The sequence below is a fragment of a genome, unplaced genomic scaffold, assembly GCF_019419815.1.
Source record: "Pyrus x bretschneideri cultivar Hongxiangsu unplaced genomic scaffold, Pyrus_bretschneideri_v1 Contig54, whole genome shotgun sequence".
In the NCBI taxonomy this organism is placed as follows: Eukaryota; Viridiplantae; Streptophyta; class Magnoliopsida; order Rosales; family Rosaceae; genus Pyrus; species Pyrus x bretschneideri.
The window spans coordinates 1,779,332-1,851,420 of NW_025999792.1; the positions used below are offsets into that span (position 1 = coordinate 1,779,332).

The 72,089-nt window shown below is 37.0% G+C and overlaps 1 protein-coding gene across 1 annotated transcript; it reads left to right on the forward strand.

The window, feature by feature from the left end:
* The first annotated feature begins 24,977 nt into the window (after positions 1–24,977).
* On the forward strand, positions 24,978–28,216 carry LOC103932013 (probable receptor-like serine/threonine-protein kinase At5g57670). Its single transcript, XM_009341542.3, has 10 exons — positions 24,978–25,185; positions 25,305–25,423; positions 25,547–25,665; positions 25,767–25,885; positions 25,961–26,365; positions 26,507–26,761; positions 26,871–27,028; positions 27,115–27,330; positions 27,493–27,642; positions 27,722–28,216. The coding sequence occupies exons 1-10, from the start codon at positions 25,041–25,043 to the stop codon at positions 27,863–27,865; spliced, it is 1,830 nt and encodes a 609-aa protein (XP_009339817.2). The 5' UTR covers positions 24,978–25,040; the 3' UTR covers positions 27,866–28,216.
* The last annotated feature ends 43,873 nt before the right edge of the window (positions 28,217–72,089 follow it).

The following is a 72,089-nucleotide window of genomic DNA, read 5'->3' on the forward strand; positions in this document are numbered from 1 at the left end:
ATGGCCGAATTTTTGGGACAATTTCGTGAAAATGGTAAGTTACCAAGCACTACTGTGGTCAATCCAAAGGGTGGCTTTGAAACCGCCAATGCAATCACCTTAAGAAGTGGCAAGGAAGTTGGAACCACCTCACAACCACCTCACAGCAAAGACGAGGAGGAAAAGCTGTTGCAAGAGGAAGAGAGGAAGGGCAAGGCCACGACAAGGGTGGAGCAACCCTTGCCGCAACCACTTCAAGCTCCTAGGCCGTCCAACAAATGTAAGGTAGGTCCAAACTCAATTGTTTCTAATGTGATTCCACCAAATGTGCCCTTTCCTAGCAGGTTTATGCAAGCCAAGATAGAGGAGGATGAAAAAGACATCCTGGAGACGTTTAGGAAGGTGCATGTCAATATCCCGCTCCTTGATGCAATAAAGCAAATTCCGAAGTATGCGAAGTTTTTGAAAAAGATTTGTACAACAAGGAAACGGATTCGGGAAAAAGAGGTGGTACATGTAAGTGAGAATGTCTCTGCCATATTGCAAAGAAAGCTGCCACCTAAATGCAAAGATCCAGGTAGTTTCACTATCCCTTGTGTAATTGGTACTACAAAGTTTGAACATGCTATGCTAGATTTAGGTGCATCAATTAATGTCATGCCATACTCTGTTTATGCATCTATGAATCTAGGAGAGCTTAAAAATGATGGGGTTATTATACAATTAGCCGATCGATCTAATGCATACCCGAGAGGAGTTTTGGAAGATGTCTTGGTGCAGGTACCCAATCAATTTCAAGGTGGTGGGATCAGTTACAGGGACTTTAGGAATCCAAACGCTAGAATCAGGAAGGATCACTATCCCCTCCCATTCATTGAGTCGTACTACGAGAACTTTGTTGAGCATGTTGTGGAGGAGATCCCATTGCATGTTGTGGGTCCTAAGTGAGAAAAGAAGGTCTCGTCCGGCTGCAAGACGTAAAAGAAAGCGCTACTTGGGAGGCAACCCAATACATTGAATAAAACAAAGCATGTTCATTGATCTCCGAGAAATTACAAGTGAGTACACAAAAAAAAAAAAAAAAAAAAAAAAAAAAAAAAAGAGAAAGATGGAGCCTTTACAAAGGTTGTTTACGTGAAGCCCTACTACTTGGCAAAACTCCAGGAGTGGGAGGCAACGAAGATAGATCATTCAAGTCCTCAATACTTGGTGGAACGCTAGATGACGCAGGAAAAAGGTGCTTCTGGAAGAAAGCCGCAAGCCTTTGACGGTCACTTTGAATTCGACCTTCAGATTCTTGCAGCTGATCAAGCTTCCTCTTCATGCTTGTCGAATAATTATTTGCAAGCACGTGCAAACCTCTATTCTCGTGCTTAAGCTGTTTGATCTCTTGCTTAAGATTTTCCACCTCCGCCATCAATGATTCAACTTGACGGGATCGAGCTAGTAGGCGTTGGCCCATGTTGGACATAGAGCCCGCACACTGAACACTGAGAGCTAAGGACTCTTGAACGGCCAACTCATCGGACCGTCCTAAAAGCAGCCTACTATCTTTAGGAGTGAGGAGGTTCCTAGCTACTATCGTAGCTGTTGTTGCATCCATCATCACGGAGTCTTCACCTGTAAGAGGGCCATTAGAAGATAAGAAAGACGGGCACCATACATTACCCTGACGCGGCGCACCCGTATCACTGCCGAGACTCAATTCTAAGCAAATGTTAGATAGGTTAGCCATTTTCAAAGATGTTAAAAGAGAAGGGTTGGATGGAGTAAAATCTCAAAGGGCCAGAGACGATTTTCACGAATGGGCAATCTTCAAAGTGTGCATGTTAGAGGTGATCGATACCTCTATAAAAGGAGAGGCGACACAACCACCAATTCAAAAATTGAAGAGACACCACTCTTCAAATCTTAAAAGCCGGATTTTCCTGCGCAAAGTTCGTCAACACTCTTCAGACACAATCTCGGCTTTTCAGATAACGCGTGCAACTTTGTCAAAAGATCTCTGACAAAGTTGAAAACGCGTGGAGGTCATTATCCCAACTACACACTTTTGCCGACAAGCGTGGGTGACAAAGCCGCAATCTCGGCTTTTCAGATAACGCGTGCAACTTTGTCAAAGATCTCACACTTTTGCCAACAAGCGTGGGTGACAAAGCCGCATCCGCACTACTACTTGCCATTACAATTCCTATATACGTCAACATTCATGGCAAGGCATACATCCAAAAACGCATGACTTTTCTTCTCGGCCGAGAATGTAGCTGCAACCAAACCTCTCAAACATGCTCAGTTTTCTTCTTCCCTTGAGAACACCTATTCAACCATTGATGTACCCCCAAAGAAGATACCAGATGCCTGGAGTACAGATGAGGCAGGAGGAAAAGGTAGATCGAAGCATGTGGAGACAAGCGCAACAAATATATGTGGTGATTCATTCGCTGCTTCTTCAAAAGCAAAAGTATCTCATATCATCAAGGGCGAAAGCAAAGGTATCTCATATCATGCTTTGTCCTTGTCTTTTCCTTTGTCCTTGTTCTTACTCGCATGGCAAAGTGAAAGAGAGCAATCAGCCGGCACTTGGAGTCAGTCTTCCGATCTGGAACCGACTACCTGGAATCTATTCCCTGGTTGCTTACCTAGCGTTGCTCTCGAGTAGTCATCTTCAACAGGTGATACACTTCCAAAGAAGGGACCACATCTGCTTGGAGAACAGCTAAGACGAGTGACAATGAAACATCAATCTTGTGGATCGTCAGCAAGCGCAACAACTGCATATGCTGAGTTATCCTCTAACCCTCTTCAATACGAATTGGAAAGATTGAACAAAGAAACAGGTCATCACCTCCACCTCGTGCTTGCCTGCCATGTGTCTCAATCCTGAAACCGCTCATGGTCCTATTTTCACTCAAAATCAAGCCTCGATGGCCCTTGAAGAAATCACAAGTCCGATTCAAAATCAAGTGTTCACCACCCTTGAATCAAATTCAACTCCAGATAAAAGGAGTAAGTTCAGACTTTCGGGGGAGACTAAAAGAATCCTCCAGCCCAGTTCAAGATTAAACCTGTGGAAAATCAACGATTGGAGGAAACCAGAAAATCTTCCAGTCAAAGTCAAGATCAAGCCTCAATGCAATCACCAAGGAGAAGAAGGAATTTACACTCCATCACCAGATTTGCATCCCTAAACCTCTTCTCTTTGTTATTTACATTCTGCCATGTTTAATGAGTTTAGTTGCTATTTATGTGTTTGCTTGTGTTTAGTGTGGTTTTAAGCTTGAAACATTGAGGACAATGTTTGATTTAAGTGTGGGGGAGGGGGGGTAACTAAGTATATTAAGTGGTAACTAAGTATATTTGATGCAAATTCGTGGGATTTTATCACCCATAACTGCAAATGTTGTTCCTTACTGTTTTAAAGTGTTTTTAAGCTGTTTTGGAGTGTTTTTAGTGTGTTCTATTTTATAAATCCGAAAATCACATAAAAATTTGAAAAAAAACATGTTTTGAAAAGCCTAAAAAGAGTGTTTTGAGTCGTTTTTGTGTGTTTGTGTCTTAGGGTACCTTCCAAACGCAATGATGAGGATTTAGTTTTTAATTGCATGACTGTTAAAAAGAGTTATAAACATGAAGAAAAGTTTGATTTACTCTTGGTATATGCTTGGTTATGGTTATAATGTATGACTTCACATGCAATCATAAAAGAAAAATTAGTTTTTGTAACATGCTTGAAGGAAGGAACTCAAACAAACGCTACAACCTTGTGAGACTTGAGCCTAAACGTTATTTGGAGAGTTAAAATCTGTGCATTATTGTTTTCTAAAAGTCGCTGCATAATCTCATTATTCTTTGCTTGGTTACTACTTAGAAGGCGTTTCATCATATAGTTCCAAATGCTAGAACTCATGCCCATTTCATTCAAAGCATGTTATTGATTTGCATAACACATATTCAAGAAGAAGTTGTGTAGTGACCACCACCAAAGCCAAATTGCCGTGTATCCTACTTCATTATATGTTTAAGTTAACCCCATTGAGCCTTGTTAAGCTTACATTCTTTGTTAACCCACACTATCCTCACCTAGCCTAGATTAGGACTTTCCATGCCCTTATTCTTGAAGCATAGCAAAGCATGATTTGAATTGAACTCCCTTTGATTAATGTTTGGCAGAACCCAAGTGTGGGGGAAGTAGGTTTCATGTGAGTTAGTGTGCCATAGGCACGGGTGGAAAAGAGAAAAGGAAAAAGAAAAAAAAAGAAAAAAAAGAATTTCATGGAAAAAAAAAGAAAAAGAAAAAGAAAAGAAAAAGTTGTGAAAAGAAAGAAAAAAAAAAGTATGAAATAAATGAAAATAAGTTCACATGTTTGTGGTAGTTGAGGAAAGGGTCCAAAAATGTTGAATATGGCCCTGAGTGTTGCTTAGTTCTTCCCTTTGTGTTAAAAGTTGATTTTTGTGTTTTAAAGTGAGTTCTAAGTTTCGATTTCATTACTTTGCTTGCTATTGCTTTAAGAACCTTTGTTTCCCTCTATCTTTCCATTGTTAACCAATACCCTAAGCCCCATTACAACCCTTGACTTCTATCTTGAGTGTTGTGTATTTCAATTTGTGGAGTTTGAATTTGGTATGAGCATATGGTGTCACTGGTTCTCGCGTCTAAGTAGTAGCATTCCATTCATGAGATCATATCTAAACATGCTTATTAACTCCAGAAATTGCTTTCTTTGCGATACATATATGTGAGTGTTCGTTTTCATGTTTACATCAATCTTCTCACATATGACTAGATTAGGGTGTGTAGTTAGAAAATCTGAGTGAAAATTGAGTGCATATCTTGTAAGGAATTGAGCAAATTCTCTAAGGCATGTTACTACATTCAAAACATGGTTTTAAATGCTTAATTGTGAACTAGTATGTGGTGACTATGATTGAGAATGTACTTAAGTGTGAAGATGACTAAAATCTGTGGAGATAATGAATTTTTAACATGTCATGTGCATTGAAAATCCCTGAGGCAACGTTGGAAGGTGTAGGTTGTGTTTTGTTCGTTTTGTCTAGTTTCGTGTTCTTTTGTTGTTTTGTTTTGCTCGAGGATTAGCAAAAGCTAAGTGTGGGGGAATTTGATAGGAGCATATTTAGGCAACTTAGTTGGCTTGTTCTTGTGCATTTACGTTGTTAGTTCTTAGTTCTTTAAGTCTTATAAGTTATTTTCGTATGTTTTTAGGTTCTAAGGGCTAAAGGAGAAAAGAAGTGCATTTTGGAGCCTTTTGGAGCACTTTTGGGCTAAGGATGGATAGCTTATGCTTGGAGCCAAAGTGTTGGACGAAATTGAAGGCCTTGCATGCACTTTAGGACATAAAACAAAGGGCCTAGCCCATTCTAACACCATCACTTCCCTTTGTGCCGTGCATCCCCCTTGCATTTCCAGCTTTCCCACTTCATCATTCAACCACATACTCTCCCATTCATTCACTCTTTAATCATTCCATTCATGCACCCTTTAATCATTCACTCCCTAGCTGTTTTTCCATTCATTCCCTTCATTATTTCAGCCACCATCACATTAGTCCAACCTTAGCCGCACACTTCCATATTCCCTTGCTGTCACTCCCATTAAAACCATCATCATTCAGCCACATTCTCCCATTCTCCCTTTGTGCCGTGCATTCCCCTTGCATTTCCAGCTTTCCCACTTCATCATTGCAGCACATTCTCTTCCATATTCCCTCTTTAATCCATTGCAGCCACCAATCACCCTAGCTGTCACTCACATGCTTTCCCATTCTATAATTCACCCACATGCTCTCCCATCATCATTCCCTTTTTAATCCATTCAGCCACATGCTTTCCCATTCTATATTTCAGCCACATATTCTCCCATTCTCCCTATAAAACCCATGCATAACCCTCCATTCCATTCACTCCCCTTCAAATCCATTCATACACACTTCACACCATCACACAACCATTGCCGTGCATAACATTCCATTTTCAAGCATTTCCCCCCCCTTAATTGTGACAACCCGTTCCAAATTTTACGTTTTTATTTTATTTTAAAAGCGTGAATTTACGAAATTGACCTAGAGGCAAGGACTTTGACTTCCGTTGACCATCGACTTGAGAGATGTGGGACTTATTCTTTTAGCATATCCTCGTAGTACTCATTGGTACGAACGTATAGGCGAAAGCCGTTTGCGAGTCCGGATTATAACGGTATAGTTACGGACGTTCGAAATTGGTTATTCAAGGTTAGTGTTTATTTAAATTAAATCCCCACTTTGTGGGGGAAGCCCAAATCAGAAATGGAAGAAGAAAAGAAAAGAAAAAAAAAAAAAAAAAAAAAAAAAAAAAGGCGGGGAAGCTTCCTGTGCACCCATACCCGCACCACCGCGAGTGCATCTTCCAAGGCCGATTCCGGCCAACTCCGGTGGAGTTTTTCGATGCCACCACCACCATCTTGAAGCTCTCATTCCCCTCTACAAAACCCACCCAAGAACCACCTTGATTAACCATGGTATGAGGCGGTTTGAGGCCACGAAAGTTGACGAAAATCAATGGTGCTCCGGCCACCTTTTTCGATTTTCCGGCAAATCGGCAAAGCAATGGCCGATGCCACCACTTGGGCTTTGTAGCCCATCATCCCAGGAGCAAAACCCAACCAACCTTGACCCCGTTGGACCACCGTGGACGACGAATCGACGTCGGGAAGTTTTAGGCACCCGCCGGCTTTGTGGGCAAAATTGACCATCTTCCGTCCACTTTTGGACTTCGTGGCAGGTATGAAAGTTGCTCCACTCACTGAGAACTTTATTTCTGTGAAGTTTGAGAATTTTTGGAAATAGTTGGATTTTCCGGCGAGTCGAGGCGGCCGACCGCCACCCGCGGCGGCGCGTGGCCAGTGGGCCGCCAATGCTATTTTTAGGCTATGTCAAATGTCTTGAATTCAGTTTTTTCATTTGAATGACGTAGGTTGATAGTTGGAACCTAAATTCGTTACGATACGTTACTTGATAAAAATGTGAATCGATGATCCGACCGTTGGATCGTCACCAAAATTGGATACATTATAATACGTAATATTTAAAGATCATAGGAATTTACGGATCGGGAATCCGACTTACGGATCTTCCTGAATTGGATTTGTAAGTTAGTAAAATAAATGTTCACGGCCACTTGTTTTAGGCAATTGGCGGAGATCTGACCGTTAGATCGTAATGAAATTTTAATATGTTATTCCAGAAACATATTGTGGATCGTTGGGAGTTACGGATTGGAAATCTGATATGCGGATCTTCCGGGTCAAGTTATACAGGGTTGTAAACCCTACCGTCGATCTTTGATCGACGGTTGACTTGTGGTCAATGGGTATCAAACTATTTTAGAATGTCGTTGAGGTTGTGTTTTATGTGAATTACGTATTCTACGGATAAGAGTTCTGAGATGTGATTTGATAATTGGCCACAGGGATCGATCATTCAAGACGCCTCGATGCGTGCGCTAGAGAAGTATAGCGTGGACTCCAGGTGAGTGGATATTTTCCTTTTTATTGTGCATATTATTGAGAGTTCTATCGACACTTTTAAATTGATTAGGTATATTACCTTCATATAATTATTGTGAATGCTTGAAGTACCTATATGAACTACGAATGGCTTGATCCCTATTTAGGGTACGTAGGCAGTCTAACAAGACGTTAGATGCAGCCATAAAATATTTGAGACAAAAGCCTTGCTTGGGAAATTGAGTAATGCGAAGGAAATTGGTAAAGACAAGTTTTAGTTTTGTGAATTAGTTAGTTAAATTAGAGTTAATTGGGTTGTCATGGATAGTTATCTCTGAAAATAAGTAGTTTGGGAGTAGGGCGTTATTGATTGTACACTTCACACCATATTGTTTATAATTGAAAATGCTACGACATGGTTGAGTAGTAGATTGCATCATGATATATCCATATGTATATTACTTGCATATAATTATTGGGAATGCTTTCAAGTGCAAAGGTGAACTCAGGACACCCAGGTAAGTTCAGGTGAGTTTATGGTATTAATTGAATCGATTGAGTTATAGCATGACTACAGTTATGAGTTAGGCAACTTCAATACTGTCGTACTGGTTGCCATGAGTTGCACATGTTATATTGAGATGCATTGAGAGCTCATAAACCTGCACCCCGGTGTTAGTGCTCCCGCCCGTGGTCAGGGCACAGTCCTTCACGTGATGTTCACCTCCCGCACCTTACGCTCACCTTGGATCCAAGGTAGGTGCACAGTCCTGTCGTACAGACCACTTTAGGTGGTTCCGACTCGTAGGTGACCCGCGATTATTCGCCCAGTCTTCACGTGATCGTAGCACTTGAGCATATTTATTTACACCCAGTCCTGTCGTACAGACCACTTTAGGTGGTTCCGACTCATGTGCAGGTATACTTATTGAGCTATTGGCTAGCCATGATTGATGAGATGTGGATAAGTCGTACAGGTCACTATAGGTGACTCCGACTTATATGCTAGCCAGGATTGACGAGATATGGATAAGTCGTACAGGTCACTATAGGTGACTCCGACTTATATGCTAGCCACGATTGATGAGATATGGATAAGTCGTACAGGTCACTATAGGTGACTCCGACTTATATGCTAGTCATGATTGATGAGATACGGATAAGTTGTACATGTCATTTTAGATGACTCTGACTGATATATCACTTTGTATTGATTTAGTTCATTTGGCCTACTTATTAATGTATGGTGGATTTGATGGCAAACCGTGGTTTTGGTCATTTCCGAGTATGGTTTGGATATATGTATATATGTTGTACTGTCTTATGGAAAACGATACGGGTTTTACTTTAGGGGCATTACTTTTAGAGAGGTAGTAACTTGGGAAGCTTGGTTTTATTGCTTACTCACACCTTCTGTTTGGTGCCCTCCAGGTTTTAGCTGCTGAGTTTAGATCGACAAGAATCTGTGGCGAATCTTAGTATTGATGGATATTTTTGAGGGTATGATTCTTACTCACATTACTGTACCTTACTTATGCTCTGACATCGCGCGTGAAAATGGGTTCGCTCCCACTCGTAGCGCACTCTGGTATTTAGACACTTTTGGAATCAAATTCATTCACTTTTTATACACTATCACATCTTATGGCTTCGTCACCTTCCAGGTGTCGGCCAGCACAGCTCGATTCAGGGTCCAAGTGGACTTTCTGGGTCGGGGTGTGTCATTAATTGCAGCCACTCCAACCACTCCCCATCCCTCCAAAACACTACCCTACCATCACACATCCATTCCTCCATACAAATACCACCCCAAAACCTGTCCTTAGACCTTGTGCCACAACAAAGAGGAGGAGAAGAGGGCCTAAACGTTCATACAATTCAAGTTTGAGTTGTTGGAATTTTTAGGTGTTTTCTCTCCTTGATTTCAATGGTTATATTTACTTATCTTTGTTTTGTACGTATGAGGAACTAAACCCCCCATTAGCTAGGGGGTGATTCGAAACCATGTTTATGCTTGCAATATGAATTGATTACCTTGGGTTGGAATTTCATGAGTTGTGGATTCAATTTGTTTAACTGTTTGATTGATAACTTATTCATGTATGTTTATTGAGAGTGCACGCTTAATTTTCATGCATGAATATGACGCTAGAATATAAGTGAGTTTCACCTAATAGTTATGAACTTATATTCACAAGTAGTGGAGGTTGCTTATAAACAATCGCGTTAAATGAATTCTTGGCACTAGTTTCATGCTCATCATAGTAACGAATGCCTCGTCAACACTTATAGTTTTCATGATGCTTAATGATCTTTGATTGTATCTTTATTGTGCTTTTCACGTAAAGGACTTTTGGAGAATGTTGTGAATTGCGTTGCGCTAAACCATCCAATTCATTAACTTAAGGAGAACTTGACGGTTAATTTAAGCGGACCTAATTAACCCGGGGTGTTGAGTTTCATAATTCATCGAAAGACCAACCGAAAATCATCTTGTATGCAAGTGTAACATGTGTGGAGAAGAACCTTCTAGCTAGCATTCATCCATATTTTATATCACAATTTGTCTTACAATCTGTTTTCTTTATAATCTGTCCATTTAATTTAATTTCGTCCAAACACAATCCCCCCCATATTTTGTTTAATCTTAGTCATTACAATCTATCTTATTTTGTGTTTTTAAGTATTTGGAGTCTTGTGGACTTGTTTTTGAGTTTTTGTTAAGTGAGTTAAGTGTTTAAAGGTTAGTTTTATTTATTTGAGTCAGTTTAAAGTGTTTAGCACCCCTAGTTAATCCCCGGTTAGAACGATCCCTACTTACATCATTACTACAATTGTCACAAATAGGGTTTAATTTGTGTCACATTCGTAACGCATCAGTAGTGAGCTCTAACATCTGGACTCAACTTCTTCGAGAAAATAAAATTAAAAAGACACCTGATGCTTGGTTGCTTTGACTTCAATAAAGGGCTTCCTGATTCAAGTGATGCCTTCTCTCCTTCCTCCGCCACAAGATAGCAAATATTGCAGCGGCTGGCTGTGCAATGGTTGTGCAGTGATGGTGCGATCCCATATATATATATATGTATATGTATATAGGAACCCAAAGAAGCAGATGAAGTACGGCGACTGTGCAGGTAATGATGCAGTGACCGTGCTAGTCTGCATGCAGAAAATGATGCAGGCGAGGAATCCCATTGAGGAACCCAGAGAAGTAAATGAAGTGCAGTGATTGTGCAAATAATGGTGCGGTGACTATGCAAACAGCAATCCGCATGCAATGAAGAATGTAATAAGATGACTGTGCAAATAAAAATTAAAAAAAAAAAAAAAGGCCCACATGCGATGTAGCAAAGAACCCAGCAGTGTCAATCTACCATACTCGTCATTAGAACAATGTACACGCACACAAAAAGAAGGTGCAAGCTACTATTAGCAAGTCAAGAAGAAAAAGGAAAAGAGATGGTGGCGACATAATTATGGAAAAAAAGAAAATAGGGAAGGATGGTGCACGGCACCACCTTGCAAAAGTATCATTTAAAAAAAAAAGAAAAAAAGAAGGAAGTAACACATCTTAATATGTTTTATTTGTACTTAACACAATACGCTGAATGAAATAAAGCATGTCTATTGATATCTTCGAGAAATTACAAATGCGTACAAAAAAAAAAAAAAAAAAAAAAAAAAAAAGAAGAAAGAGAGAAAGAAAAAAAAAGAAAAGAGAAGGAGCCTTCACAAAGGTTGCTTACATGAAGCCCCACTACTTGGCGAAACCCCAACAGCGGGTGGCATTGAAGATAGATTATTCGAAGCCTCAATACTTGGTTAAACGCTAGATAACGAAGGTAAAAGGTGCCTCTGGAAGAAAGCCACAAACCTCTGATGGTCACTTTGAATCCGACCTTCAGATTCTTGCAGCTTATCAAGCTTCCTCTTCATGCTCGTCAAATAATTATTTGCAAGCATGTGCAAATCTCTATTCTCACGCTTAAGCTGTTTGATCTCTTGTCTAAGATTTTCCACCTCGGCCGTCAATGATTCAACTTGATGGGTTCGAGCAAGTAGGCGTTGGCCCATGTTGGACACTGAGCCCGCACACTGAACACTGAGAGCTAGGGACACCACTCTTCGAATTTTAAAAGCTGGATTTTCCTATGTAAAGTTCGTCAACACTTTTCAGACGCAATCTTAGCTTTTCAGATAACGCGTGCAACTTTGTCGAAGATCTCTAACAAAGTTGAAAACACGTGGAGTTCACTATTCCAACTACCACACTTTTGCCAATAAACGTGGGTGGCAAAGCCGCACCCGCACCACTACCTACTATTAAAATGCCTATATATGTCAACATTCATGGCAAGGCATACATCCAAAACGCCTGACTCTTCTTCCTTGCCAAGAATGCAGCTGCAACCAAACCTCTCAATATACTTAGTTTTCTTCTTCCCTGAAAACACCTCTTCAACCACGTCTTCAAAAGTAAACGTATCTTATATCATTAGGGTCGAAAGCAAGAGTATCTCAAAGCATGCCTTTTCCATGTTCTTTCCTTTGTTCTTGTTCTTCCCTGCAAGACAAAGAGAAAGAGAGCAATTAGTCGGCACTTGGAATCAAGCTTCCTGTCTGGAATCGACTGCCTAGAACCCCTTCCCTGATTGCTTACCCAGCACTGCTCTCAAGTACTCATCTTCAAATGTTGATGTACCCCTAAAGAAGATACCAGATGCCTGGAGAACGGATGAGGCAGGAGGAAGCAGTAAATCGAAGCATCTGGAGACAAACGCAACAAATATATATGCTAATGCATTCACTACTTCTTTGACAGCAAAAGTATCTATATCATCAGGGGCGAAAGCAAAGGTTATATCATGTTTTTTCCCTGTCTTTTCCTTTGCCCTTGCTCTTGCCTACAAGACAAGGAGAAAGAAAGCAATCAGTCGGAACCCGAAATCAAACTTCCGATCTAGAACTGATTGCCCAGAACCTTTGCTTGGTTGCTTACCTAGCGTTGCTCTCGAGTGCTCATCTTCAACTGTTGGTGAGTCTCGAATTCCCTTAGTGAATACTTCAGGACATGTGACATGATGTCGGCTCTTTACACTGAAGCTGCCAAGCATGGATGAATCGCTGAGAAGTGATGCTCTGAAAGACCATTTAAAGGCAAAGGGTTGCGCTATGCAAAAAAAAACAAGCAGAGAAGAATGCAGTACAAGGAGCTGGAACAAATCACCGTAACACGACGCCCTCCCCTGCAAAACCGCATAATCCAGATGGAAGAGTTTAAGTCAAATCCAAGCTTGACATCGTCGTTCTAATCAAAGAGCTCAAGAAGCCTCAACAACCTTCCGCTGGCATCGTCGCCAAAGAACAAAGCCTCGCCACGCGACGCCATTAAATCGCCAGTCCTTCTTCGAAAGCAAGAGTATTTCCTATCATGCTTTCTCCATGTCCTTTCCTTTGTCCTTGTTCTTACCTGCAGGGCAAGGAGAAAGAGAGCAATCAGCCGGCACTCGAAATCAGCCTTCCGATCTCGCCTGGAACCTATTCCCTGATTGCTTACCTAGCGTTACTCTCGAGTAGTTGTCTTCAACGGTTGATACACTTCCAGGGAAGATACCCCATCTGCCTGGAGAACAGATAAGACAAGTGACAATGAAACATCAATTTTGTGGATCGTCAGCAAACGCAACAACTGCACATGCTGATTCATCCCCTAACCTTCTTCAATATGAATTGGAAAGATTGAACAAAGAAACATGCCATCACCTCCACCTCGTGCTTGCCTGCCATATGTCTGAATCCTGAAACCGCTCGTGGTCCTATTTTCATTCAAGATTAAGCATCGATGGCCCTTGAAGAAATCATAAGTCTGATTCAAAATCAAGTGTTCACCACCCTTGAATCAAATTCAACTCCAAATAAAAGGAGTAAGTTTAGACCTCCGGAGGAAGCCAAAAAACCCTCCAGCCCAGTTCAAGGTTAAGCCTGTGGAAAATCAACGATTAGAGGAAACCAGAAAATCTTCCAGTCGAATTCAAGATCAAGCCCTGACAGCCCTTGAAGAAATTTCCAACCCAATTCAAGATCAAGCATCGACGACCCTTAGATCGACATCTACATTAAGGGACTTCAAAACGCATCTTCTACACGTGACAAGCACATGTATACGATGCACCTTGAAGTGGGGGCATTTATAGACATTGAAATTTCTGTGAAATAAATGTTGACCAATTTATTAAAATTACAACCTTTATTCATTTCACCTACATCACACACTCATTTCACCTACAACTTCCATTTACTTCACCAACCTCACACACTTATTTCACCTACATCACACACTTACTTCACCTACCAACTCCATTTATTTCACCTACAACATCCACTCACTTCACCAAAAAAAAATGGATGGTGATGATTCACTCTCAAAGCCTATAAATAGGCTTCTCCATCAAGAGAAAAAGGAAGGGAATTTACATCACACCAAAACCTTGAAGCCTTGAAACTCTAAAACTCTCAAGCAATCAGGGTCTCCCTTCTAAAGTTGCCCAAAGGAGTGGAATTTTGAAGCATGCTGCTAATGTCTACACTAAGAAAATGTTTAAAATACTTGAAAAAGAGTTTTTGAATAGCCTAGTAATCACAATGCATGGATATGAGAGTTGTGGTATAGTTCACTCTTTCGAACTTAATGTGGAGGGTCACACAAGAGCTTACCTTGTCCAACTTAACAAGTCAGATGGCATGGTTTCTTGTAGCTGCAAAATGTTTTAGTCCATGGGTTTGTTGTGTCGTCATGCTCTAAGGGTACTAAACGTCAAATCTTGGACTAGAATACCTTCACAACATATATTGAAGCGCTAGACAAAAGATGCAAAGAAAGGATTGGATGCAAATGAGCATAGTCAATTATTGTAGGTAAAAGGCAAACCATATGTTACATTGCGTCGAAATACTTTGATGCAACTGGCTTATAATATATTAAGTAAGGGAGCAGAGTCAGAAGGTGCTACTAGAGTTTCCATGAAAAAGTTGGGAGAGATGGAGGAATTAATTGAAAAGGATATGATCAAGTCAATGGGTGAAGTTAATAAAGAGAGCAATGACATATTTTTGAATGATAATAATGATGATGATTGTAACACAAATGGTTGCTTAGTTGATGAGCCACCAATATTGATTCCTCTGGTGGTAAGGCTGAAAGGAGTAAGCAATGCCAAATTAAAAAACGGTAAGGAGAAACCATAAAAGAAAGCATCAAAAGATATTGTTTCATCTCGTAAGTGAAATTTTATATTTTTATTGACTATTAGATGTAATTCCAATATTCTTTATTACTTAAAAATTGAAATTTGATTTGTAGGAAAAACCAAGAAGCCAAGCAATATAGGCCCTTCACATGGTTCAGCACCATATGATTCAAATTTTCTTCAACAACTCAGTGCACCCACTTGTACAAATGTTAGACAGGTTTATCCAGCTATGAGCTTGTTAACAACAAATAGTCATGCATTGCCACCATCAAACCAAGTAATCTAATTTGTTAGTTTACAATCATGTATGTTTTAAGACCTTGAATGCTCTTATCTTCTCTAAATTCGACTAATTGCATATCATCTTATAATTGTTATGCAGGTCATCCCAGCTGTGAGCTTGTTAACAACAAACAATCATGCATTGCCTCCATATAACCAAGTAATCCAGCCTAGTTTTTCATTTACAAGTATGCTACAAGATAGTCAATTTATGGCGAGTCAGGTATTGATCGATTTACTTTGTGAAGGAAGAATTTATGAATACATGTGGCAGAATTCATCATAATAGTTTTTTTAGCATGTAGTTAATGTAAAGCTATATGTAATGCAGGATTCACATCCACATGTTTATGGGTGACAATAATAACTTTGCTCTTAATTATTTTTCTATATTTTTCTCGTTTTAAGATTGAGTGCGCCTGTCAGTTGAGTAATGTACTATCATGCTAGATATCATAGTGAATAAAGCATATAAGGAGCAAAGTGCCAAGGCATAATAAATCATGTCAGCCATACGATGAGTTGTATAAGATACCATTTTGTCTCATTAAATTTACAGCCACAAGCTCACTTGTACTTACAATAGCAAAAGGCTATTAAAACATTGTATGTCACTACAAAATTGTAGCATTTGATACAACAAATCCAATTCCATACATCAACCTAAAATGAACGGTAGCTATAACTGAAAGTAGTAATCTGAAGCAACCCAAAATCCAATTCAAGTTGTCTTTCATTCTTGCAATCTGACACCCCCTAAAAACATTAGAGAGAAAAGCTTAATCAAATGAAAAAAATCCCATAGAAGTTCTCTTTCAATCTTGCAATCTCCATCGATGGATATTATACCCAAAGGACATAGAGCATTTCCTGGAGTTTCATCAAACCTTGATAGACATTCTTTTAGTTCCTGGTACATACGAAAATCCCACTTAATCAAATACAATGAATTAGTAAAAACAAAGACACTTTAAGATCCAATTTGTTTAACTAAATTCATATATTGCCAAAGTCCTACGAATCGATAAAAAATAGGAAGGACACAAACCATAAAGCAAAGCATTCAAGTCTTTCGTATCACATTTGTAATTCTTTCAAGTACCTCTACCTTTTAATTCTTTCAAGTACCTCTACCTTTTACTTTCTCTCTAGCTCTCTTTGTTAAATAGAAAATTGGCATTGCCCTAACATTTATAATACACAAATTTCATGTTTAAGAAGAAAACAAGAACAGAGACAGAGTTGGGGCCCCAATTAATTGAATAAATAAAGCAATCACTCGACATGTAACAATTGTAAATAAAAAAAATAAAAAAAATAAAATAATAATCTAAGATGACCTAGAACTCCATAATTTACCCAAGTTGGAATCCAAAAGGGTAAAACAAAATTCAAGCAAGAAATTGCAGTCAGATTCAAGCTTGCTTGAATCAGACCCCAAAATTCATGCAAGCTGGAATCCAAAAAGGATAAAACAAAATTCAAGCAAAAAGTTACAGTACTATAGCATGACATTTCTGATTTTTGCAGTTTGTGGATTTGATTTCAAGCAAAATTCAAGCAAAAAGGGAGGTGGAGGGAATTTTATGTTTTGGTGGAAAAGAAAGATTGTAGTTTGTGGATTTGATTCAAGCAAAAAAGGTAGAGGAAAAAGGAGGTGGAATACGAGGGGCAGCAGTATTGGTTTTGGCAGAGAACCCTAACGGCGTTAGGGAAGTTGAAAATCCAGGTATTGTTTTTCATTTAATAATTATTATGCCACGTGTCATTTATTTATTGGTGGGTACAACCAGTTGTCAATGCCACGTGGTGATACTGTATCATCTAATAATTTCTCTACTTATTCTACATCTTTAGTGAAGGGAACCAAAAACTAGCCATAGTTCTCTCCTTCCTCTGAAAGAGCTCTTCTTTTTGAATGTCAAATCCTACTCCCTCTGATTATAATGATGTCGATAATAAGTTCCATTAGTTTCAAATGCCTTCACAAGCTTGAAGAATAATGTCTTCATCGGCTAATCCTTAAAATCCACACAAGCTTTGTAGTTAAGCAAAATATGAGCTCTTACGGAAAAACCCTAAAAGAAAATCTTCAAAACCCATAGGCAAGCATTTCAACATATGATGCATGGCTTCACAAGTTTGCACAAAAACCATTTTGTTCAACTTTGAGTTAGATTTCTCTTCATCGAGTCGTAGATGTTCACTATTGATGTAGGGTTTACCAGTCAGAAGAACCAGTTGCTGAATCGAAACAAACATCTCCAACATATTAGACTATTTTCAAAATAATTTCGTCCAGCAAAACATTGTCGCTTTCAGGCAAGCTAGGGTTGAAATCAAGGCCATAAAAATGGTAAAAGAGTTGGGGAGGCAGAGTGGGATATATAATCCCTGGGAAAGAATATGTCAAATAAAAACAAGCCTTGGTGATGTAGAGTACTCATGAAGTTCATGTAGAAGAAGCTATAGAGAATAGGAAGGGAAATAACAATACGCATGCAAAGAAAAAGAAAGTTCTAGGAAGCTAACTCAATGGAGATATAATTCTATTCAAACCTGGTTACTCAACATCTCAAGTACACCTTATTTAAACTTGAAAATGACAGTTAAAATAGTAAATAAAATTAATTAAAGGAAGAGCCAACATTCTACACACAACTATTAAGTACAATAATCTTGGAACTTGATGTATTTTACTCTTCCACTTTGGCCGCTCCTTAGAATTATCAGGATTTTCATCATTTACTGATGACTTATAATTGAGACTCAAGGGGCTCCTTAGCTAGTCCTCCATCAGTCCCTCTCGGTTGAAATTGACTTGCCATTGAGTCAAAGTTTTGCAGTTGATCATCTTAATAATATGGTTATAGATCAGCCACATTGAAAGTTGTAGAGGCCTCTGTTTTTCTCGGCAACTCACTTGATAAGTACTCACCAAATCGTTTTAGAATGCAAAGTGGACCGTCATCTCTATCTTGAAGTTTACCAAATTTACTTCTTGGAAACCTCTCTTTGTGCAAATTAATCCACACTAAATCTCAGTATTCTCATCTACTAACAAGCTTCCTTAGCAAAAAATGTACATCTTTAAGTACATCCCTGAAGACGTAAAAGTTGAAAAGAATAGGAAGGGAAATAACAATATGCAAGCTAAGAAAAGAGCAGTTGTATGAAGCTAACTCAATGGAGATAAAATTCTATTCAAACTTGGTTACTTAACATATCAAGTACACCTTATTTAAACTTGAAATACTAAATAACAATTAAAGGAAGAGCCAATTTCTAGACAAAACTATTAAGTACAATAATCTTGGAAGTTGATTGGTATTTTACTCTTCTTGCTCCTGGAACTATCAAGTTTTTTGTTCACCCAAGATTCGTAATTGAGACTCAAGGGTGGCTCTTCGGCTGGTCCTCCATTGAGTACCTTCTCGACCAACCACCATAACTTTCATGACATCAATCCTTAAGTCATAAACCTTAAAAAAGAAATTGAACTTGGGAGACCTTGCCGTAGGGTTCTTCTTAAAACTGTTTGGCTAGTGATGCATCTATACAATTAAAAAAATGGCTTGTTGTGGAACTAATGATCACAAGGAGGGTAAGTAACTCTTAGAAAAGTTCTTCAACTCAAGGAATCTCCTCTCCACGCCATCTTCTATTTGTTCAATTTCCCCACAAAAGTTCAACCTCGGATGTTCTTCCAATGTTTCTTCTTTAATCTCCCCATGATTAAGCTTTCTTGTTGGTTTGTGCTTAATCTCATGCTCCTTCACACTCGATGTCAATGATGTCCTACAAGGTAGGGTTTTTAGTTTTTTCTATTTAAGCAACTTATGTAATTGAATTTATGAGTTTCTTTATGTTATCAACAAATCTTTAGAGCTTTCTTAATTTTTGTTTGTGGATTATGGATTATTGATGCGTTTCAATTTGTGTTATTGGATATAAACGTTTGTTAAGTCTTTTCATCATACATTCCGCTACGTAACATCACACTTATAAGTGGTGAGAAATACACACTAAACTTAGTGTTGTATGATGACCTCACAATATTATATATTGGGAAGAACAAATAAGTGTGGGATCTTAAGTTCAACTCCAATCTAAACCTAGTTCGTAACCAAATTGTTATGTATGGCCTATTGTGTGGCTAATCTCAATTTGCCACTTCTTCAGTTAATTTTAAAATCTACTCCTAAAATCTCCTTTATTTTTAACTCTTGTTAAGGAGGAAAATGTTGGAAGTATGCCCATAAAGCCCTCATTGATGTAATAGCTTTTGGAATACTCATTATGTTAAACTCTTATTTGTTTAATGGAAGAGTAAAGCTTATTGTTAATTGCTATTTATTGTATCATGTGTTTAAGCAATAGGGGAATCCAAGTAATGTATTCGATGTAAGAGATAATGATCTAAGTAGTTTAGATTAACAAGACATTTCTCTTATGCTCATTCCTAAAACGTTCCTAGCCATAGGGTTGTCAATTGAGCATTGACAATCAGCTCAGATTAACATGTGTTATGTTGACTCAAGCGTGAGTATGACTAGTGATAGGAGCATATTTATGCACCTTAGTTTAGCTTGTCTTGTACATTTAAAGTGTTTTTCCTTAGTAAAGTAGTCTTTTAAGCTAGTTTTATGTATTTTCAGGATTTAAGGGCAAAGTATGCAAAAGGATGCATTTTGGAGCAAAATTGGGCTTGGAATGGATAGCATATGCTTGGAGCAAAAGGAATGGACGAAATTGAAGACCTAAAGGAGGATTTGGAGTTACATCCTTTCCTAAACTAAGTAATAAAGCCTTAGGATATTTTCTGCCCAATATTTCCCACCATAGCAGCACCCTACATGCATTCACTCTTCATAATTCACTCACATGCTCTCCCATCATCATTCCACACCTCCATTGCAGCCACCAACCAACCTAGCTGTCACCCACATGCTCTCCCATCATCATTCCCTCTTTAACCCATTCAGCCACATCCATGCACTCTTCATGATGGCAGCCACCAACCAACCTAGCTGTCATATTCCCTCTTTAATCATTCATCCACCTATAAATAAACATCCATTGCAGCCACAAAACAACCATTCATTCATTCACCATTCACGCCAGAAATTCATCCCCTCTTTATAACACATCCATACTTCACCATTCTTCATATTTTCTGCCAAAAAATAAGCCTTGAAGTCCCCTACATCCATCCCTATCCTAAACACATCATTCTACACCATCCATAACCCCCAAAACCTATCCTTAGACCTTGTGCCACAACAAAGAGGAGGAGAAGGGCCTAAACGTTCATACAATTCAAGTTTGAGTTGTTGGAATTTTTAGGTGTTTCTTTTCCTTGATTTCAATGTTTAATTTCAATTCTCTTTGTTTTGTGCGTATGAGGAACTAAACCCCCCCCCTTGGCTAGGGGGGATTCGAAATACATGTTTATGCTTGCAATATGATTTGATTACTTCCAATTGCGTTTCATAAGTTGTGAATTCAATTTACTTATCTATGTGAATTACATTGATTTGTGTGTGTTGGTTGAGAGTGCACGCTTAATTATCATGCATAAATTGGATGCTAGGATATAAGGAAATTTCACCTAATCGTTATGGAATTATATTCACAAGTAGTAAAGGTTGATGATCTCAATCGCGTTAAGTAAATTCTTGGCATAAGTTTCATGCAATCATAGTAACAAGTGCTTCGTCAATGCTTATGGTTTTCATAGAACTTAATGATTCTTGCTTGTATCTCTATTATGCAATCATGTAGGGGACTTGTGGGGAATGTTTTGGGTTGTCGTATGCAATCATCCAATTCAATAACGTTAGGAAAATTTGAGGGTTAATTAGTGCAATTCACGGTTAATCTGGGGCGTTGAGAATTCATGGTTTATTGAAAAGCAATTAGAAATCGTTTTGTGTGCAAGTGTGACATGTGTGGAGAAGAACCCTCTAGCTAGCATTTCATCCATATTTTCATCAAATTCATCTTTACAATCTGTTTGAATTACATTCTGTGCATTTTATTTAATTTCGTCAAAAACTCAATCCCCCTTTGCTTTAGTGTCCAACTTAGTTAGAAAGTGTCTTAGTTTGTGTTTTTAAGTGTTTTGATTCATTTTATTACCCAATTTCGTCCAAAGTAGTCAAAGTGCTCAAAACTGCCCAAAAAGTGTTTTTAAGGCTGTTTTGAGTGTTTTGGGTGCTGTTTGAGTCTTTTGGTTTGTTTTAGTGTTTTAAGTGTTTAGTTTTGCATTCTTTGAGTCTAGTTCAGTGTTTTAAACTTTATTTTACGTTTTTGAGTCAGTTTCCAAGTGATTTTGCAATCCCTCCTAATCCCCCGTTAAGAACGATCCCTACTTATACTTATACTACAATTGTCACAAGAGGGTTTTAATTTGTATGCGTATAATTCTCACATCAACTAGTCTCAAGTCATTTAGTGTTGGACACTAAGACAAACACATAGTTGCACGAAAGGGTAATCGAATACACTAAACAACAATCAAAAGAGAGTTCTAAAATGCATGTCATGTAAAGACCTCATAAGTTACAATATACAAAGAAGTCCTTTGACCTGAGGCATCATAGTTGTCTAATAGTTAGGTCCTTGATCTTTGACTATGTCAAAGTCAAAGGAATTCCATTGAGAATGTTCACGGCATTCTTGGGGTCAAGTTATCTAGTCATGTAGGTATGTAAATGCACAACAAGGGATCTCTAACCTTCCATGGTGGAAGGAGAATACTTTGAGATATGATTCGAGAGTCTTTGGCCAAAGCAAATGGATATGGCTTAGGAAGAATGTTCCAAATCATATTCAATTGAATCATATAGAGAAGTATCACACTGGATTGCAGGCATGAAACAAACTATCAGTTAAACAATGTGATTAAGAGTATTGTATCAAAGAATGACCGTATTGCATTGTAGTTGTAATTGAATAGGTTCTCCAACCACTTTTACTTAGTTTGGGTAGCCATGACATACTGTGAGGTGCCACTAATGGGTTGTGCAAGCCCTAAAGATTAGCAAACACTAATCTTCATCAAACAGAGAATTGAAATGTGGTTTCAATTCACAATCGACCAGTAAAAGTAACAATCGCCCATTGCTTCACTAATTGGAACCTAATGGATCATACATAAACTGAGTAAGGATGAATGTGAAGAAATATAAACGAGATGGATAAGCAATTAAACGGTCTAATTGGGCATAGTCAAGAATTAATTAATTAGTTAATTAATCATACGAAAGGTTTGTATTGACTTTTTAAGTTAGTTTCAGGTTACGTGCCCAAAAGGGCTTTTTAGTCCACAAGGCCTATTGAATTTAAGTTGTATGACAACTAAAACTAAATGAGAAATTAGCCCATACAAAGCCAAAACCAGCCATGCTAGAGAGAGGATGAAATTGGCTTAATTGCAAGTTTTTGTAAGGTGGTATAAAAGCATCTTTATAGCCATTCCCTCTCTAGGGTTTTCTTTGAGGCAAAAGAGCAAACATTTTCTCTCTTTGTCTTCCAAAGAGGTTGGCCACTCTAGGGAGAAATAGCTAGCAATCTTTCTTCTCCCTAGTAATTCATTTCAACTTCACACCATCATCCTTGGTGTGGAGACTTAGAGGTTTGCAATCTTGCAACTTTTGGAGATCCTGTCCTCATATCCTCAACGAGCAAAGGAGAAGTAAAGAAGCAACCATCGAAGGAGAGATGAACACAAAACACAAGGAACAATCCAAAGAGTAAGGAAGTGACTTGAAGGCCCTCCACTTGGGTGATCCCTTGTGTAAACAAGGATGAGATAATGAAACTCAAACTCTCTCCTCTTTAATTTGTTTAAGAGTCCTGTTGTTCATCATTCACTAGGCTTTGAAAGTCATGAGTTTATTGAATTGTTTTGAAAGCGTACTTTAAAGTGTTATATGTATGCTTGTACACTCAAATATTCTCATATGTTCTTAGATAGGGCAAAATTTTGCCTTCTAAAAATTGTTCTATTGTCAAATGATTTGAGTTGTATGCTAATATTCTAAATAGAATTTAGGTTAACATTACTAAAACTGATACATTTTACTTTGAAAAGAAAAAAAAAAAACGATAATGGTATTTCATTAAACTTTGCAAACGCATACAGAGGGTGCCAATCGAGTACATAACTCCAATGACCAAGTAAATTTAGCCCTAAATCAAGGAAGAGACCTTGGCAAAAGCATGGCTCGGATCTTGGTAAATGCTCAAATACAGGACAAGGCTCCTCACAAAATGGTGGGAGAGATTAGGGGAGCAGAAGGAGGTGTTGTAGAAAGCTAAGAGAAAGTAGGGGGCGGCGTGGGGAGGGGGGAGGGAGTGGAGGGAATATGAAGTGTGGAGGGGTTGACAGAGGGTAATTAAGAGGGGGGGAGAGAAGCTAGAAGGAGGGTGGGAAGTAGTTGCCGCCGACTCCAAACTAGAGCAAAGGGGCGACAGATGAGATTGCTGAAAACTCATGGTTTGGTTTTGGGAGGGAGAGAGAAAGGTTTTGATTGTTTGTTATGGGTGTATTTACTAAAATCGATCTTTAGTAATTAGGAATATTATGAGTCAATTTTGGTATTGGGATTAGTGTAGGAGTTCTATTTAATTATCGGAAGGCAAGCCCGTGGTTTTTAGGTCTTTGTAATTGACCAAATTATACTAGTGCCCTTAAAAGAGCTGAAAGACTAAAAGCTCAAGTCACGTCTTTGGTCACAAAGCGTATGTTTATTGCATTGTGGTGGAGCTTGGGATTTAGTTCTCGGGTTTTTACTCCACCCAATAAATTAGAAACTGCCATACAGAGTTCGAATCTGCAGAATTGAATTATGGAAACTGCTATGATTTGTGTGAATTCGGGTTGATCTATTTAAAATTATCAAAAGTTTGAGAAAAGGGTTGCCAATGTAATCTTTAAATTGTAATTCTTTTAGGGTTTGAGTGCAATAGTGTACTAGAAAAGTTTCATCAAGTTCTTATAATTAAGACAAATATACTTGATGTATTCGTAATATTATAAATTTTAATTGAACTAAAATGAAACATCATATGTGCTAATATGGTACTAGAGCTGTTATTTATTTGTTAGACTGAATGGCAACACATATTTTGAAAACTTTGTCTTCATATATGTTAAATTGAAGTTTGACCTTCACATGTGCCCTTGGATGCCCAATGCCAATAAAAAAACATATGGGATATAACTATATAATCCTTTTTTATTTTTATTTTTATAAACAAATGATATTATTTATACTACAGGGCATGGGTGGATTTAGCCTTAATGGGGTTAGCAATAATGTGGTTCAAATTCATCTTTGACGAGAATCGAATCTAAGACTTCTTACTTACAAGTAAAAAAGAATACTACTCAACCGTAATGCTAAGTGGCTTCTTTTTTATTAACTTGTGTAGCTTATAGTTTTCCTCTCGCTCTCGATCTCTCATCCGACGATGAATAAGAAGCCGTAGTGTCCTATCAACGTTTCATTCATGAATCATGATAAAGTGAGGGGCTTTTTTTGAAGTGGCACATATTTTGCAGCCCCCCTCCTACCAAATCCAACAGAGTAGCACTTTTTCCTTCTTTTCACCACATTTCAGACTTCAGAAGAGTCTCTTCCGTTGGCTTACAAAATAAGACAAATCAAATACGTGCCCACCAACTTTGCTTATACCCCAAAGCACCCAACCATAACACTTAATTGTAGCTAGAGAGAGAGAGAGAGAGAGAGAGAGAGTGAGTGAGAGAGTGAACAGTTGTCCTAAAATTGGCATTCTAAAAAGAGTTTTTCATGCTTGTTAAACAAGACTAATGGAATGAGAACTATAAGGGGTCCTCACACTTCGCCAACTGACTTAATCATGGTGTTAGTCCTCTTCGTATATATAATCTTAATTCGTTCAACGAGAACAACAAGATCAAATAACTAAAAGAAAGTACTCCTGCACATTATACCCATCAAGTAGTGCGCATCCACAACCTCTTAGTTACCTAATTGATGACAAACAGAATGCGGCCTTCATCCCCGTCTAAAATACTCGTAGGCATGTCTTCCGATGCAAATGACAGCCGGGAATTACTCTCATGGCCCATAAGAGTTCTTGCTCTTCCAAATGACAGCATTGTTGCCATCCATGTTCTTGGTCAGTTGGTTTGTATCAATTTACAAATATTTTTGTTTATCACTAACAAAATAGTAGCATGGTCAACTACTCAAGTTATCTGTATTTGTAAGTCTTACATATGGTTATCTATTTTTCAGTTGGCGAGGAGAGGAAAAAGCGCGAATTAGCAACTAAAAATCAATCGCAGCTTCGTCGAGCAAAAGCCAATGTTATATCTGTGCTTGGAGAATTTGCCAGGAGTTGCCAATCCAAGCAGGTGACCTGAGCATAAGGATGTGAAATATTGTCGTCTTCTTTTGGAAATTGTAAAATGTTCTCAGTATCGGTAACCTTGTTTTGAAGTTATAATAAGGCTCATATGCATGACATTAATTTTCAGGTCAATTTAGAAGCAAGAGTGGTTTTTAGCTCAAGTGTTGGAAGAGGCCTCATTGAGGAAGCAAAATCACTTTCAGCTGACTATCTTCTTCTTGGTGGCTCAAGAAACCAATCCAAAAGGTGAAAATTTTCTTACTCTTTTTTTTTTTCTTCCAATTTTCTTCAATAGTATAATTGATATTGATCACATGATCATTGACATATCTTCCTCACTGAATTAGAACTCCATCCATCACAAAATATTGCTTCAAGCATGCTCCGGCTAATTGCACACTGGTTTTACTTGGGAAATTAAGGCAACCTCAACAAAATTCAGATTCAGAATCTGCAAACTCTAAAGGTAGCTAGTTTCAAAATGTTTGAGGTGTGGCAATTCCTCTGGATTGTATTCTAATCTGTCTCTAATTAATATTAGAAATCCTTCAACCAAGTTCAAGAACGTCGTTGCAAGATATCATGCACAGTAGCAGAACTACATCCTTTTCTGAAAAGCAAACTGTCCAAGAAACAGGGAACAAAAACCATTCACCAAGAACTGTTTCACATGAATTTGAAGCTGAATCTCAGAGCACAGAAGATGATACCTGTAGCTATGCAGACTCGACCATTATGGCATCCCCCTCTCTTGCTACTCCCAATTTCAAAAACCAAGCCAACCTAAGAAAACAACGATTGTCACCTTGCAGAATCATCACTTCATTTTTAGGTTCACCATTCAGAAAACGAAATGGAAGTTTATCCAAGAACGAACTGCAGCTACCTTCATTGAAGTGCTTCAGCTACAAGGAGATCATGAATTCCACAAACAACTTCCAACCAGGTAAAAGTGTCAGTACAATTAGTACTGAAAATAGTTATTTGAAAATGTTGAAAACTGTGGGGTTTTGCCATCCTATCTTGTAGCACTGTGGTTTCCGGCTTACTTGGAATTCTCATGCAATTTGTTTCCTCTGCCTTCCAGATAATATAGTAGGTCGAGGTGGGTATTCAGAAGTATATAAAGGCGATCTTTCTGATGGAAGACGCATTGCGGTTAAGATGTTGGCCAAGGACAGCAAGGATGCTAACAAGGAAAAAGAGTTCCTCATGGAATTGGGTGTAATTTTACATGTCAGCCATCCTAATACTGCTAACTTACTTGGTTGCTGCATTGAAAACGGACTCTACCTGATTTTCGATTTCTCTCCAAAAGGAAATTTGTCATCTGCTTTGCATGGTAAGAAAGATTTACTTACTGCCTCAGGAGTTATTCATGACCTGTTGAATTATGGACATTAATTATGCCTGCTAGAACAACTCGAATTATTACTTGAGACAATTTTCAGGTAAATCCTGCGAGTTGCTTTCGTGGCCTATTAGATACAAGATTGCCATTGGAGTTGCAAGAGGTCTGCACTATCTACATAAATGTTGCAAGCATCGAATAATCCATCGGGACATAAAAGCCTCAAATGTCCTTCTGGGACCAGATTATGAGCCGAAGGTGAACAAGCAAACAACCTTTTTCAGTATAACGTAATTGGTCGCCATTGATTTGTTTAATTTAGATATGAATTTCTCTCTCTGTAGATTACAGATTTCGGACTAGCAAAGTGGCTTCCTAACAAATGGACTCACCATGCTATGCTTCCAATTGAGGGTACATTTGGGTACTTAGCACCAGAGTACTTCATGAACGGAATTGTCGATGAAAAAATTGATGTTTTTGCATTTGGCGTTCTTCTTATGGAAATTGTAACTGGAAGAAAGCCTGTGGATTCATCAAAACTAAACCTTCTCGTATGGGTAAGAATTTGTTACTTCTATATATATAACATGCAAACGCACACCGCATGTGCAAAGACACGTACATATCAGTAAATTTATTGGATTAGACAAACTGAAAATTCTTCATGTTTACCATTCCGGCTTTTTAGGAACGTAATGGTTGACATATATCATGCGCAGGCAAAGCCTCTTATGGAATCAGGGGACATAGCCAAACTAGCTGATCCAAAACTGGAAGGAAAATATGATGCAGAACAACTGCAGAGAGTAGTGCTTACAGCTTCCAATTGTGTGAGACAATCCTCAGTATGGCGTCCCGCAATGAGTGAGGTAAATTCCGAACACAATACATTCCTCCATGCACGAATTGAGACTGCTTTATATATTTGATTTTCTCTTTGCCTTTTAGGTGTTAGAGCTTCTAACCAATGGCCACCACTCTGAAGTTGCAAGGAGCTGGATTCCTAAGTTTTCATCGGATGAGTTGGATGATTATTCGATGGTTTATGGATACGAAGTTCCAGTAGATATTGATTTGGAGAAATACTTATGATTATTAGATCCTTGATTTTTATTTATTTATTCTGCACCATGATTTTAGGTTTAATTACTAGTGACACGAGAACACGAGATACAATTGATAGAGTAAGAGATAAGAAGTTGGATTGTTCCTTTTAACTCAAGTGTCGGAGAGAATCACCATGGAATGTGATGCGAGAGATACTAATAGGGAGACATACCCCCGGTTGTACCAAAGAATCCCCAAAGTATTGGACTACATCTACATGCTACAACTGAAGAATATCTGCAGTTAAATCCAATGTTACTTTATAGAAGGAACTTCAAGTATTACAATTATGTAATTTTTGCCACAAATATGAATTGAGAGGTAAGATTATCTTTACCTAAGAAAATACAGAGCATTCAAAAGTCCATATCAACAGAAATAAAGAACGTAACGCAATTTCCTTTAAACAATTTGACCTTCAAATTCAATGAAATTCTAGCAAAGCACAACCAAATGAATTTACCGATGACCTTGGGAGCAAATAACAACTATTTACTCCTTGGTATTCACAGTATCGGTCTAGGAACTAAAATTTCAGAGAAACGAAACAGAGAAGGTTGTACCTCCTTTTGCTTGTAAAGCTGTACGGTGATGCCAAGTCTTTTGTCTTCTTCCACCTCGTCTGCCAGAGACAAGAAAAGTCGATTTATAACATGCAGCTGCACATGCATGTATTCCAAGTTTTGACTATGATTCTTTTAGCTACTCTGGTTTCCTGAAATTTTCCCGGAATTCTCTTCCTTTGCTTCTGTTTCTGGGAAAATTTTGTTGGAAAATTTAATAATAATAATATTATTATTATATTAAATTAAATAATTCAACAGAAATTAGAAGTGATGCCTTTTGGTGGAAATATGTGTCTATTCTAATGAAGAATTGCAACTTTTGACTCTTCATGAATGATCACATGTTTTCCAAAGAGGTATCTCAAAATCTATAAATAGGAAAGCCCCCTATAAATATAAAGATAACTTTTCTTCATACATACATATAGTATATTAAATATTAGAGTCTCATGGAGTCCATATGAGAGTTTTCAATACAATCGTGTGGTTCATGGAGCCTTATGATTTGGAGTGCTACTATTACAAGGACGTGGTCGTTGTATCTTAGGAGACAAGTACCGATCAATCATGGGCACAGTAGTGGGACGTAAACTTGTCTTAAATATTTGAGTTGGAAGTGGAATTTGATGGAAAGCCGAAATATTGGAAAATTAGAATTCTTAGAAGAAGCTATTATTCTTCTGAAGCCTGAAGTAAATGGCTCTAGCAATGTACTTGAAGTTCTTTCCAGTTTATGCCGGGCTAAAGTTCTTAGCATAAACGAAGCGACAATTAAGGTACAATGAACCAGAACCCTTCAGATCAGACTGATATATTTTTGTGTTGGCAATTCGAACTTAAATCTTCTATTTATTTTTTGTATGGGGTGATAGGGTAAGCTAATATATATTGTTCTTATGTATCAGTAGACTTTTAAGCTTGAAGACTGATATTGCTTTTTATTAGTCTTGTTGAAATGAGTCAAAGAAATTGTGAAACATTGTTTACTGCAATAATAATTACGCTATATAATTGGTTAGTTATGCATGCATTGAGTTTTTCAGTTTGAGAAGTAAAGATAGATAAACAGAAAATGCCTTCATTGGCACCTACTTCTTAAGACCTGAGAATGACAGAATCTCTTTACCGCATACACACATGCATGAGTCTTTAAATGCTTGGTGTGTTTTGCCGTCTGCCGTATCTCTAGAAATGTCATCCTTTTATCAAACCCAACAAATGAATGAAGGGAAAGCGCTGCCCTTTTTGCTAAGCGTTGGAAGGGCATCATTGTAGAAAATAGTATTTTAGAAGTAAGAAATCAAAGTTTTAGAGAGAGAGAGAGAGAGAGAATCGTGAAACTGTATTTCCATTACATTAAGATTCTATGTACAATCAATATTTATACATAAACACCAAAGTTAACTAATTATGTTGACTTAGCACTCCCTTAACTAACATATAGACTAAGGTACTAATTTGGTGCTTCATACCCTTGATAAGACTGTGAGCCTTCATTACTCCTAACACACCCCTTCAAGCTAAAGGTAGAGGAGCAATCTGAAAGCTTGTCAGCCAAGGAAGCAAAACAATCAGCAGGAAGAGACTTGGTGAAAATACCAACAATCTGTGACATTGTGCCAACATGTTGAACACCAATCTATCGCAAAAGAACTTTCTATCAGATGAAATGATAATCAATCTCAACATGCTTTGTCTAAGCATGGAAAACTAGATTGAAAGCTAGTGTTATAGCACTCTTGTTATCACAGAAGATGATAGGTTTTATAAGAAGAGGAAATGAAATATCAGAAAGAATCTTGCAAATCCAAGTAATTTCTACAACAATGTTAGCAAGAGACCTGTATTCTGCCTCAATGGATGACCTAGACACTGTGTTTTGTTTCTTAGCACTCCAAGACACCAAATTTGATCCCAAAAAGACACAATATCCACTTGTAAAGCATTTGTCAACAGGGCAGCCAACCCAATCAGCATCAGACCAAGCTGTGAGATGTTGAGCAACTTTTGTAAACCATAGTCTTGAGTCAATGGTACCTTTGAGATATCGTAAGATACGCTTTATAGCTTGCAAATGTATTGTTCTTGGAGCATGCATATGTTGACAGCCTTGATTCACTGCAAAAGCTAGATCAGGTTGAGTCAAGGTAAGGTACTGCAATGCACAAACAATGGACCTGTAAGAAGTGGGATCTGGAAATGAGGTACCAGAGTGATCTAGTTTAGAAGAGCTAACTGGAGTGTTGCATGGTTTAACACCTAACACATTAGTTTTCTTAAGCAAATCTAAAGCATACTTAGATTGATGAAGAAATAAGCCTTTGGAAGACCTTTGCACTTCAATTCCCAAAAAATAATGAATATCACCAAGATCTTTAACAAGAAACATAACTTGTAGTTGAGAAATAATGGTATGGCATACTAAAGATGAGCTGCCTGTGATGATTATATCATCAACATAAACCAAGATGAAGGTGATAGTTGTGTCTTTCTTGGTCAATAGGCTAGTATCTGAAGAAGATGGAAACAAACCCAAGGACGGAATAGCTCTATAAAAGGCTTTATAACAAGCTCTAGGAGCCTATTTAAGACCATAGAGAGATTTCTTCAGCTTGCAAACATGGGTAGGCCTTCAAGCATCAACAAAACTAGGAGGCTGCACCATATTAACATCCTTTTTTAAATGACCATGAAGAAATGCATTGCTAACATCTAGTTGATGTACAAACCAATTATAATGAACTACAATGGAGAGAAGAATTCTTATGGTTGATGGTTTAGCCACAGGACTAAAGGTTTCTAAAAAATCCAAGCCTTCTTAGTGATGGAAGCCCTTAGTAACTAGACATGCTTTATACCTTTCTATAGACCCATTAGCCTTGTGTTTCACTCTGAAGACCCATTTACAACCTACAAGATTATAAGATGGATGATGAGGTACCAAATCCCATGTCCATGTGGATTAAAGGGCCTAAAATTTAGCTTGCATTACTGTCATCAAAGGAGCATGTTTAGAAGCTTATAGGTAAGTAGTTGGTGTTGATGGTATCTTAGTGAGGGGATCAACTGAAGAAGAAAGAGAATGCTTCATGGCTGTGAAGACTTTGGGTTTGTGAATACCAGATTTAGCTTTAGTAATCATGGGATGGGTGTTATGAGGTGCCTCAACAATTCAATCAGTGACATGTAATGATGGTGCAGATGGGGAAGTAGTAGATGTAGTGTTAGACATTGATAGGTCAGAAGAGATAGTAGCACTAGTAGATTCATGAGCATGAGAGACTATAAGTGCAGAAGTAAATGGCACAGGTTTAGTCATTGAAATAGGAGAAGCTGCAAGAGTGAAGTTGGACATTGCAGGAGATGTAGAAACTGAGAAACTGTGATGAAGATAATGAAAGACACTCTCATTAAACACAACATGCCTTGAGATATAAAACTTCTTTGTGATACGATCATAACACCTATAACCACTATGATTTAAGCTATATTCCAGAAAAATGCACAACTTACTCTTTGGTTCTAACTTGTGACTGGAGTAAGGCTTAAGCTATGGATAACAGGCACAACCAAAAGGCTTCAATGTGTGATACTTTAGGGAAACTTGAAACAATCTTTCCCACGGACTCAAGGATGAAGTCTATGAAGGCATCCTATTAATAAGATAAACGATTGTTTGAAAAGCTTCAACCCAAAATTTGGGAGGTAAACCACTCTGAGAAAGTAAGGTTTTACCTATTTCAACAACATGGCAATGTTTCCTCTCAGCACACCCATTTTGTTTATGTGTGTGAGGACAACTCAACTAATGTGTAATGCCTTGATCATTGAAGAAACTCTGGAGTGCTTTGCTTAAAAACTCACCCCCTGAATCTAATCATAGACATTGAACTTTAGATGCAAACAGTGTTTTAACTTTCAGAATGAAAGTTTAAAGTACTGAAGCAACATCAGATTTAAGATACAAAGGATATAACCAACTATATTTGTGAAATCATCCACTATTATTAAGTAGTATTTGTAACCAGTACAAGAGGACGTAGGAGAAGGTCCCCATACATCGACATGAACCAAATGAAATGGTTTGACTGAGTTACAAGGCAACACATAGAATGGAAGCTTAGAAGCTTTGCCCATTTGACAAGCTACACAAACTGGCAACTGAACCAATTACAAGTAAATGGTGATTATGTAAAACATAATGTAAAACTGCACTAAAAGGGTGTCCAAACCTTCTACGCCAGATATGAATATCTATCTTTGCAACTATCAACGCACGAAGAGGCATTATTATTCCAGAAGATCCATTGGAAGTTGTCCAGTAGAATGGATAAAGACCACCTTCACTGGGGCCCTGGAAAAGCATCTTCCCAGTTCTTAGATCCTTGATATAGAATCCAAAAGGGTCAAAAGTTAGAGAACACTAATTATCATGGACAAATTTGTACACATATAATAGATTATGAGAAGCCTGAGGTACAAGTAAGACATCTTTAAGTCTAAAAGCTGCATTAGATGTGCGTATAAAGGCATGACCAATATGAGATATACACAGACCTTTACCATCACCCACAAATAGTTGCTCACTGCCAATGTAGGGAATAACAGAGTTAAGAGAAAAAAGGTTTGGAGTAACATGATAGGAAGCACCACTGTCTGTTATCCAATAATTTGGTGTGGGAGGAGTTGTTGCAGACATAGCCATAAGTGAATAACCTAAAAACTGATGGTTGCCAGAAAACTGATTGATGCCAGAAGTCATTGAAGAAGCAAATTGAGAGAGATGACCACAATGAAGAGCTTGACGACCATGTTGATTACAAAGCTGGCATGGAATTGATTTCCTATAGAAGAATGATGATTGACCAAACTGAAAACCACCAAATCGAGATGGACTAGCACCAAGAATTCCACTAGTTTGGTTAGTAGAGCGATTTCCCACGAAATTGCCATTTTGATTAAATTTGGAACGATTCTGGTTGTGACCTCAATAATTCCCTTGAAATCCAAAGTTATGACCAGAATTATTGGATGATTGAGCAGCCTAAGCATGAAATGGAATAGATGCATTGGATGCAATCAATCGAGTTTTACCCTTTTGGAGTAAATGCATTGGATGCAGTCAATTGAGTTTTACACTTTTGAAGGGAAATTTCCTTGCTCAAAAGTAAACCATGAAGTTCATCAAAAGTAACAAATTCGTTTCTAGTTTCAATGGAATCAACAAATAATTCATAATCATCAGGGAGACCAGATAGAATATAGGCTACCAAATTAGACTCAGAAATTGGTTCACCCGCATCAACCAATTTGTTAAAGATTTCTTAAATTGAATTGAGGTAATTAGTCATCGAAGAATCACCTTTTTGGATCGTCTGAATCTTAGTACGATGACTATGAATGTGTGTGCGAGAGGTTCCAACAAAACGTTTTTCCAAAGAAAGCCACAGAGATCTAGAATCATCCATTCCAATAGTCAAAGGAACGAGATCTTCAAAGATAGTCAAATTTATCCAAATCATCAAGATTTGATCTCTCTCACGCCAAATTTCATGAGCAGAATTGAGAACTCAAAGGCCAATAGAGTCACAAATAAATTAAGAGGGACATACGTCGGTGCCATTGATAAGCCCTAAAAGCTTAAATTGTTTCAGAACTAGAAGAAATAAAATGCGCCAGGTGATGTAATTGTGATTGTGCAACTTAGTCGGAACCAGACCAGCAATGTTCTGAACGATGACAGAGGAAATCAGAGTAAGGAGAAGATTAGAGACTTCCGTGTGAGGAGCAGAAGCTGAAGAATGTGCAGAGGAAGAAGAATTTGAGGAATTCATCGTTGCAACCATAGCGAAATCTCATAGGGAATTGAAGGAGAATGAGGAAAAGATCTGTTTGGCAAGAGAGAAAATGCAAGAAAATCAAGAACATGGAAGTAGGAGATCAACGTCGATGGACTCCAGCAATGATACCATTTAGAAAATACTATCTTAGTGAGTAAGAAATCAGAGTTTTAGAGAGAGAGTGAGAGAGAGAGAGAGAGAGAGGAAAATGTAGAGAAAGAGAGAATTGTGAAATTGTAGTTCCATTACATTAAGATTATGTATACAATCAGTATTTATGCATAAATATCAAAGTTAACTAATTATGCTAACTCAACACTCCCCTAACTAACATATAGACTAAGGTACTAATCTGGTGCTTCACACCCTTGATAAGATTGTGAGCCTTCTTTACTCCTAACAATCATGACTTCCACTAACAATCATGACTTCCACCACTGTAATAAAAGTATGGTGTATGGTAGTTTTGATATAGGTTTCCTTTCAGATTCTGTTATCTGAAGTTTCAACTCGATTTGAAGAGAAATAAGGTTTGGATGTAGATCATGATAAGTTTCAATTGGAAATATATTACATGGCCTCTGTTTTAACCAATTAGTTGAGAATGACGACAGCCTGAGTGCCATTTTTCCCATATATATTCATGGACAAATGCAAAGTCTGGAGAGTCATACCTGTTCATGCAAAAGTATATATTTATATATACTAACGATCAGTCATTGAACTGGTACCCTTGTGTCAAGGCCCATATGAATTGGCATGATTGTAGATGATATGAAAATATATCTCTACATATGGATTACTTGGCGGAAGGGTGATATGCTGGAAAGGCATAACTATTTTTGTAACCGCCATGACAACAAATATATGACTTTGAATTGCTATTGAGGCTTACTGAATATATATGTTGTACCTTTCAACTGATTTGGATGATGAGGAATTATAGTAATATCCCAACATACTGGATCATGGTTTCTTAGTCATTATGGTTGTGGCAATTTTTTTTGGATGATAAGGAAGTCTGAGAAAAGGGGAAATACCTTTTCAAGAAAGGAAAGGATGTTTGTTTTCACTTAGAAAACTATGTGCCGACATGTGTTAGTAGATAAAGAAGGCCTGAAAGCTTGAGATATCATGTGTATAGGTATACACAATAGATACGATTTGTGTGGATTTCTAAATAGGGCATCATATGTAGTGAACACATACGCATAAATAACGAAACCAATAAAATGTGAAATGCTACAATGTGAAAGTAAAAAGAGTGCAAAGAGAAATGCTTCTAGGCTTGAAAGCCTAAAAGAAAAGATAGATAAAGTCTATCTTAGTTGCTCCTTACTTCTTAAAGTAGAAATGTGATTGATTTGATGATAACGTTAAAAGTAACCACAATTATCGAAGAATTGTGAGGGTAGCTTATATATTTTTGAGGTATGAGATTTACTTAAGAAGATGGAAATATAATTTGTTAATTGAATGAGACAATCAAAATGTCATCTCTTATAATGGTAATTTTAAGGTATTGAAAGATTGGAGATCTTCTAGCAAATACCTTAAATGTGGGGGAATGTACCTGAGTATTAGCAAATTACTTAGTAAGTCCTAACATATGTTTTAAGGGACTTAACATTGAAAAACAACTACTCTTGAATGAAACATAATTTCATAAATGGAAGTGCGCACCATCAGTGATAGTCATCAACATAGTGGATCCAGTTAATTAAAGGTTTGACTAGAGAGTAAGTTGTATCATCATGGGGAATGGGTTACAAGCCTAGATCTTAAAAATCACCATAATGACAACCCAACGTAGCTGACTGGAGATCCTAAGATCTAGGTTCAAAGGGACAACCGAATTGTGGATGATTCAATGGGAGCACTGGGGAGATAATTTCCTACCCATGTCCTATGATGAAATAATGCTATCTGCAGAGTGTTTAGGATAAGCTTTGCTTTTATTAATTCCTATACTTGGAAATAACAAGTGGGGCATTGCAAGATACTCTTAATGGAAAGTCACTATCTTGAGTGAGGGATAGGGTCGTTCCTATGATAATTTTCTAAAGGGCTTAATTCTCTAAAAGCACTTATGAGAAACCAAGAATTGTTCAGGGTCAAAATGAACACAATCGAGCAACCACAAGGTGTCTAGAAGGGTATTGTGTGATTACTATTGTCTTGGTTTACACAAAAGGCTAAGCAATTCATAAATGGAAGTGCGCACCATAAGTGATAGTCATCAACCTAGTGGATCCAATTAATTAAAGGTTTGACTAGAGAGTAAATTGTATCATCGAGGGGAATGGGTTACAAGCCTACATCTTAAGAATCGCCATAATGACAACCCAATGTAGTTGATTGGAGATCCCAAGATCTAGGTTCAAAGGGACAACCGAATTGTGGATGATTCAATGGGAGCACTGCGGAGATAATCTGCTACCCATGTCCTATGATGAAATAGTGCTATCTGCAGAGTGTTTAAGATAAGCTTTGCTTAATAATTTCTATACTTGGAAATAACAAGTGGGGTATTGCAGGATACTCTTAATGAAAAGTCACCTATCTTGAGTGAGGAATGGGGTAGTTCCTATGAGAATTTTCTGAAGCGCTTAATTCTCTAAAAGCACTCATGAGAAACCAAGAATTGTTCAGGGCCAAAATAAACACAACCGAGCAACCACGGGGTGTCTGGAAGGGTATTATGTGATCACTACTGTCTTGGTTTACACAAAGGGCTGAGCAGTTCAAGACATCTCGTTCACTGATTAGCCAAGTAAATCTGATAATAATTCACCACGGAAGGTTTAAAGCCAAAAGCCACCTATCCTAATACGGTACTTTTCCTACTGAATTCTCTTTCTAGTGTCTGCATTGTCATTTGCGTAGTGTTGAGTCAATTTCCATTCATGTGGGGATTGTTGGAAAATTTAATAATATTATTATTATATTAAATTAAGTAATTGAATAGAAATTAGAAGTGATGTCTTTTGGTGGAAATATGTTTCTATCCTAATGAAGAATTGCAACTTTTGACTCTCCATGAATGATTACATGTTTTCTAGAGAAGTATCTCAAAATCTATAAATAAGAAAGCCCCTATAAACATAAAGATAACTTTTCATCATACATACATGTAGTGCATTAAATATTAGAGAGTCTCATAGAGTCCTTATGAGAGAATTTTCAACACAATCGTGGTTCATGGAGCTTTGTGATTTGGAGTGCTACTATTACAAGGATGTGGTCGTTGTATCTTGGCAGACAAGCGTCGATCAACCATGGGCACCATAGTGTGTCGTAAACTTATCTTAAGGACAAAGTGTCCAACACTTGTCTCGACCGAATTTTCAGATTTTTCTAATCCATTATATCATATTCATTTGACATTGGTTGATCATGTATATGCATTACTTTGATATATAATTTTCTATGTGATTTAATATAACAATTAGACCCGAATTTTTTCCAACAAATTTTCCTGATGGGTTTGTTTGAAACTTGAGCAGAAATTGTCGTCCGACTCTCCATTACCTTCTTAATCTTCTCTTTTCTTCTTCTCGCTCTGTGGTATAAGATTTAGGAATGTTTGCCAATTACTTGGTTTGAAAGTTTGCTGTTGAAATTTTGGAGGGAAATAACTAAACAGAAAGGCCATTTCGTAACTGTTAACAGCTTTGGGGCTCGCACAGTGTTTGTCAGTTGTTGTCCTTGTAAACATTATTATTAGGATAATACTAAAGATACTAAATTTTTAAATTAAATAATATGTGATTAATAAGAAATGAGCACGTTAATTAATGTTTGATTTAAAAAATTTGTTCTCTCTAGCATTACTCTTATTATATACAAAAATTTATGAGGATGTTTTCTTTTTTGTCTCTTCCAAAAAACATAATACGATTTAACCGGATTATTAAAAATAAGAAAAATAAAAAATAAAAAAGGATTTCCCAAGGATCTAAAACCCCACACCATGTAGTTTGTGAGAAATCTTTACAAAAGGGGGAAATTCCAAGGAATCGGGCAGCCAACGGGAACTCGTTGGCTGTTTTGATCGTTTCATGTTACAAGTCTTCTTACAAATTTGCAATACATGTTTAATTACTATGATTCTGAAATACTATAAATGGTTGTGAAAAAGATGGTATATATTATTTATGTTCTTATAATCTAACCATGACTCAATGCACATAAGGTGTTTCAAAATTGTGTGGCATGCATATTCAATTGAATATGTCTTCAATGCATATAAGGTTCTGATAAAATGCTTGACTACTAATGCATTTGGACGAGGGACTTCAAATTCAAGTGAAATCTAAGCTAAATTCGTTTGGAATATACTGAATATCTTATCAAATTAGTTTAAATTCACATTTCCCTGCTTCTGTTTCAAGTTTAGTTATATTTGTCCTTTAAAAATTAATATATTGACTTACGTGGTACCCAAGGATGTATACTCCTTGTAAAATAAGCTTACTTATTTACCTAAAAGTAGTTTGAATAAATCTTGTTACCGCTTCTGTTTGAATAAATCTTGTTTTTATCACCGAGATTTTTTCATGATTCCCAAGTGTAGTGCTCTCAAGATATTTTCCATAAGAAACCTTCAAATATTTAGTGAATGGTGATCTTTCAACCATTAAGATATTTACCATTAATTATTTTGTTATTCGTTATATTGAAATACGGATTTCAATTTCTCTAAATTAATGAGTTGGGTTTGTGATAATTTGTAAAATGCATATGCTTGTGAAAAGTAAGATAAGCAATAATCGAAAAGTTATTAGCTGTCCTTTCTTTTCAAAGATAAAACTTCTGAATTACACAACGGTGTAACTATAACCCCAGGAAAAGTGGGAAAACCCATAAGACTATACAGGCTGGCTAGGCCTAAAGGAGCTTATTTAATTCCACCTATGTAGTGACTCGCATTCAACAACAAAGAGCCTTCCCTCTTATCTCCTTCTTTAGAATTTCGTTCTTTTACATTTCCCACCCTAGCCACCTTTCCTTAACAAGATGGCTTAGACCCACCAACGCTCGTGAAAACCTAAGTCGGTCGGTCCTCTATTCATCCGACCAAAGGTATAGATAATGAGGCCACCTTCACAACCTTCTTCCTTCTGTTCCTATGTTGTAGTTAGGCCTGGCAATTCCTGACACGACCCGATAACCCGACACGACATGACACAAAATTAACAGGTGTTCGGGTCGACACGATAACGAATCAGGTCGTTATCGGGTAACCCGATAATCACCTATTAAGATAACGGGTTGATTCGGGTATACACGTGGGTAACACGATACACGATAAGCAGAATATTATTTTTATAATTTTATAACCCTAAAAAAATACTGTAATAATTATATATATTTTAACAATTTTATACCCCTAAAAACTATAATAAATATATATATATATATATATTAAATTAACTATAATAATTATACCCCCAAAATATTAACTATCTATAATAATTTTATATATATATATATATTAAATTTTGAATTAAATTTTATAAAAACTATAATAATTATTAATTAATATGCATTCATTGATTTGATTCCATAATTGATAATTCCATTCCATTCCCTGCAGTGCCGCCCTTTTTAAAGAAAAAGGGAGGGAAAATGAAAATGATAAGAAAAGTCGAAAAGGAAACAAAAAAGAGAGGGAATTAGGGAAAGATGGGTAGGCACCATAGGCTATCGGAGGGAAAAGTGAAAATTATGAGAAAAGTTGAAAAGGAAACAAAAAAGAGAGGGGAAAATGAAAATTAATAGAAGTGGTGAGAAATTTTTTTTTTTTTTTTTAAGTTATTAACTTTTTATCACATATATGACATATCTCACTATTTTTGAAAAGGAAACAAAAAAGAGAGGGGAAAATGAAAATTAATAGAAGTGGTGAGAATTTTTTTTTTTTTTTTTAAGTTATTAACTTTTTATCACATATATGACATATCTCACTATTTTTATAATGACTCACGTGATGTACTACTCCGTATACCAATCAATTATACCTACAAAATAAATAGATTTAAATCTACTTAATAAATATATATATATACACACACATACACACCATTGAACTTGATGGGATACAAATTCTCCGAAACTAATTTCAACGATCCCAACGTCAAACTTGTTTGTATATGCTTCGAGATCACATCAGCAAAAAATCGCAAAATCCAAACATTCAGATATCAAGTAATGGGACAAAGCTTTTTGACGGTTATAAACGAAAAATCACGATTTAACGGTTATTTTAACTTCGATTTTGATGATTTTTTACAGCTACACTCATTGACCCTATATGAATACAATGAATAAATTTGATCTTCAATTTAAAATATTTACACAAGTGGATACCACAAAATCTTATGTTATACTTGATGAAAGTATAAATAAACTCTAAGTGCTAGTCAATCTATTGTTTTTATGGGATACGAATTCTTCGAAACTAATTTCAACGATCCCAACCGTTAAACTTGTTTGTATATGCTTTGAGATCACATCAGCAAAAGATCACAAAAAACAAACATTCAGAGATCAAGTAACGGAACAAAGCTTTTCAACGGTTATAAACAAAAAATCACGATTTAACGGTTATTTTAACTCCGATTTTGATGATTTTTTACAGCTACACTCCTTGACCCTATATGAATACAATGAATAAATTCGATCTTCAATTTAAAGTATTTACACAAGTGGATACCACAAAATCTTATATTATACTTAATGAAAGTATAAATAAACTCTAAGTGTTTGTCAATCTATCGTTTTGAATGGGATACAAATTCTCCGAAATTAATTTCAACGATCAAAACCATTAAACTTATTTGTATATGCTTCGAGATCACATCAGAAAAAAATCGCAAAAAACAAACATTCAGAGATCAAGTACCAGGACAAAACTTTTCTATGGTTATAAACGAAAAATCAAAATTTAACGGTTATTTTAACTCCGATTTTGATGATTTTTTACAGCTACACTCCTTGACCCTATATGAATATCATGAATGAACTCGATCTTCAATTTAAAATATTTACACTAGTGGATACCACAAAATCTTATGTTATACTTAATGAAAGCATAAATAAACTATAAGTGTTAGTGAATCTATTGTTTTAATAGGATATGCATTATATGAAACTAGTTTTAACGATTCAACCGTCAAACATGTTTGTATATGCTTCGAGATCGCATATGTCAAAAATTTCAAAAAACAAACATTCAGAGAGCAAGTAACGAGCCAAAACTTTTAGACGGTTATCAACAAAAACTAACGATTTAACGGTTATTTTAACTCTGATTTTGATGATTTTTTACAGCTACACTCTTTGACCTTATATGAATATAATGTATGAATTCGATCTTCAATTTAAAATATTTACACAAGTGGATACCACAAAATCTTATGTTATGTTTAATGAAAGTATAAATAAACTCTAAGTGTTAGTGAATCTATTGTTTTGATAGGATACGCATTCTACGAAACTAGTTTCAACGATCCAACAGTCAAACAAGTTTGTATATGCTTCGAGATCACATACGCCAAAAATTTCAAAAAACAAACATTAAAGATCAAGTAACGGAACAAAACTTTTTTACGGTTATCAACGAAAAATCACGATTTAACGGTTATTTTAACTCTGATTTTAATGATTTTTTACAGCTACACTCCTTGACCCTATATGAATATCATGAATGAACTCGATCTTCAATTTAAAATATTTACACTAGTGGATACTACAAAATCTTATGTTATACTTAATGAAAGTATGAATAAACTTTTAAGTGTTAGTGAATTTATCATTTTTATGGGATAGGCATTCTACGAAACTAATTTCAACGATCTAACCGTAAAACATATTTGTATATACTTCGAGATCACATAAACCAAAAATTGCAAAAAACAAACATTCAAATATCAAGTAACGGGACAAAAGTTTTCGACGGTTATCATTGAAAAATCATGATTTAACGGATATTTTAACTCCGATTTTGATGACTTTTTACAACCACACTCCTTGACCCTATGTGAATACAATGAATGAATTCGATCTTCAATGTAAAATATTTACATTAGTGGATACTATAAAATCTTATGTTATACTTAATGAAAGTATAAATAAACTCTTAAGTGTTAGTGATCCATCATTTTGTTGGGATACGCATTCTACAAAATTAATTTCAACGATTCAACCGTCAAAGTTGTTTGTATATGCTTCAAGATCATATACGTTAAAAATCGCAAAAAAGAAACGTTCAGAGATCAAGTAAAGGGACAAAACCTTTTGACGGTTATCAATGAAAAATCACGATTTAATGGTTATTTTAACTCTGATTTTGATGATTTTTTTACAGCTACACTCCTTAACCCTATACAAATACAATGACTAAACTCGATCTTCAATTTAAAATATTTACGTAAGTGGATACTACAAAATCTTATGTTATGCTTATTAATAAAAGTATGAATAAATTCTTAAGTGTTAGTGAATCTATTGTTTTGATGGGATACGCATTCTATGAAACTAGTTTCAATGATCCAACCGTCAAACATGTTTGTATATACTTCGAGATTGCATATGCCAAAAATTTCAAAAAACAAACATTCAAAGATCAAGTAATGGAACAAAACTTTTTGACGGTTATCAACGAAAAATCACGATTTAATGGTTATTTTAACTCCGATTTTGATGATTTTTTACAGCTACAGTCCTTGACCCTATATGAATACAATGAATGAATTCGATCTTCAATTTAAAATATTTACCCTAGTAGATACCACAAAATCTTATGTTATACTTAATGAATGTATAAATAAACTCCAAGTGTTAGTGAATCTATCGTTTTGATGGGATACGCATTCTACAAAAATAATTTCAATGATCCAACCGTCAAACTTGTTTGTATATGCTTCAAGATCGCATACGCCAAAAATAGCAAAAACCAAACACTTAGAGATGAATTCGATCTTCAATTTAAAATATTTACACTATTGGATACCACAAAATCTTATGTCATGATGATCGATAAAAATTGAGGATTTTGTAAAAGGAATAACATGCAAGCTCTGAGTTCCATTGGCAATGTTTAAACTTTTGAGAAAGGCTTCACAACCGGGAAAACAAAAACTCTTTCATTTTGCATATCCTTGCACATTTAATATTTTGTAATAGATTAGTAGTGTATGGATGTTTGTTTATTAGGCTCTTATTTTCAAGTGTAGATGTAGTACTTAAACGACAAATGTGTTTTAATGTTTTGAAGTAATATTTATGTGGCAATGTGGTATGTGCAAATTTAAGAAAAAAAAACATTTTTCTTAATGGGTCATAGCGGGTCATAACGGGTCAGGTCACTTTACCTGTTGGGTAAAGTGACCCGACCTGTTAAGGACCCGTTAAGATAATGGGTGTGACACGACATAACCCGTTAAGATAACAAGTGTTACACGAAAATGACACGAATACGACAGACACGACCCGTTTGCTGGGCTTAGTTGTAGTAAGGTAGAGCTGTTCGCTTGAGTTGCTCGGTGCTCATGACACACTACGGAAACCTCGTCGGGGGACCAAGCAAGGCATAGCTAGTGGCATAAGAGCCGACTCGGTGTCAGCGGCTTCGAGCCTCACTGGAATGATCCAATATGTGGTTCCGCACTATTCTAAGAATTGGTTAGGTTTTAACAAGGCCACAGTTATGAACGCCTCCTTTTATACGACTATTTTATCAATCAAGTATCGTACTTTCAAAAATTAATTTATAACAAAAGAGGACACAAAATAATGCAGCTAATTCATTGCATTTAACACTCAAGCAGTTCTGTAAAATCCCACAAATGGGGAATAATTCTTGTGCACTGTGGTCATTAAATTAAAATTTTAGAGAAAAGAAAAACCATTGAAGCTTGTATATAAATCATTAATGGTAAAAACGGTACCTCCTCTTGGTTTAGAAATTAAAACGCGATGCCAAGTCCTCTTCTTCATCTACCTGCTCCATCTTAGATACAAATAGCCGGTTTATAACGTGCACCTCCACATACTTTTCTTCGGAATTTTGAATCCGATATTTGATGAACGGATTTTTGGGAACTCCAGTTGGTGAATGAGGATCAAAACAACATAACACAGACTCCTCTTGGTTGCCAACCTCAAATTTCCCTTGGCGATTGTTCTGCCCGCTTCAAAAAGATTGATCTATTGCAAATCCTTGATGACTAATTGTGATGGGAATGTTGTTGCCATAGGATTTTGGAAATAATCCACCTTTCCCAATTGTTGAGCGAGACTCCTCTTCTTCGTGTTCCTCTTCGTGTTCTTTTTTGTGAAAATTCTCTCTAGATGACACCAGAGGGTAGTATCAGATTGTCCTGCTAGTTGATCCCCCACTCATTCTTCTTCTTTTTGCTCTGTAGCAGAACTGGTTACAGCTTTATGTAAAGCCGATAGAAAATATTTGGTGTAAGTTTATGTGTTGAAACTTGTAGGGAAAAACTCAAGAGAAGGCTCACAGTAATCGATTTTGGCTTTGTGACTTGGACAATATTTGTCTGTTGAGGTTCTTGAAAGGAATTTTACACGAATTTATGCATTTATCTCTTCCTTTTTACAAACAATACAGTGGGGTGATTCACTTACTAATATTCATGATATTTATGAAAAACAATAAATTGTTATTGGAAGATATGGGAGGCTATGGAGTGACTGATGGTCTTCCATGTAAGCTATCACCTCCTAAAGTCAATGACGCCACTTTCTAGCTTTCATCATTAACCAAGGTCCTTTAAATTAAGGAGTAGATCACTTCTTGATATTTGGTTTAGTGTTTTGATGTAATCCCTTAATTTAAGAAAGTATGATAATTTTAGGTTATTATCTGGATATTAGGGCTTGAGCAAGGGAAGGTTGCTTGTAACCGACTCCCTTCTTTCCCTTCATATACTGCCTTGTACATTCACACAAATCATGAGAAATATATTCAATCAAAACTTAAAATTCCACATGGTATCACAGCAGTGTCATCTTGACCTGTCTTTGCCCATTTCTTTTTCGCAGCTGCTCGTTTCAACCTTTCTTCATGGCTGAAGAAAGCTCGGCTTATGTGGATGGTGAAAGCTCTCATGCTTTCCCTTCAAACTTTTCAGACGCCGAGGTCAATACCAACCAACATCTTTGCTCAATTTTGTTGAACGAATTTAATTATCTTCCCCGGTCTAGGGCAGTTTCTCTTGCTCTAGGAGGTAAAGGGAAACTAGGGTTTATCAACGGGAGTAACGAAGCACCAAGCACTTCATCTCCAACATATTGAGCTTGGTTATGCATGGATCAACTGGTCATGTCACTGCTCCTCAATTCGATGGAAAAACATGTTGTTGAGATCTTCAGTTATTCAGAGTCTTCACATGATTTATGGAAATTTGTGAAGGACATGTATGGGAATCAAAACAATTATGCTCGAGTCTTTCAGCTGAAGAAAGACATTGCCAGTCTTCAACAGGATGGTAAACCTTTTGTTCAGCATTTGGGATGCCTCAAGACTATGTGGAATGAGTTAGATGTTTATCTTCCTCATACCACCAACGATGCCATCCTTCTGAAAAGAGCTAAAGAGAACAAGATTTATCAGTTGCTTGCTAGTTTGAAATTCGATTATGAGGACCTTAGAAGCCACATCCTGATGAGTGTGGAATTTCGAGCATTCAAATCTGTGTGTGCCATAATACAACGTGTAGAAGCTTGAAGAAGGTGAAGAATTTGGAGAAGAATCCAAAAAAAAAAAAAAAAAATCTGAAGCTCCTGCAAACTGGCCACGTGGCTCATACAAACCTCAAGATGCTACAAACCACGCTTCCAGTCCATTCATTGATGCCATTCAAAACTTCACTACAAATCATGTGTTGCTTATCAATGAATTTGCAGTGTATGTACAAAACAAAGGACATGAAGATGCTGCAGAGAACTCGAAGCCTAGAAATGAGAATCACACTGCACTACTGTGACAGTTTGCAGGATTGCTTGCTGAAAATGAAAACATGCGATGAAACAAAGCTCCAGGTATTTTTAGTGCATTCTCAATTACTCTACATACTAGCATTGAACATAAATTGTTGGATTATTGACTCAGGGGCCATTGACCATATGACAAACAAAGCCTCAAATTTGCATGATTTTCGAACCTTGCCAAAACCCTCTCATGGGTCAGTTGCTAATGGTAAAAATGCATCGGTTTTCGGTGTGGGAAAAATTAATTTGCTTTCAAATAACACTGAGTGCATTGCATTGTTTGTGCCCACCTTTCCTTTCTAATTTGTCAATAGGGAAAATCACTTGAACCTTAAATTACCTTGTCATTTTTTTCACCAAGTAGTGTTGTGTTTCAGGATTCTCTAACCAAGAAGACAATTGGTGAAGGGTTCTTTTTGAATAGTCTTTACTATTTGTGCAAGTGACCTCATATAGCCAAAGCCCTTCAAATTGATTCAACTTTCCCCAAGGACCAACAAATTTGGCACCAAAAGATTAACCCATCCATCAGAGGCCGTTTTGTGTAAACTTTTTCCAAAAATGTGTCAATCACCTATAATGTGTGATAATTTCACTTTTCCAAGTTTGCTAGACTTCCTTTTGGTTCCTCAATGTCTATGGCTAGCAAACCTTTTAAGCTTTTACACTCCAATATTTGGGGTCCAACTATCGAATCTTTTGATGGATATAAATATTTTGTTATCTTTGTGGATGATTTTACTACAATTGCATGGCTATATCTCTTGAAATCCAAAAGTGAGGTCCCTGCTATGTTTAAAGATTTCCATCAACTTGTCATAACCCAAATTTCATTTAGCAATTAAAACCCTAAGATCAAATAATGGCACTAGTTCTTATCCAACAACATGAATCAATATCTAAGCTCAAATGGTATAATTCATCAAACGAGTTGTGTGGGAACCCCACAATAAAATGGGATCGTTGAAAGGAAGAACATGGACTTACTAGAAAAGATAGGGGCATTGATGTTGCACATGAATATTCCAAAAAAATTTGGACATAAGTCATGCTCTCTGCAACTTATTATCAATCGACTTTAGGGTATAAGTCTCCTTATGAAACTCTTAAAGGAAGACCTAGAACTCCTTCACACTTAAGGGTATTTGGATGCACTTGTTTTGTTCATATTCAAGTATCCTATTGTGACAAATTAGATGCTAAAGCTATAAAGTATGTTTTCATGGGGTAGTCATCAACACAAAAAGGTTACAAATGTATCAATCCTATCATTAATAAAATTGTTGTGTCTAGAGATGTGAGATTTAAGGAAAGTGTTCCATATTTTTCTAAGCAGGTTGCTCGCTCACGAGAGGAGGAGTTGATGTGTAATTTATTCCATTGCCAACATGCATTCATCGACCAAGTACTAATGATCATCAAGTCAATAGCACTCATGGAGAAGAAAATTTGGGTGATATAATCACTACTACAATATTAGCTTTAGATGACGGATGATGGTGGCGGATATTAGAAAAATTCTGTCGAATAAATTATATCTGACACATCATTTAATTAGTGGCGGATATTAGAAAAATCCTGTCGGTTATATCCGACATAAATTCCTGGCAGATATTTACTGGCGGATATTAAAAAAATCCTGTCGGTTATAACCGACAGCATTTTTGAATCCTTTTTTAAAATATTTTTTATAGATTCTGGCGGTTTTTAAGTTAATGGTGGATAAATTGACTATTTTATTATTTTACTTTCTAACAGTTATTATTTTAGTATTCTGGCGGTTATAACAAACAAAAATGAAAATTTTATTATTTTAAAATGTTATATTGATAAAAATAAATAAACACATATTTTTAATTTTTTTTTTTCACTCATGACCCTAAAGTCTGATAAACCCAATTCCCACAAGTCATAAATTTTCTAAGAGAATAATAACAACAGATTACAATCTGAAGCTCTATCATTTTTGTAATAAGGATTATGCTCCCTCACAGGCAAGCAACAAGATACAAAGAAATTCAAACAATTTTTTTTCAATGCATCACAAAGCACATTGTCTGACACATAAATACACATGAACATCTGGTGTACAATATCATGTCTGGCACATTGTCTGGCACATAAACACATATGAACAACTAGTTTCGTAGAATGCATATCCTATCAAATTGATAGATTTAACAAACACTTGAGAGTTAATGTTATACTTCCATTTAGTATAAAATAAGATTTATCTACTATTGTAAATATTTTAAATTGAAGATTGAATTCATTCATTGCATTTTTATAGGATCGAGGAGTGTAGCTGCAAAAAATCATCAAAATCGGAGCTAAAATAACCGTTAAATTGTGATTTTTCGTTTATAACCTTTTGTTCCGTTACCTAATCTCTGAATGTTTGTTTCTTACGATTTTTTACATATGCGATCTTGGAGTGTGTACAAACAAGTTTGACAGTTCGATCGTTGAAAAACGTTTCATAGAATGCATATCACATCAAAACGGTAGATTAAACCAACACTTAGAGTTAATGTTATACTTCCCCATCAAGTATAAAATAAGATTTTGTTGTATCCACTAGTGTAAATATTTTAAATTGAAGATCGAATTTGTTCAATGCATTCTTATAGGGTCAAGGAGTGTAGCTGTAAAAAATCATCAAAATCAGAGCTAAAATAACCGTTAAATTGTGATTTTTCGTTTATAACCGTCGAAAACTTTTGTTTTGTTACCTAATCTCTAAATGACACACCCCAACCGAGATCAGGGCATGCTGGCCGTCACGTGGAAGTGAGGTAGCCATGTGCACAGTGCAGAAGCTAAAAACAATAATATAAAAGTACGAATAATTTAAAACTAGCAAATATAATGTAATAAAGTAAGACGCTGAATTCAGAGCTTTAAGCCTACAGCAGTCCAAAAGAAACGATACAACAATAGTGCACCTGAAGGTGACCCTACGTAGGTGAGTGTCTGTCAGAATGCCGGGACGTCCTCCGGGAAAACCACCAAACCCGCTAAGCTACTAGAACCTGGAGGGGCGCAAAACAAAAGCGTGAGTGGGCAAAAACAAATTCTTTGAAAACCAATTCATAAAATACATTCTAACCCCTCGCCGTAAAACCTGTATACTTCCCAGAAAATAAACACATATACGTAGATATGCCAAGTCATGCTCAAGGGTATGCCAATCATGCTCACAGGTATGCCATCACAAAACCTCATAATATCATGCATGTGCTCAGGTATAAATCACATCAATAGCATAATAAACTGGCAGCCGGAGTCCCGTAAGTGACCTGTACGGCTGAATCTAGAGCTCAAATCTCAACTAAATCACTAAACCTGCCCACGAGTCGGAACCACCTATAGTGGTCTGTACGACAGGCCTGGGTGTAATACATATGAATGCTCTAGTGCTACGATCACGTGAAGGCTGTGCGAATAATCGCGGGTCACCTACGAGTCGGAACCACCGATAGTGGTCTGTACGACAGGACTGTGCACCTAACTTGTATTCAAGCTGAGCGTGTGGTGCGGGAGGTGAACAACACGTGAAGGACTGTGCCCTACTCTGGGCGGGAGCACTAACACCGGGGGTGCAGGTTATGAGCTCTCTAAGCATCTCTAACCGCTATTTAATGCAATCGTTAAATAACGCTTACCTGGCACTTACCTATGCCTCCACAACACCAACAAATATATATATGACATATGCATAATCGAATATATAATTAAACGTATATGCCACTAATCATGCATAACCATCAATCATATAAAAAGAATGGCATAAAACGAAGCATTTATACTAATTTCTGGGAAATAATATGTATATAGGTATATATGGAAAACAAAAGCCCACTCACTGGTATGTAGAAGGGTCGTAGCCCCCCTACCTAGAGTGTGCACGCTCGTCCTCGGGATACGTGTCACCTATATGCGAATTAACTATAAAAACGTTAACTTTAAAGCACATAACCGTCCGTTCAAAATAACTTCTCATACATTGCTCAAAATGGACAAATGAATATACCAACGTGATCTACACAACCTCACGATCACATCCATATTTTTAAAATAATTTTTGGACCTCCCACGCGCCCTCACGCGCCAAAACAGGCACAGACCCACGCGCCCCCACGCGCGGCCACGTGCCAGGCGCACTGACGGCGTCAAGTGACGCCGTCAGGAATATTCCGTTGAACTGACGGAATATTCCGTTAACCCTAAACTGACGCCGTCAACGTCCGTTAGGAATATTCCGTTAAACTCAACGGAATATTCCCCTTTCTTCTCCGGCCAGTCCCCCTCGCCGGCGCCGTCGCCGTCGCCGTCGCCGGAAAACCTGCAACTCGCCATAACTCGCTCATTTTTCCACCTTTTTTCACGTTTCTTGCACCAAAATCAACCTTAGAGCTAGTAGAACACGATCCTACAAGTTTTAAGGCCTAAAACTGCAAGATTATACCTGTCCAAAACTCCAAAACTCGGCCAACTTCGAACCAAGCTTTCCCGACGTCCAAATTTGTCCAACGAAGCACTCCCAAGCTCCTGGGAACCTCACAAACATAACTATAAGCTTCAAATGTCCAAAAACTCACTAAATTAATCTTGCATGAACAGTAGCTAAAACGGACATGGCGATTTCGACGTGAAAACGTCGAAGTTCATACCTGAAAATGGCACCACTGGACTCCTCTCAGCCTCACAAGCACGATGGTGGTCTTGGATCCCTCGATCTGTGATGTTTTAGGGTAGTTGTGTGTGTGTCCGTACACTTTCAAAAGGAAGAGGAAGGATAGAGACTCGGGAGAGAGAGAGAGGGACAGGGAAAGAGACTGAGAAAGGGATAGGGACAAGGTGTGTGTGTGTGTGGTCCAACTCTGGCCAACACCACACAAAACAACCAAAACATAACAAAACAAACTAGGGGTAAAATGGTAATTTCACACGTACGTTTCAATAATTCCGGGACGGGATGTCACACTAAACGTTTATTTTTTGTGATTTTTTACGTATGTGATCTTGGAGTGTGTACAAACAAGTTTGATGGTGAGATCATTAAAAAGAGTTTCATAGAATGTGTATCGCGTCAAAACGGTAGATTAAATAAACACTTACGAGTTAATGTTATACTTTCATTAAGTATAAAATAAGATTTTGTGGTATCCACTAGTGTAAATATTTTAAATGGAAGATCAAAATTTTTCATTGCATTCTTATAGGGTCGAGGAGTGTAGTTGTAAAAAATCATCAAAATCGGAGCTCAAATAACCATTAAATTGTGATTTTTCGTTTATAACCATCGAAAACTTTTGTTTTGTTACCTAATCTCTGAACTTTTTTTTTTTTTTTGTGATTTTTTATGTATGTGATCTCGGAGTGTGTACAAATAAGTTTGACGGTTAGATCGTTGAAAAAAGTTTCGTAGAATTCATATTGCGTCCAAACGGTAGATTAAATAAACACTTAAGAGTTAATGCTATACTTCCATTAAGAATAAAATAAGATTTTGCAATATCCATTAGTGTAAATATTTTAAATTGAAGATTGAATTCATTCATTGCATTCTTATAGGGTTGAGAAGCGTAGCTGTAAAAAAATCATCAAAACCAGAGCTAAAATAACCGTTAACTTGTGATTTTTCGTTTATAATCATCGAAATTTTTTTGTTCCGTTACCTCATCTCTGAGTGTTTTTCTTTTTGCGATTTTTTACGTATGCGTTCTTGTAGTATCTACAAACAAGTTTGACGGTTAGATCATTGAAACTAGTCTCATAGAATGTATATCTCCGTTAAATTTGCCTAAATTTTGAAGTGTGAAAAGTAATTTGTGCTAAATTTTTATTTATGTTTTTCAAGTATTGATTAGACAATATTTACCATGTGTGATGACATTTTCACTGTACAATTATATTTTTGTTTCTTTATTGCATATTTTACATGAGTTATTATCTATTAAACCAAACAATTATTTATTTTTGACGAAAAAAAAATTCATTTATTTAATTTTTAAAAATGTATTCTATTTAAATACATATTATTTATTTATTTATGAAACCAAACAATTATTATTTTATTTTTTAAAATTGTAACAAAATTTTGGGGGGGGGAGGTATTTAAAATTTTGGGAGGGAATTTAAAATTTTGGGTGGCAATTTTGGGGGAATTTTGCCACCATTTTTTTTTCTGTCGGTTATAACCGACAGGAATGACAATTTTCTGTTGGTTTATATTTTAAAAAAATGTTTCTGTCGATTTTAACCGACAATAATGTCAATTTTCCAACATAATACCCCTCCTTCCCCCCTTTATCCTCTCCACATTTCCTTCTCTTCTCTTCTCCCCACACACGAGCAAACTCCACACACGAGCAAACTCCACTGAAAGCCGAAAGGTATTCCCTTTTCATATCTTCTCTCCCAATTTCTTTAGGGTTAATTCCGATTTTCTTATGCTATTTGCAATGGTGCTTTTTAGGGTTTAATTATTTGATTTCACAGCAATGGCAGAGCATGGTGGAGAACTTGGAGCTGGCGCACCAGGAGCTCTCCATTATCATAGATCCCATCAACACTATAAGTATTTCGATTTTCATTCGATTTTGGGGAGAGATTCAATTGAATGAGCAATGCTTGCTGTGATTAAGTGATTTTAAAGGATAGTGAATCGTTTTCTGTGGATTCTGGAGAACTCTATCACCGGCCTTCCAAGACCGGCCGTACGTGAACTAAGGCGGCTCTCCATTTTCAGTGCCATCGCCCAGCTCCAGATACTCGCTGCCTTTTCCATCGGCAATTCTTGCCTTCTCTGTCTCCGTCCGGAGCTTCGTCGCTGGAGCTCTCTTTCATCGACCTAATTGCAAAGGCCAGCAATGGCGTTGAGGATTCTACAAGTGCTTGCTCTTCTTCTTCTTAGGGTTTCTACTCGACCTATTGTCGTTTGGCCACGTTGATGATGACGAGATTCGAGATCGGAGCTTCCATTCATATGGAAAATGCAGAAAGTTGTTGTTTATATTTTTTTTAATTATCAATATATTTTCTGTCGGTTCTAGCCGACAAGAATGAATTTGTTCATTCTTATTAATAAATGTTTTGTCGGTTATATCCGACAAAAATTCTGTCGGTTTTAGTATTTTCTGTTGGTTTTAGCAAACATAAATTCTCTTTTTTTATTCATTATTAATATAATCTCTATTGGTTATATCCGACATAATTTCTGTCGATTTTAGAGTATTTTCTATCAGAAAATTTATTTCCTGATGCTGGCAATTCTGTCGCTTATTATATCCGCCACTGCATCCATTTTCTGTCGGATTTTGCTTAAAATCCAACAGTATATACTTTTTTTGTCGGTTTTTGGACTGCGAGTTATAGATAATTTTGTAGTAGTGAATTCATCACTCTTCACAACCTAGCATATTGAGTGATGAAAAGGCTACACCAAATGTGATTCCAGAGGCTCCCATTTTACCTCCAACAAGGTGCAATCCAATTCGTGCAAGACAAACTCCAGTAGAGCTTATAGACTATGTCACATTTTCCTCCAAACACCCCATCACTGAAGTCATGAACTATCATCGTGTCTCTCCTCATGTTGCCTTTCTTGCTGAAATCTCTGAACACCTTGACCGAGAACCTTTCAAGGAGCTCAGCTACTTCCTAAGTGGAGAAATGCAATGGAAGATTAACTTTGTGCCTTGGATGACAACCATACATGGAGTGTTGTGAAGCTTCCTCTAGGAAATAAAGCTATTCAATACCACAAGGCCAGATTGTGGCTCTTGGTTTCACTTGAACATTTGGAGTAGTCTACAAAGAGACATTTGCTCTAGTTGCCAAATTGAATATAGTTAGGGTTCTTTTTGTGGCTGTGAATTGTGGTTGGTCTTTGTCCCAAATGGATGTAAAAAAATGCATTCATCCATGGAGAGTTATAGGAGGAAGTGTGATAACTCATATATTTCATACATTTATACCATCATTACCTAGTCCCTTTGTGATATTTTTGAGTTAAAATAGTTGCATTTTACCCTCTTTTGTGTTAGTGTGCAGCTAATCGTATTTTGGAGCTTAATTGAGGACAAATAAGGCAAAATGGTGCTAAAAGTGGAAAATTGAATAAGGGTGCTGATATAGACAAATAATTAAAAGTGGAAAGTGAATATGGTGATGAGTATGGTTCTTTATAAGACCAATAACAGCTAAAAAACGTGGGAATTAAATGCCCAATTATTGGGATGTATTGGCAATCTGTAGCAGCCTCTTTAACCTTATAAAATTGTGAGTTCCAGCCACTTTTGCATAAGCATCCCCTTGAGGTCGCCCAGCGAGCTCTCTTCTCTTTCTTTGATGTTTCTTCCAGAAACAAAATCCTTTCTCCATTCACCATCCGTAGCCACCAAAGAAACCACGCAGCCGCGCTGTTTTTGGAGAAGTTCAACATCAGAATTGCTTCAAGGGGATTTCTTCTATGAACTTTAATTTCACTCATGATTTTCTTGATATTTATATATTTTGTAATCATGTTGTGTAATTAAGTTCATAGCTGGGGAGTTCGATGTAGCCTTGCAAGCCTACTCTATGTTATTAAGTTAAAGTATTCAAATTACCAATTTGTGTTCTTATTTTATTCACTAATTTTATAGTATAATTTGTTTGTTAATCTTAATGTTTGATCACCATTAGGGCTGCTTATGAATTATTTGATCAAGATGATAGTACACATCATGCTTAATCTTGGTGGACTTGTGAATGAACGAAGAAACTGCTATTCACACATCCTGCCATGTGATTTCTTTGGTTCTTTGAAGTTTTCTTGTTCTTAATGGATTCTTACTTGCTAATCTAAGTTGAACATCACAACTAGGTTGCGTATTAGGAGTACTTGATCACAACCACACATAAAATAGATGATTATAAATAAGTAAAACGAACCTTAGCTGCAGATTGGAGAGTTGAATGCGTTTTGACTTAATTTTCATGGAATTGACTTGTAATGGTGAAAGTGGTATCCCTACTTCCATTTCATTGCTTCTGAATCATTCTATTATTCATACTTACATTCTCTTTCATTTTAACTTACTTTACTTATCAAATCAAAATCATAACTCAATTTGTTAGTTTCATTGTTTAGTTAGGGTTCACATAAAGCTAGTAATTTGTAGAGGTCTAATCAGTCCCTGTGGTTCGACACCCTTACTTGTGCCATTATACTATCCTTATATTTTCAGTTGAAAGGAACACAACAAAGTGTACATGCAAATTCCATCAGGTTATTCTCAAGAAAATGATGGTATGGTTTGTATTTACATAAGGCCATTTATGGGTTGAAACATACGTCCCGTGCATGGTATTGCCAAGTTGAGTTCTATGTTGGAAGACATTGGATTCTCATGAAGCACCGCTGATTCATCCTTATTCATTCATCGTGGATCAGCTGGGAGATTGATCGTTCTTATCTATGTAGATGATATCATCATTGCTGGTGACAACGACGTTGAAATGGAAGCTCTAAGCAATCCCTACATCACACCTTTGCCATTAAAGACCTAGGAAGGTTAAAGTACTTCCTTGTCATTGAAATGGCAACATCTTAGAGGGGTTTGTTTCTAAATCAAAGGAAGTATGTTATGGATCTTATTACAGAGGTTGACTTAATTGATTGTAAGCCAATTGCCACCCCCTCGATAGCAAGCTACAACTCAATGTAGATGGAGAACTTCTCACTGATGTGAGTCACTACCAAAGATTGGTTGGAAAACTCATATATATTGCCATCACTAGACCTGATATTACCTATGCCAAAAGCTTGTGCAATCAATTCATTTTGCACCTACTGTGAAGCATCCCCTCATTGTTAAAAGAATTTTATGACATCGTATAGGCTCCATTGGTATAGGTATACTCATGAAAAACAATCAATACACTCAAATTAGTGGTTACACTAATGCTGTGTCATTGATAGGAAGTCCACCACTAGGTCTTGCACATTTGTTGGAGGGAATTTAGTCATATGGCAAGTGCTTTAGAAACCCAATTTTACAAACCACCCATATTTCCATTTTCAGTTTCTTTGGATGCCCCACTACCTTTGCGAGTATACTAAATCTAACCCTTGAGAAATTATGTTCTATATTTTTTACGTATTAGGATCTTGGGACACACACTTTTGATACACATTTTAATACATGTCTTTGTGGGACCCACTTCGTAATGTATTTCAACGATCTAAACTGTATTTCTTTTAGATCTTCCCTCAAAGATCATGTGCACCAAAATTCAATTGAATTTGAACTATATGACGGTGGATTAAATCTAGTGTTTCTTTGTAGAACTATATTGGTCCATTTTTTTCAATACAAATGAATATCTTAATGGTTTTGGATTTGTTTAATTTTTTGCAAGGATGATCTATGAATGATGTTGTAAAATATAGACGGTTTGATCGTTGAAATACGTTATGAAGTGAGCCTTACAAAATAGGATGTGCATCAAAAGTGTATGTTCTTCAATCCTAACCGTATACAGATAGATAGAGAGATAGATAGATAGATAGATAAAAGGAACGAGGGTGTGTGTGTGTGTGTGTTGAGGAGGCTAGACATGGAGATTCATTATTTTCTGCTCTATTTGGGCTTCTGAATTATTTTACCAAGAGTGATAATATGTCCTTAAAACAGTCGAGGAGCCCAATACTAATTTATGTACACTCCCATTTTTATTTTCTATCAAAGCTGGATTGTTTCATATCATAAGGTTGCAACGGGGTTTAGAGTGTTTCAAAGGTGTGGACCTTGCTTGCAGACCAGAATCCAATAGTTGTGATCTGACGAGCTCACATGTAGAACTCGATTGGTTGCGACCCAGTATAACTTTAAAACGTTAATTTTTTTTTATTCACTGGGTATGTTTTTATTGAAGAGAAATGGACAGCTAAGGGTTCATTTGCATGTTGAAGAGGGGAAAGAGAAGTAGAAAGAGGGAGTTGAGTGTGAGGAGTCGATTTTAGGTGGATTAAAGCTTCGATGATTATCACGCGATAATCCTATACCTTTAATTTTTTTTGGTCACTAGGTATATTTATGTCTTGGAGAGAGGGAGAGCCTAGGGTTCTCTTCACAAAGAAAAAGAGGCAGGTAGAGGGAGCTGGTGAAGGGTGGGAGTGCTCGATTTCAAGTGGATTGAAGCTTTGATTGTGACCCGGTAAATCCGATACCTTAACATGATAAGGTATGGCATGAAGAATATGCATGGACTTGCATGGGCATGGCATAATTTATGCACATGTCTAGTTTAATTACTATAGCATGGCATGATTGTGAATATTTGCCTTTCTCGATTCCACACATGTGCGTACATTTAGGCTTGGCTTGGGGTGTGTATGACAATCTTTGAGACTTGATTGGGCTTGCATGTGACATTTTTGGGTCCCTATAAGTGGCTACGGCGTGACGACGTATTAGTAAGTAGGCTTTTGTTTTGAAACTTAATTTATATAATTATAGTTTTTATAATGGCCTTTATGAAGTGTTTTTACACCATGCCATACTTTTATTTACAAACCTAAATGCCTAGTGATGATGTTGAGATTTATGAAATTATGATGGCATGATTATAAATATTTTATTTGTTGATCATGCATGCTTACACCTGTGTCTATAGTACTTGTTTGGTTTGGGACCTACTTCACGTGTACATTCACATCGCACTGTTACGTTCACATTAGATCCATTATAGGTGTCGGCATGTACTAGTTACTTTTGTATCTAGGAATCGTATATGATAGCGCCAGCTTCACGTGTATACTCGAGCATACGTTACTACACTTAGCTTGTTCATGTGGAAACTTTCTAGATGGACTTGTGTGCCTGCATTTTTTCTGAGCACATTGTGTTGTATTGTTGAGATATTTGTGATTTACCTGTATCCTAGCACAACTACTTTTAGACCTTTTGCTTTGGTTTTTCTTACTTATTCATAGTATGATCTTGGAAACTATACAGGTTTTACAGCAAGGGGATACTATATTACGAAAAGCAAAGGTTTTAATAAATTCTTACTTTCACCTACTTACACTTTCTGTTTTACATATCTTCAGGATTTAGTAGCTAGATTCTATGATGAGTGAAGATTCATTGGCAGATTCAGACATCCACTTTTCACAATATATGAAGTTTATTTACCGTTGGTTGTGTAATATCTATCTTACACATGATGAGAATATTATTCGTTGTGCTGCACTTAGATCTTGCTCTAACGTTACATGGATTGTAATAAGGGTTCATTACACTTGTACACTCTCACTATTAATTAATTTAGTTCTAGACTTGATTTTAAGTTATTCATAGTTTTTACACTCCATTTTCATATTATGATTTTGCCACCTTTCAAGTGTCGGCTAAGATATCTCGATTTCAATATTTACTTAAATATCCGGATCATGGTGTGTAACAACCTGTCAAACCTCAAACGTAAGGACTGTCCCTTAGTCTCCGAAACTGCCAGAACAACCTGAAAAAATAATAAATAATAAATAAATAAACCCTATTTCTTGTAGCGTCTTCCACTTCCCCATGAGCCTTGTCCACAAGTATCCGATAAGATATTTTTTCCTAATTAGCTGACCGCTGACCACATGCTTTTTCCCGGTTGCAAAGCATGGAGGAGGAAAGGGAAAGTATCCTACGTAGTTGCTAGCACATGCATGGGCTCAATTTTAGAAAATTCGATGGAAATTGAGGTTTTATTACAAAAGCAATTGTAAAATGAAACGTAGTTAAATTACTTATAAATATAAATAATTCTCAAGATTAATCCTTTAATGCCTTTCCACGTGTGTGTTCATTTAAGTCTTATATATGGACAACACACATATTTAGTTACAGAAAGCACGTTGGCAGTTATGTTAAACAAATGAGTTAGCATGCTTTGATATAGCAAGAAGAAAGTTAAGTTCATCTATAAAATCAATTTGTAATTAATATGGGTGTAATTAACCAAATTCGTTATAAGCATTGTTCACCCAATTTCGTACATATACTTAAATTCTGCACCGCGCGCTTAGTCTATTCCTCAACCTCCTGAATGTAGATATATCGTTTTGCCACTTAGTACTACGGTACAATAGTATTCCTCTTCACTTGTAAGTGAGAGGTCTTAGATTAGATTCTCACTAAAGACAAATTTGAACAAATTATTAGTAGTCCATTGCGAGACTTAACCTACTCCCTCACCCCCTTAGACCAACTCCAACCCAAGTGCTAAAAACTTTTTTTTTTCCCCTTCTATTCCTTGCCCCCCCCCCCCCCCCACCAAAACCCAAATCCATTCCAACCCAAATGGAAAATCGGACCTAAAACCTAAAACAAAGCCAGAAATAGCCTAGGATTTAGCCCATAAAATGGTGTGGGCACCACCAGTGAAACCCCACCCACGTGAGCATGTCCCCCAGGATTTATTGAATCCAATGGCTGAGATCGAATATAATTAAATCTAACAGTAAAAAAAAAATCTAATGGCCCAAATTTTAAATCAAACGGGTAAAATTATTTAACTCAAAATTCACCCAAATTTAATGATTTTTCAATATTTATCGGAATCTAAATATTTTTAGGTTAAAATGTCCATAAAATTAAATTAGGATAGTGTACATAACTTTTTTTTTTTTTAAATTTACTTAAAAGAAAAAATTAGCCTAAATTTATTTTTTAATAATCTCAGGTTAAAAAAAATTAGGCCATAAAGGTTGGAACAGAAAAGCTGTTTCTGGTCTAAAATCTAAATGTTCTGAACTAAAAATTTTAAGTTTTAGACCAAGGGTTGGAGATGGTCCTAGTATAGATATATCATTTGTTTAAAAAACAAAACAAAAAACAAAAAACAAAAAAAACAAAACCCTTGTAAAATATACACCAATTACGCTTTGATGAAGTGGTATTTGTAACATATAATTGCATTGGAATAGATAAATTGCAAAATAGAATGATATATATATATATATATATATTATAAAGTATTAGAACATAACGTAAAATGAAAGTTATCTAGTTTCCATCTAAGTGAGATACGCAATCTAGGCGGGTGGTAGGCGGGTCTGGACAGGTTAAGCGGGTGCTAGGCGGGTCTGGATAGGCTAGGTGGGCGCCTAGGCATCCTAGGTGGGTGGCTAAGTAGGTCTAGGCACCCTTTCTTAATTTTCAAATGCCTATGGATTAATTGGGACAGTGGCCATCCGCCTAGCGCCTAAGCGGCGCTTGGCAGAGATTTCTAGAACAGTGAGCAAAACAAGGAAATGAATTTTTTAATAATTTGTAGATTTTAAGTTGCTTTTGTTTTATTAAATAGTCAAATATTTTAAGCCTTTAAATATAAATTAATAAAATCTAATTGCTAATAACATTTGATCCTTACAGTTTCTCAAAATGAAAAGTTAGGAGTGCAAAACTGCACAAGAAAATAAACATTCTGAAGCAGATACATAATAATAGATCATTTTAATTTTCTTCCGGTGAAAACGAAAGCAGAGAGTTTACAAATTTCAAGGCAAGGTCCTATGAAAACTTAAAAAAGCGAAAACGAACCGTATAATTAAATAAACGGCTTTTGGGGGCACTGCGGATTTCAGCGACCATTCATTAAACGACAGTTAAAAATCGAATAGATTAACCCCATCGTCAAAACGTCGGAATGATGCCAAATTATGGTCGAGACGAAATTTTGATGGCATGATTATCAGATTTTTATCTGATGATCATGCATGCTTACACTAGTCTATAATACTCGTCTGGATCAGAATTAGTTTTATGTGTATGTTTACATTATATTATTTTGTGCAATTAGATCGATTGTAGGTACCGTACTTAGGACTCGTATATGATAGTGTCAACGTGTATGTAGTACTCAAGCGTACATTACTACATCCAACTTGTTCATGTAGCAACTTTCTCGATAAACTTGTGTGTCTGGATTTTTTATGAGCACATTGTGTTATATATTGAGATATTTATGATTTACATGTATCCTAGCACAACTACTTTTGGACAGTTCTCTTTGGTTTTTCATACTTATTCATGGTATGATCTTGGAAACTATACGGGTTTACAGTGAAGGGATACTATATTACGAAAAGCAAAAGTTTTAATAAATTCCTATTTTCGCCTCTCCTCAACTTAGTAGCTAGATTCTATGGCAAACGAAGATTCATTGGGGGATTTAGACATCCTGACATTGTGGAAAATTCATTTCCTGTTGGCTGTGTAATATCTATCTTATATAGGATGAGAATATTCTCTTTTGTGTTGTACATATATTTCTGCTCTAACGTTGCATGGATTGTAATAAGGTTTCATCACACATTGCAGACTCTCACTATTAATTAATTTAGTTCTGAACTTTGATTTTAATTTGTTCATAATTTTTTACACACTATTTTCATATTATGGTTTTATTGCCTTTCAAATGTCGACCAAGATGTCTCAATTTTAGTATCTACTTAAATATCTGGATCATGGTGTGTCACAACCTGTCAAACCTCAAACGTAAGGACTGTCCCTTAGTCTCCGAAACTGCCAGAACAACCAGGATTTTCTTCTAGTGTCTTCCACTTCCCCATGAGTCTTGTCCACAAGTGTCATATGATATGATATTGTTTCTTAATTAGCTGACTGCTGACCACATGCTTTTTCCCGGTTGCAGAGCATGAAGGAGGAAAGGGGAAGTATTCGACGTATGGCAGCCTCCATAGGGCAACCTTCCCACGTAGATGCCAGCACATGCATGGGCTGAATTTTGAAAAATTCGATGGAAACTGAGGTTTTACTACAAAAGCAATTGAAAATATGAAGCATAGTTAATTACTTTTAACTATAAGTAATTCTGTGAATTAATTCTTTAATGTCTTTTTTCAAGTGTGTGTTCCTTTAAGTTTCATACGCAGACAACACACATATTTAGTTATGGAAAAACATGCGGACAGTTGTGCTAAACAGATGAGTTAGCATGCTTTGATATAGCATAAAGAAAGTTTTTTTTTTTTTTTTTTCAACAGCAACAAGAAAGTTAAGTAACTATAAAATCAATTTGTAATTAATATGGGTTGTAATTAACCAAATTCGTTATAACCACTATTCACTTAATGACACATTCAGATCCAGAATGTCCATTTGGACTCCAAATCGAGTTGTGCTGGCCAACACGCGGAGGATGACGAAGCCAAAAAGTGTAGTGATGTGGAAAATGTGAGTAAATTTAAACTTAAAAGTGCCTATATGTAAGAGTGTGCTAGTGAGCATGAATAAACCCAATTCACACGTGATGTCAGAGCATAAGTAAAGCACAGTAAAGGTAGGATAGGAATTATACCATCGAATGTGATCACCTACACCAATAATTGCCAAGAATCATCATCGATACAAAAGCTTTGCTACTAAAACCTGGAGGGGCGAAAAATAAGGGTGAGTGGGCCTAAAAATAAAGTTTTGTAAAAACCTTTTTGAAAACATAATAACCCCTCGCCGTAAAACAAGTATAGTTTTCCAAAATATACATACTACGTATAGTATGAAAGTACTTACCATAGCCAACAATATTTCAAGAATTAAATACACCATAATATTTCGTAAATAAACGCCTAATATCCGATAATCACATAATCTCGCATAACGAATATATCATATCAAGTGCTCATCGTCATATGTTGACACACGAGTTCATGTAGAGATATCTTTACGTGAACATGACTGGGTGTAATCATGATTTACGCTCTAGTACTACAATCATGTGAAAAATGATGCTATGCCCATCACGTACGAGTCCTAACTGCCTATAGCAATCTAGGACAGGACTGGCACCTACAATGGACCCAAAGTGAGCGTACAGTGCAATGTGAACATACACGTGAAAGACTGGCCCTGGCCTGAGCGAGAACATCAATGTCGCACACGATGAGCATATAACGTAAATATACTCATGCCACAGTGATTCGATAGTTCTAGTCAATATAAAATTGTTCATAACCGTAAATCTAATTAAGGCATCCCCGTATAGTAAGCTTACATGTGCATCTCGTAGGATTATTTCATAATTCCCAAAGATACGATATTTCTTATAAACGTTAATTTAATTATGGCAATCACGTAGGAACTTCATTATTAGATGTATATATGGAAACTGAACAAGTATATATTATATAAAAGAAAAGACCCACTCACAAATACTTGCAAAGTCGTAGCCATTCGAACGAGCGAAGCTGGAGTCTCCGATAGTAATCGCACCTAAGCATAATTGGGATCCATTAGTAAAACTCAATTAAAACATTTGAATTTGGAGAAATAGATAGCAGATTTAGAATCAGCGCGTCGAAATACAATAAGAAGTGTCCTGACAAATTTTATAAAAAGTCAACGAAAAAGTCAACAGGCAACCCTAAAAAGTCAACCGAAACGCCAAGCTGGTCAACTATGTTAAAACTTTGAAATTTCACTAAATGGATGCCGAAAACGGACTCGAGACATCGAAATTAGCCTAAGAGGGTTTTCAAGAAAGTTTCAAAAAAATCAACACAAGGAATATTCTAGGGAATTTTCCAAAGAATATTCTAGGAATATTCCAAGTCCATTTCAGAAATTCACCGGATCGGCATATGGGCCAAATGTTTGAACTGGCCCATGAATCCGGTTTGGGCCCCTTTTTTTTCTCCCGGGTTGGGTTGATTCGTTTGGGCTCGTGGGTCAACCAAACCCAACAAAAAAGAAGGCCAGACATCAGGAAATTTGGCTGGGAAACTTCCCCGGCTCCGTTTAGCTTCAAATCTCAACTAAAACTAGCAACCCAATATATCAAATTGAAGCCCAAGAAACAAGGAATCGAAATATACCATTAGGTTCCTCGGCCGTGACTGGAGTTGGTCGAAAAATGGCTCAAAAGTCGTCGGGTTCTCACAGGAAAATTGGGGAGAGTTATCCCCATCTTGTCTCTACACCAAAAGCCACCAAAAAGTCTCAAAAACATTCAAATTGTACTCCTAAACACGATCAATGAAAATCTAGAGTGGTTTTTGCCAGGAAACATGGTGTCGACATTCTGGGTCTGTTTGCAGCTCAAGGCCTAGGTATTCATGTGACAACCCCTATTTTTTAAAAAATAAATATATACTATTATTTTCTAGTTTTGACTTAGGGTTTCCACGTGATATACTATAACTAGTATTTCAAATGTACTTATACTTAGCTAATAACTTTAAAATCTATTTACGTATATATTGATCATATTGAAGTTTTAGTACATGCCTTTGACTCAGCATATTTGGCTTAGCATGAGGTGCGGGTAGAAGGAAGAGTGGTGGAGCTGTCTCTAGTTAGGTGGTGGCATTCTCATCTATTTCTTTTTTTAAAGGTTAAGGTGGCATTGTTTAGAACTCCCAGGTGCTCCACGAGCACTCTATTGTTGCTGACTAGTTATAGCTAGTAGCAGGAGCTGTATTGCATGCACTAGGATTAGGAGAAAATTTTCAATGTGATCAGTACATAGAGTGATACATCACGTGTCACCATACAAATGGTAGGATATGTGTGCTAAAAAGTTAATCACTTAAAATTAAAAAATAAATAAATAAACTTCATTTTAATCTTTGGAAAAGATGACTGTGGAGCCAAAAATAATCACAAGGCGACACGTGGATTTTTGGATAAAGGAGGACAAAAATACCCTTGAGGCATACTTGGATTCCTACGCACGAGCAGTGCACAATCATCCCTCAACCAAGTCAAAAGTGCCCAAAGAAAGTAACAAATTCAAAATTATTTCATCCTTCCTCATTCCATATTCTCTACAAAGCAATTATTCAATAACCTTCAAAACATTCCATAAAAATTAGGTTAATTGGTTAATTAATGGATTTATTTCCTAATTAATACATTAATAACCAATTAAATCACCCATTATACCAATTAATCACCCATTGCACACCAAAAATACCCCAAAGGGCTGACCACCTTTTCTTCAAAGGGGATTGGCCATGCTCTATATATTGAACCCCATTTTTCTCTGAAAAGCTAGGTCTTCACTCTTACTAAAATTCTCCAAAACTCAAACACTTTTCTCTCTAAATTCTAACTTTGGCATCGGAGGTTCTTCAGCCAAAGCCCCCCCCCCCCCAATTAATCGTGGGCGCGTGAGTCTCTTGGCCTTAACCTAAGGTGTTATTTGTTTTGTAGGTGCAATTTTGTCCAAGATCAAGGAGGAAGAAATTTGCATCCACAAATTGGTACTTTCATTGAGAGTTGAAATTCACATTCGTAGAAGACTCTCGCATAAAAAAGTTTTTTCTCTATTTTCTAGTCCACTTGTATTTTTCGTACGTTCTTATTATTAGAATTTTTTTTATTTGTAAAGATTCTTTGATAAAACAAAAAGAGAAATACAATGGCTAGAAATTTAGAAAACTCCATGAGTGAAAATTCCAATATTCAAGAAATGGGACCGCGGCGATCCACGAGACAAAATGTGATCTTAGGGGGAGTGGCACCACTACCACAAGGTTCCACCATGGGAACCACCGTGGTGGCCACCCGCGGCGAGGTCCATGGCACCACTACCACGACTCGTGCCGTGCCACCAAAGCAAGCCCAAGCCATGTTATCCAAGGCTCATGGCACCAAGGCCATGACCCAAGCCATGTCACTCCAAGCCTAACGCGTTGCCAAGCCGAGCCCTAGCTTCGCACCCATGTGTGCCACACACGCCAAGCAACTTACTCCTGTGGCCCAAGCTCCCACCGAGCAACTTGCTCTCGTGGCCTAGCCTGATCTCGTTGCACAGTCTGCTCTCGTGGCCTAGCCTACTCCCGTGGTCCGGCCTGCTCCCACCAAGCAGCCTGCTCCCGCAGTCCAGTCTGCTCCAGTGGCTTTCCAAGCAGCCCAAATCGGTCCAACACTAGTTCAGGCATCTCGGCTCCAAATTTTTGGACCAATGATCAAACCGGGAGCATTTTCACCATATTTTTCTGCGGATTTGACATTTCCCAGCTCAAATCTCGCGCCCGGAGTCTACCACACTTCCATTGCTCAAGGAGAAGCATTCATTCCAAGCTTTCCAATCCCAATGGCGAACAACACTTGTCTTGACAAGTCATAGAGTTGACGAGCGCCCTAGCACAGCAGACGACCTTGGTAAACCAGCTCTTACAGCACACCAAGATGCAACGTGTTCCAAACAAGGTGTCACAAAGAAAGACAAGGGCAGACGAAAAACCTCTCCAATAGCATTCCGACAAGCAGCCACTCGACCAGTCACAGACCAAGTGTTCTAACGGAGTACACTCCCGACTGGACCTCCGAGATAGCAAATACTCCGTCTTAGCGCATGAATGAGCGTGCACTCTCAGTTAGGCCCACGGATAAACATACACTCACGGTTGGGGCCACACTCCTATAATCAACATAAGCAACCTTCCAAGCGAAGTGTTCATTCATGGCAAGACTCGCAAGGAGCATCCTTCACCTCACATCAGAGTAGGCAGCACAATGGACGGAGAGAAGCAATCACTTAATCAGGCTCTAGTTCAACCAGCAGTCTGCGAGGTACCCACTCACCTACTAGGAACATACCACACCCACCACAACCGCGGCATAAACAAGCCAAACACATGGAAGAGCAGCCTAGACCAGCAGGTCACAACTGGGGGCAGCTGAGAGTTCTGCCACCCCTAACAAAGGAAAATTCAGGAAAAAGTAAAAACACTCCTGACCGAGCGATTACGCACTTTCCTACGCAACAAAGCTATTAACAAGGCGTTACGATGAGACATGACTAACATGAGCGAGTCATCTTTCAATGACAAGATCGAGCAGACGGGACTACCCTATATAGATTGCTAGGTATAAAGACTACTTCTGTTCCGACAAATGTAGCTGTTCAACTTAATGGCAAGTCGGGGGCAAACGAGTACCAAAATGGCATACCAAGCCCAACTACCAAGAACCGGTGTCAAGCTAAGGATTATTTGGGTTGTCCCAGCAATCCAGCTTTCCTCAGCTACACCCACAACAATGATTTCCATACTCTCCAGTGCGAGAAGATAAAGTAATTGCTCTCCAGTGGGAGAGGGTAAACCAATTCCCCGACACCCATATGGGTCTGCTCTCCAGTGCGAGAGGATAAACTAATTGTTCTCCAGTGCGAGAGGATAAACTAATTGCTCTCTAGTGCAAGAGGGTAAACTAATTCCCCGACACCCATATGGGTCTACTTTCCAGTGCAAAAGGATAAACTAATTGCTCTCCAGTGCGAAAGGGTAAACTAATTGCTCTCCAGTGCGAGAGGATAAACTAATTCCCTGACACCCATCTAGGTAAGCTCTCCAATGCGAGAAAGCCACATGGCTCAAAGGATCGAATGCTTGAAGATCGAGTACGAAGCAAAATGGTCAAGGGGCAGCAACCACTTTTTGCACTCAATAATTCACTCATCCAACACTTCATCTTCAACCGCTTCAATTTTGGCAATTCCGACCTTAACTGCTCCATCTATGGCAGCTGAGAAATCAAACTTAAGGATTTTCCTCATTTTCGATAGGCAGCCCAAACTGCAACCCCTACCATGCCATTTCCTCAGCCCATGCCGAGCCAATCCTTGACTTTAATCAAGCCGAGTAGCACAAGCAATGGCCCTTGCTACACCACCTCATTGGCCCATGCTGAGCCGACTCCAGGCCCTTACCAGCTGACATGCCACACCATCCCGACGGTTGCCCCATGACAGCATTATCCAAGAAGAAGACAAGAAAAATTAAAATTTTCTTATATCGGTGCGGCACGGAAAAGACGAAGAAAGCAACGAAAAACGGTCATTTACACGGGCAAGATGTAGAAGATTGCTAGAGGAGGGGGAACAAATATCTTCTAAGCTCTCTCTCTCTCTCTTATAGGGTAGAATAAATTGCTCTTCAAAGTTGATTTAATAACCCACTTAAGGTGGACTTAAATAGGCTTGGAGAGAAATTTATTTCCCTTTCCTAGAAGGATCTAATTTCCTATTAAAGAGGGAATCTACATCAAAATAGGAAGCAGTCTTAAGTTTCCTAAAGCAAGAAGATCTCTACACTTGCTGCCATTTCCTGCGAGCAACCCAACAAGTGTGGGGGCATTTGTGGAGCCAAAAATAATCACAAGGTGACACGTGGATTTTTTATTAGAGGAGGACAAAAATACCCTTAAGGCATACTGGGATTCCTACGCGCAAGCAACAGGCAATCATCCCTTAACCAAGTCAACAGTGCCCAAAGAAGGTAACAAATTCAAAATTATTTCATCCTTCCTCATTCCATATTCTCTACTAAGCAATCATTCCATAACCTTCAAAAGATTCCATAAAAATTAGGTTAATTGGTTAATTAATGATTTATTTCCTAATTAATCCATTAATCACCAATTAAATCACTCATTATACCAATTAATCACCCATTACACAAATTATCACCCATTACACACCAAAAATACCCAAAAAGGCGGGCCACCTTTTCTCCAAAGGGGACCGGCCATGCTCTATATATTGAACCCCATTTTTCTCTAAAAAGCTAGGTCTTCACTCTTACTAAAATTCTTCAAAACTCTCAAATACTTTTCTCTCCAAATTCTAACTTTGGCATCGGAGGTTCTTCGACCAAAGCCTTGACCTAAGGTGTTATTTGTTTTGTAGGTGAAATTTTGTCCAAGATCAAGGAGGAAGAAATTTGCATCCACAATGACTTTTAGATTAAAGTCACGAGTAAGATCAAAATCTAATTTTAGTCCCTTGATAGATTAATAATGTCAGATCCCGACCTGGGGCGGATCACTTCCCGTGCCCGCTCCACCACCGTAGCACAATATTGTCCATTTTGGGCTTACCATTCTCTCACAGTTTTGTTTTTGGGAACTCACGAGCAACTTCCCAGTGGGTTACCCATCATGGGATTGCTCTAGCTCCCTTCTCACTTAACTTCAGAGTTCCTACGAAACCCGAAGCCAGTGAGCTCCCAAAAGGCCTCGTGCTAGGTAGGGATGATAATATACATATAAAGCTTACTCCCCTAGACGATGTGGGATGTCACAATCCACCCCCCTTAGGGGCTTGATGTCCTCGTCGGCACACACGCGGCTAGGGTTAGGCTCTAATATCAAACTGTCACATCCCGGCCCGGGGCGAATCACTTCCCGGGCACGTTCCACCACCGTAGCACGATAGTGTCCGCTTTGGGCTTACCATTCCCTCACGGTTTTTTTTTTTTTGGGAACTCACAAGCAACTTCCCAGTGGGTCACCCATCATGGGATTGCTCTAGCCCCCTTCTCGCTTAACTTTGGAGTTCCTACGAAACCCAAAGCCAGTGAGCTCCCAAAAGGCCTCGTGCTAGGTAGGGATGATAATATACATATAAAGCTCACTCCCCTGGGCGATGTAGGATGTCACAAATACCCTTATTTATTAATTATATTTTAATTTTTTAATTATTTCTCTTTTTCTTCCTAATTTTTAATGTATTAATTTTATTTCATATAATTTTCATTTTTATTTCATTTATCGTAATATATTTTGTTGTAAACATTTAGATAAACTAATTTTTGTTATACAATATATTTCAATGTACTTTATCTTCTTCTTTTAAGTACATTAAATTCATTATAATACATTTCGGTGCATACATTTATGTACACACATTTTGGTACATATATTTTGATACAAACATCTAGGTATATTAATTCAATATAATACATTTCGGTACTAACAATTTGGTGCGTATATTTCGGTACACACATTTAGGTATATTAATTTAATATAATACATTTTGATGCATACATTTCGGTACATACATTTCAATACTAACATTTAAATACATTAGTTTAATATAATACATTTTGGTACACACATTTCGGTAGGCTTGGTAAACGGGTCGTGTCTGTCGTGTTCGTGTCGTTTTTGTGTAACACCTGTTATCTTAACGGGTCGTGTCATGTCACACCCGTTATCTTAACGATGCCAATGGAACTCAAAGCTTGCATGTTATTCCTTTTATAAAATCCTCAATTTTCATCGATCATCGTGGGGAAATTGTATTGGAACTTTGACTTGATCTATTGACTTCAAGAGTTATGTTGATGATGTTTTCAGTAAGATTTTCCACGTCAGAACTCTCTTCCGCATAAACTAAGTATAGGAAAACTAAACATTAAAAACCATTCACATTATGAGAAGTTTACCAAAATAATTATGAAAAGAAATAAAACAATAGTACTATACCATATAAAAATATATTACCTCCTTTTCGAAATAGCCAATCTCGTGTGCACAACAAAGCTTGAACTGTTTATGGTAACAATGAACTACAATATTGATCTAGTACTCTACCCCCAATACTAAATGCAGATTTTGATGCAACAGTTGAAATGGGAATTGTTAACACATCTCGTCCTAATTGAGAAAGTATCGGATAGTGAAAACGCTCTATTTGCCACCAAAAAAGAACATCTATGTCTACTTTTCTATCTATTCTTTTATCCTCCAAATACTTCTGCAATTTATTTTTTTCAATTGAACTTGAACGATTGTAAAATAAAAACGAAAACGTAATAAGAATCATGCATCATGTCAATTTCAAATATAATATCAACACTTTTTATAGTATTACTACTAAAAATATATAAAGTAAATAAAAACAAACTTAGGTTACCTCAAGAGAACATCTCCAGATTTTGTTTGATGATTAGGCACTAAATTCGCTAGAGTATTTGAATTATCAAGATGCGAAAGTTTTTCCAAGTACACACCAAAAAGAACATTCAATTTGTCATTAACCTTTGTAAATTCAACCAAACTCACACCATGAAGCTTTGTGTAAGTCCAATCCACAAAATGCAATTTATAACGAGGGTCTAAGATGATTGCAATTGCCAAAATCAAACTATACTCTAACCAATACTTCTCAAACTTCGTGTACATGTAAGCCCCCATCTTATTCATGAAACTTTCAGAGTCATCCATGGCTGCCTTAATATGAAGTTGGATTACGAACACCTTAAGGAAGAAAAAATTTGATGTGGGGTACTTTGTCCCAAAGAATAAGCACGAAACCTCATAAAAGTACCCCAAAAACTTGGAAATCTTCATTATTTTATCCCACTCTTCAGAAGAAGGACAACTACTAAAATTAGAATCACTCAACCCTAAATGAATCAAAGCATATCGATAGAAAATTGCACTATCTAGCATAATATAGGTTGAGTTCCATCTAGTAGGGACATCTTGTCTCAAACCTCTCATACTATCCAATATCCCTACTTGTCTAATACATTCATAAAACTTTAGTTTCCTAGCCTCAGAGCCTTTTGAGCCCTTTATATACTTGATGCATTCACGAATCTTTATCACCGAAGAATCAATTTCTTTAAGTCCATCTTGGGCTATCAAATTCAAAGCATGAGCACAGCAACACACATGAAAGAAGTCACCATTCATTACGAGAAGAGAAGGATAGGCTCCAACCTAATGCACAATGGACGGTTGAGATTAAATCTTAGCCGATCCAATGGTCACCAATTTTTAAAATTTAATTTAATATATACATAATTATTATAGTTTTTAGGGGTATAAAATTGTTAAATTAATATATATAATTATTATAGTATTTTTTTAAGGTTATAAAATTATAAAATTAATATTTTGCTTATCGTGTATCATGTTACCTATTTGTATATCCGAACCAACCCGTTATCTTAACAGGTGCTTATCGAGTTACCCGATAACGACC

What these genes read in the sequence shown, in the direction of transcription:
- LOC103932013 (XM_009341542.3), top strand. Translation starts at nt 25,041, where the DNA reads ATGACAAACAGAATGCGGCCTTCATCCCCGTCTAAAATACTCGTAGGC. An exon ending in TGTTGCCATCCATGTTCTTG is followed by an intron (nt 25,186 to 25,304) that starts GTCAGTTGGTTT and finishes TCTATTTTTCAG; the next exon opens with TTGGCGAGGAGAGGAAAAAG. An exon ending in TTTGTCATCTGCTTTGCATG is followed by an intron (nt 26,762 to 26,870) that starts GTAAGAAAGATT and finishes GACAATTTTCAG; the next exon opens with GTAAATCCTGCGAGTTGCTT.